General features: G+C 32.4%; 4 protein-coding genes across 4 annotated transcripts in view; 3 read left to right on the forward strand and 1 right to left on the reverse strand.

Annotated features, from left to right (window-relative positions):
* Positions 1–17406: 17406 nt before the first annotated feature.
* On the forward strand, positions 17407–42979 carry LOC134719105 (uncharacterized). The gene is made up of 11 exons (XM_063582061.1): positions 17407–17506; positions 17960–18474; positions 31644–31727; positions 32720–32877; positions 33417–33465; positions 34178–34280; positions 35149–35272; positions 35668–35728; positions 37104–37273; positions 37951–38102; positions 39661–42979. Exons 2-11 carry the CDS (start codon positions 18240–18242, stop codon positions 39806–39808), a joined length of 1284 nt encoding a protein of 427 aa, XP_063438131.1. The 5' UTR covers positions 17407–17506; positions 17960–18239; the 3' UTR covers positions 39809–42979.
* A 5411-nt stretch (positions 42980–48390) lies between these two features.
* On the forward strand, positions 48391–49089 carry LOC134718234 (uncharacterized). The gene has a single exon (XM_063580727.1). It carries the CDS (start codon positions 48391–48393, stop codon positions 49087–49089), a length of 699 nt encoding a protein of 232 aa, XP_063436797.1.
* A 4695-nt stretch (positions 49090–53784) lies between these two features.
* LOC134718235 (uncharacterized) lies at positions 53785–54561 on the forward strand. Its single transcript, XM_063580729.1, has one exon. It carries the CDS (start codon positions 53785–53787, stop codon positions 54559–54561), a length of 777 nt encoding a protein of 258 aa, XP_063436799.1.
* An 11148-nt stretch (positions 54562–65709) lies between these two features.
* The window catches only part of LOC134719106 (mucin-2-like), a 17548-nt gene continuing 11168 nt past the window's right edge, over positions 65710–72089 (reverse strand). Inside the window, exon 4 of the mRNA XM_063582062.1 lies at positions 65710–72089. This exon is cut by the window's right edge and continues 63 nt beyond it. Within this exon, the coding sequence (XP_063438132.1) occupies positions 67357–72089 (4733 nt within the window). The 3' untranslated portion in view covers positions 65710–67356.

The following is a 72089-nucleotide window of genomic DNA, read 5'->3' on the forward strand; positions in this document are numbered from 1 at the left end:
ATACTTGGCATGAGTACACCTTTGTCCTGCTCTGTGCTATAGAAAAAAAATCATATAAAATTTCATTGCATATAAGAAAATAACTATCACCGAAACCAATAAAGTGTCTTCCCTTATTTAACCTGTGACTACGCTTTATTAACCATGTAACCTCAAGTTTCCAAAATATTCTATAAAAACCCCAAATAAAAAAATAATGGTGCTTTGAAAACCCCATGATATATTTTTATGACCAAAAATTGTTTTACTGCAATAAAACGTAGGAATTTAATTACCTGCAACTGTCAAATTCAATGGACTATTTTTTTCGACCAATTTCCAGATGTGATTTGGTGGTATTGCACATTAACAATTAAACTACAAGGACTATTATACATAGCCATGTCCGGTCGAAACGAGGACGTTAAATCTGATGAGGTTAAAGACGAGAGCCTCGCTCTCTGCACATTTAAGCCTATAGCAAGTCAAAATTTCTGCCACAAATCAATTGCCCTATTTTTCTAAAAAGGTCTTCCGAATTTTAAACCTTTCATAGCGTTGAACACCTTTATAGAAGACATAATGCATTAAATGTTAATTTTGTTTTCTGTTATGCATAACGCAATGTATTTGCCACGGGTCATTAAACAAACAACAATCAATCATATTATAAAATGGGGGGAAATACCAACAACCATCAACAAAAAAGACAAAGAAATAAACAAAAATAAAAAAAATACGAAAAGACCAACATCAATCGCTTACTGCATGACATATTAGCCAATGGACACATCGAACACAAAGCATTCAATCAGATATTTATATTTAAAACACATAAGTGTAAGTGTAAGTGCTACAAAATATTAAGTAGGCATTCAAAAATATATTAGTCAAAGACAATGAATATATCAAAAGCTTGAAAAACAGGTTTTATTTTTCGTATTATCATTGTCATCGTCATCTCTTTACAATTTCTCTATGGAACAATAGTTGGCGAAGCGGTTGATTTGATATTGTTCCAGAAAGAAATTGTTAACAAATCTCAAGTGTGCCAAAGCACAAAGTAACACGGAAAGTCGTCATCTCTTTGTAATTGTGCAATCATTTTATATCACCCATATCAATATTGTCTTTTCTTACAGGAATGACTTTTTTATGACTTCAAACGTTTGCATTATTTACTATATTCTTATCTGTACATTTCAGATAATGTTTGATTATTTTAACATGTAAATATATATCACTAGACGTTAAACATTAAGTCTCTGACACGGGTGTTTTACAGAAAATATATATCAATAAAACACTCGAAAAGACCGCCTATCACGATAAATTGTACACACAAGAACAGTTTAGGAGGTGAACATATAGAATATTTTCATCACCTAAGTCAACAATTTTTTGCTCTTGTCTATTTTTTCCAAATAAACTCATCAGAGATACCAGTCTTGGAATTTTGTGCGCCAGACGCGCATTTCGCCTTCAGAAACGATTCAACTGATTCAAACTCTTCTGAAAATGTTTATGACAATACACAAAATGACAAAACAACATCCACACAAAAATAAAGATTATCATCATCAAAATATGTTTCCGGTTACGATATCGATTATACTGCACCAATGCATATTTCAACCCGTAACTATTTCTTTCTCTATCTTCTGACATGCTGTTGTCTTGTTCTCTACCGTAAATCGCAGCTGCATTCCACCAAAATACCTCTGGAATATCTTCTTGATTTGATCTTGAATTTGGTAGTGATCCATTGCCATCTTTATCCATTTGTGTGGAACTGATTCATATGCATTTGCAAGGTCTAATTATACTTCTTCTTTCAAGTGAGTCTTTGCTTCACTTATAAGTTGGTTAAGAACACTAGTATGTGCTACACATCCTGAAAAACCTTAATGCATAGACGTATTGATGTAGCTATTCTCTGTCATATATTGCGTCATCCTGTTCGCCAATACAAAGAAGTAGCCCCCCCTCTACGCTCAACAATGAAATTGTCCTAAACTGTGAAATATTTTTCCTTTTGGTACAAAACACCCTGCTGCATTCTGTCAGCTTTCGGGATAGTTCCTTTTCCCATGTTGTTCAGAATAGCTGCCATAGTTTGTCTTAGTGTGTTTCATGCATATACGTTTCTATTTCTTCCATACTACAATGCAGATGCCCTGTTCGTTCTCCAACCAACATTGTTTTGTGCAGTTGTATGGATTCTTGATATGAAGGTTACTCTATTTTTCGCTTTCTTCTTATAACAATTTTTGAGTTGTATATAAATATAAGAAGATGTGACATGAGTGCAAATGAGACAACGGAATCCAAGTTACAATTTGTAAAAGTAAACCATTATACTTAGAAGGTCAAGTGTATACTAGTGTTCTGTATTATATTTTGAAGTCAAATTTTATTATTTGTTATAACAGCCACTGTTCTACATCAATCTGTTATTGTCAATCAATGCTAAGAGTAATTTATGAACCTTACTTAACCGACCTTTTTATTCCGTATTACATAATCCGTAATATAAACCGGATACCAATTCACACACTACTGAAAATTAAATAAATTAATATTCGATTGTTGCGAAGTATCAACTTATTTAACCTTTAATTCCTACTTGTTAATGATATAAATCTTTATGTTCAACATGTGTTGACTGGTTTATGGATAAAAATCTTCACAATTTGAAATAAGAATCTTTTGACGAGTAAATATGCACGCTCCTATCCATTTAAATTAGAGTCTTTTGACAGGTAAATATGCACGCTCTTATCCATGTAAGACCATCATTCATAACGTAAATTAAAATCTGTAAGTATTTAATTTCAAAAGGGTGTAACAAGGTGCATCAAAGTATGTCTAGATATATAATATTAATTCTGAAACACTGGACTGTGCTGTCAAATTGATATATAATCGGTCTAATAAGAATGACTAGTCATTGTGCTTCTCACTTAACCTGCCAAGTTCTTAAACAGTAAAAATGGCATGGTACACTTGTTTCACGTATACAAAAAATAAAATTGTGTAAAACGTATGTTCCTTGTCATGGTTTTCGAATCTTAAAGTATTTGTCCAGAATAAAAATGTAATAAGTAAAACAGCTAAAATACCGAGCCCCAAGGAAAATTAAAAGCGGACATTTCTCTATCAAATGTCAAAATAAAACGTTGAAACAAAAAAAAACGATTAAAACAACTGTCAATTTCCTGACTAGGTAGGCATGCAAATGGTGGATTGAACCTTGTTTTATACGTAGTTAAATTTACCATTTGCATGACAGTCGCATATAATTCCATTATATTAAAAACAATGTGTGTAAAAAAAACCCAGAAATAATTGATAAAATTAACAAAAAAAATCATAATAAAAAAAAATATTAAATAAAAATTCTATTGTATATCCAAGAATTCTTTGTTACTTTTCTCAAACATCCGAAAGAACGAGCATGTGATTTACGTACATCTTCTAAGAAACATTGGGGAAAGTTCGCTTATATATTTCACTGTGTAGTGGTACGTATATGTGGTAATTATCTTAAGCCCAAAGCATAAAGCGATGAACAATTAAGGAATCCCTTACATGAACATATAGGTCAAAAGATATTTTTTAAAGTTTATGCTCTAGTTGATGTGAATTAAAATGTCCAAAAATGCCTGACCATTACCATTATTTTGTACTTTTGCTTTAACAAAACCTACTGTATATAAAGTTTAATTGGAAGAAAGGTCGATATTTCATGTGTTGAATTTTGTAAGTAATTAACTTAGTTTCAATGAGTAACCTCTGATCAAACTACTTATTTGACATGGCCAGTAATTTCAAAATTACGTTTCGTTTAAACATAAAATCAGAATAATAGGAGGACTATCTCTACAAAGAGAAAATCGATTTATAAACCTGTCATACATGTATGTACAAAAGATGGCTGATTGCAGGATAACACATATGAATGTATTTCAAATCGCTCAGTCCAAACAACAGCAACTATATGTGTTGGTTTCATTTGACTTCATAAATATGCTACATCATCTATATTTTATTCGACCGTCATAGAAGTGAGAAGTTATGCTAGTTATAAAACCATGTTTAATCTGTCATTCTATACATAAGAAAAAACCGATATCAAGTTAGGAAATGACACTTGTTATAGTATGGCTTTTGATTTTGCCATTTGATTAGAGACTTAACTTTAAGTGTTGCATTTTCCTCGGGGTTCTGTACTGTAATAGTATGCAAGCAATGTTTGATTTTTGATTGTGTTACGTTCTTAATTGGTATTCTTCATCATACTGATGAAAGATATCTGCAATCAGAAATAGTATTCATATTTGTTCTTGATAATTTTAGAGTTTCACACCTGGTAGGCGTATATTTGATTTAATTGTGCACGCTATCGTTTTCATAACGATCCGACGCACTCATAATTAAGATCGTTGACTAATATCTAGACGTTCAAACATGTATATATCAGTGTTTGTTATTCCTTATAGTGAAGTTAGAACTTTTGCTCCAGTTTAAAGACCTCAGTGTACTTTAAAATAAAGAACCGCAATACAAGCACCGTAAATTTGCTTCTATTTTTCCTGTTCATAATACGGGTATTTTGTCACATTTTGTGTTATAAAATTCCCTCTGTAATAAATCTTTAACTTAATATTCCAGTTCAAAGTCATGGAATAATGTATTTTCAATAAAAATAGTATTCTAAATATATGGATAAATAATGAAACTTTTCAAGTAAAATAGTAATTATCAATGTAGATTTTTTAATGTAGATTAATCTTCCTGGAAATGCATAAATATTTGCCAATGGAAGTTTAGCAAACATCAATAAATCTATATAAAACATGGACAAATATCAAGCCATTACGTACAAACATCAGTAGTAGATAGTTTATTATGAGAAACTCTTATCAACAGTCAATGACCTTGGCACATGATAAGATTACATGTCTTTTTATATTTCCTGATAATAAATGTGTCAACTCCCACAATTTTGATTGAACGGACAAGACGTAGTTTGTAAAGATGACTTGCAAGTTTTTTTTTACAAGGACGTATTGCTACGACATTTTTACTATTTGTTTTAGAGTATAAGAAGATTGTTATTATAATGAGAAACCGGAAATCCTGATACGTACGTACCACACCGAATAAGGTTTAGCTTAATTATTTAACACTTTTTTTTAACACTTTTGGGTGTAAAAAAAAAATAGCATGCTTAAAATATATACACATAGTTCTCTACTTGAATCGGATTCGGATTCTACTTGCGAATCTAACGAAACAAAATATAATGATTGCTCCTTGGAATTTGTTTATTTAGGTTTGACACATATGTTTCTGTCCAATCTTTTCGAAATACTATATTAAGATGCTTTCTTTTAATCATTAATGCATGTTAAAACAGACTTTTTTTGTTTATTAAACAGTAACTTGTTCAGGAGCAACAAAATGGCAACCAGGAGGGATACTCAAAAAAAAAGGAACGCTCGGTATTAAAAAAAGAATGTATGGAATACATAAATTTTATGCCAATAAAGTGTAAAATCACAAAAATACTGAACTCCAAGAAAGATTCACAACGGAAAGTCTCAAATCAAATGTCAAAATCAAAAGCTCAAACACATCAAACGAATTGATAACAACTGTCATATTTTCTAATGTAGAAAACGGTGGATTGAACCTGGTTTTATAGCTAGCTAATCCTCTCACTTGTATGATAGTTGCATCAACTTCTATTATATTGACAACGATGCGTGAACAAAACAAACTGACATAATAGGTAAAAATGTCAAAAATACAGCAGTCAACATTGCGTTAAAAAGGACCATACTATATATTTCGAACTCCCTCTTTGATACGCCCTTGATTAAAGTTTGGACATTAACGCATTATAACAGATATAACCTAAAATCTGTTAGATATGACAAAAATGAGAGCCAGGTTTCAATAAGGCTTAATAAATAAAATATCCATACAAAGAGGGTGTTGCGTTTTTCTTTTTTTCTAAAACAATCGAGAAGATGAGTCCTGAAGTTGAAATAACAAAGTTAAAAGTCAACATTAATTATTTTGTGTACAACAAATGCGCATGTGAATAAACAAAGATATGAACAATAAAAATATTACAAACAAATGTCTACGTAAGTATCCCCACAGGACAGCTTTTTAACAAAGTAAAATATTGCGTAGTATATACTGTTTTTATACTTGACTTGGGTGTAATTATAAGGTCAAACATCTATGCAAAATTAATGTATATCGCATTCAATTTATGTATACCTTGTTTTATAAGAGTTCTGTCCAATGTCATTAATGTGGTCTTCTTCGATTTAGAGACCCAATAAATAGACCAGCAGGTTTCTCGCCAAATTTTATATTATAATTTCACAAAGAAAATTTTAGTCTACATGAAATATTTGATATGAAATATAAATATATATAGAAATGATATAAAAACGAAATTTTAAAACCTCAATTTAAGCTTTGATAATATTAAATATAATTGTGAATTATTTGAATACATCTAATATATCAAATGTCTAATATTTTGTTTCCTGCAATTTAAATTAGAAGGAAAAATAAAGATTTTAGTGGCCATAAACATGAAACAGAAATCCCCATATATTTGAAAAAATAATAAACCCATATTGTAAAGTAATAAAATGGTATTCTGATCCAATAAAACGTTAAGTTATCGCGTGATTTCCTCATAATTTGTAATTTATAAAATATTTTATTATGTTGACATATTTTATTATATTATAATATGATACTTTGATACTTCAATCAAAATTTTGTTAAGTCATTTAAAATCTTTCCTTGTCGATCGAAGACCGAGTTTTTCTTCTATGTCATATTCCTAAGTTTAGCATTTGTTTGTCAATACGCATATGTATATCACCTGATACAGAAAATACAGAACCTTGAACAAACTTGGTATCCTTTCTGCAAACACAGGAACAAAAAAACGTCGTATTTCGTACCGTATGCACATATAAAAAAATGTATGATTTTATATAAACATTTATATCAATGATGTATTGAACCTGGTTTTATGGCTGGCAAAACTTTCTGTTTATAAGGCAATTTTAGAAATACAAAATAGATATTGATATATAACATAGGACGAACATTGATAAGATACTATTAACAGTGTAAGAGCACATGCATGTGTTCTTGTTTTGTCTATGTGATTTGTGTGGGGAAATATTTGTCAGTTGAATTGTTGTTTATATCTAACCGCGGACCAAGGCTATACCTATTAGCTTCAATTTCTAAAATGCAAATTTGATCAGTCAGATTTTTTTGCTGAAATGTAGGCCAAATAATTGACGGTGTACAGGTTTCATTGCTTATGATATTGTAAAATGATCCAGTCGTTTTAGCACGCTACCAGTTTGACCTCTAAGTCGTTAAGAATGACAACCAATGTTTCATGTGATGGTATATAGTTGTCGAGAGAAATCCATACTTATACTTTTGAAGCTCTCATAATGGCAGGTAGATGTTTCAGAGTCACGCAATGAACCTAATGATGGCTTGTCACGTCATCGTATCTATATAACTAAAACAATCGATTCTAATGACATTAAAACTCATTTAATGTAAATCAATATTGTCTTTAATTTATAATAACCTTCCTTTTTTGCATGTTTATTGCGATGGATCTATGACGCAGTATATACCGTTCTGAAACATCCCTATATCTATGTAAGACATTTAACTGGCAGTAATGGAATTAAAGGACATAAAAATTCATTCACTCTTAATCATTACTTGTTTTGATCTATAATCACATATTTCGATGGGTTAATGCCACAACCAAATAACTGAAAATATAGCATTTTTCAGACGGCATGTTTTTAAGTTTTATGGGTACTTTAAAAGTTATTACATGTAAATAAATGATTTTGTATTTCAGTTTCAATGTTTGCTAACAAATTATCTAATACATAAGAACAAAATAAGTAAGACAATTGATTTATTGCTTCAAATTGATTGAGACATAATAAAACATAGTATAACATTGAAAACACAATTGCCAAAACCAAGTTACGGGTGATACAGTATTGATGCAATCAAATATCCATGTTTAAAAATATGGTATGATAGTACCATAACACGGTAAGTACCATTATGACCTTTTGGCTGTTACCTTAAATATGAAAAAAATGCTGGTAGTAGTGCCTTAATCATTTAACAGAAGATAATTGTTTTTGACATATCAAAATTTATCTTATCAAACAATAATTTGTATGACAGAATACAATAACAGGCATTATGTTTTTTTGGCATTACAAACAAATTTGTTTATTTTTTACAAAATATGCCATAACCTGTTATAAAGAAATAACTTATGTTGGCAATTAAAATTTATCATTATTTTATCTTTAAAATAAAGACCACAACGCAATATCCAATATAAGATAATCAATTAATGAATTGAAAGAAACATCATTATTGATATATTGATAGAAATATCGTTAAACAATATGTAAATTTGTAAGATATTTTTGTAAGAATTACTGAATTGACGATATTGATCAGAATTTTTAAAATGTTAAAGCTTGAAGCATATATGCAATCTATCACTCTTGTTCTGAGTCCTGTTCTTCTTCCTCTACATCCGGGTCCGGTAGATTATCAGGAACCTCTCCATTGGCAGGAAGATCTTTGTAAAATTTGTGATACTCAGCGGGAATAACCTTGGTTTTGCAAAGGTTAAGAAGATCCTTCTTCTTTGCCAATGTAATTGGTTGCTTTCCTTTGTATTTTCTTGGCAATTCGTGTCCTTTAATACTTGTTACAGGAACTCCATTTTTGTCAAGCTCGATGATCCTCAATCTTCTGAAGTCTTCGTCAAATGTATGCTTAAATAATATATGTTGAGGTTCCTGTTTGGAATATCGTAGCCATTTGATTTTCAGCCAGTTGACCTTTTCACCGTTGGCATCCACCTTGCTGTAGGTAAGTGTTGTCTTTTGGAGCTTTTTGAAATCGTAGATATCCTCATGTTGTATAGGTACAACCGAGTACGGATTAGTCCTCCTCGCCATCCTGACAACTGATTACCATTTGTACTTCTGTCTGCATTGATTGTTTTTGCAGTTTTATTTTTTGAAATAAATTGTACAACTTTGGATTTTTTTTTCTGTCTTTCTATTAATCTTGTTTTCTTTAGTGTTTCTTTTTTTCGAAAGTTTTCTCCGTCTTTTATGAAGAGTCAAGGTTTCATATTCAGAGTCTGTGTTTGAAATTCCTTCTGCAGACGGTGCTGATAAGTTAGAATCAGATGAGTTGATATCTGCCTTAGTTACTTTGTATGAATCTTCACTATCTATTATAGACTCAATATCCTCATCTTCTACGAAGGTTGTCCTATGTTTCAGTCGAGATAGAGGAATATTATCGTCACTACTTTCTTCATCAATGGATACTATTACCCCTTGTTGTATATTTTCAGGTGTTGTGTCATTTAATTCTTGTTGTATATCTTCATGTGGTGTATCACCGCTCTCTTGTTCATTCTGTACGGGCCTTGTGTCATTTAATTCTTGTTGTATATCTTCATGTGGTGTATCACCGCTCTCTTGTTCATTCTGTACGGGCCTTGTGTCATTTAATTCTTGTTGTATATCTTCATGTGGTGTATCATCGCCCTCTTGTTCATTCTGTACGGGCCTTGTGTCATTTAATTCTTGTTGTATATCTTCATGTGGTGTATCACCGCTCTCTTGTTCATTCTGTACGGGCCTTGTGTCATTTAATTCTTGTTGTATATCTTCATGTGGTGTATCACCGCTCTCTTGGTCATTCTGTATGGGCCTTGTGTCATTTAATTCTTGTTGTATATCTTCATGTGGTGTATCACCGCTCTCTTGTTCATTCTGTACGGGCCTTGTGTCATTTAATTCTTGTTGTATATCTTCATGTGGTGTATCATCGCCCTCTTGTTCATTCTGTACGGGCCTTGTGTCATTTAATTCTTGTTGTATATCTTCATGTGGTGTATCACCGCTCTCTTGTTCATTCTGTACGGGCCTTGTGTCATTTGATTCTTGTTGTATATCTTCATGTGGTGTGTCAACAACCTCTTGTCCAATATTTTCAGGCGTTGTGTTGACTGGCTGTCGTTGACTATCTCCTGTCACTGACAGGTTGTTCTCGGTAGTTGTGTTTTCAATTGAATGACTAGTTTCTTCTACTGCAATTGCATTCATCCATTCATCATCGGATGACCATTCTGTGCATTCCATCCTGTAAAACATGTATTTGAATTATTGTCTATGTTTAGCCTTCGGAAATATTTTCTGTTAATGACATTTGGACGTTATAGTCTTTAAATTTTGATATTTCCTATGCGACAGTTGTTTTTCATTCGTGTAATGAGTTTAAGCTTTTTATTGTGCCGTTTGATAAGGGACATAACGATTTTAATTCTACTTTGAATTTGATAGTTTTGTTGTTTTACTATATGACTTCCCCATTTTTAAAGGGTCCTCTGTTTCTCTCATTGTTAAAGTTGTTCCCTGTTAGTTATCTCTTGTTTTTCTTGTCCATGATCGAGATGTCTTTTATAAGCTTGATATTGATACTTCTTGATTGACCATTTATCTTTATGAATCGATAGATAATTTGAAAATTAGAGCTATTGTAAATACTAATGTAACATAACAAATAAATATATAATACTTAAAAATCTTACCTTGGTGCTATTTTTTTATGATCTCTGTTTTTTTTCTTTATTATTTCTGTGACAAAAATCTGAAGAAAAAATAGATAAATAACAGTGTGAACTATGAGACACATAAAACATTTAATAATACATAAAAAAAATAGTTCAAGCAATATGCAGTTAGACCATGTTTTGTGTATTTATTTGATTCATTTTAACAGAATTAATTATTATCCATATTAAATCTGAATTATAATATCTTTCTCAGAGTGAAATTAATTATTATTCATCAACGCTAATACTTATTTTGTTATCATAGTATAAAATCAAAAATATTTAGATAAATGTTTTTCATAATATAATTCACAATGTCATACGTACCTAAAACTGCTTTTGGATTGTTTAAAGATGATCATTTTTAACAATAGCAATGTGCATTCCTTCCCTGAGAAAATTAGTATTTACAAGATGTGTAATAGTGTAAATGAAACAAAAACACGAAATAAGATACTTGGTTTTAACGAATCAACATTATATTTACACAAGTCTTAATGACCCAAAAGATTATCAGGATTTATTAGTTTGTTGACCTTTCATCTGCTGATTATATTTAACAGCTGCAACAGGTTATCTTTAGACACAGTGGATGATGCATGCTAAAAATAGATTTAAGTATTGTAAACAGGACAGCAACAAACAGTTAACCTTATTCACAATGTTGAGGCATAAAGATATTGTGAAAATAATTTGAAATTTGGTTTTGCCAAACAATTTATCTCCAGATATTTGATTTAGGTATATTGTTTTAATATATAAAATATTTTACTATAATGACCAAGTAACTTATCTATAAATAGATGATTGATGCATCCAACAATTCAATTATTAATAGATAATTGATTGATGTTTTATCAATTAAAAATACTTCTAGTATACCTTTTGCTCTATAATTTGGTGCGATTAAAGCATTGACTTTAAAACACATTTTTGACCCAAAATCCAAATTTAACAAATTTTATGTTACTTGGTTGTGGCAATAACCCATCGATTTGTTCTGTTTGTTTCTCATGATAGTTTAGAAACAATTGAACATCGAGTCTATACAAGACTTATTTTATTGACACCTTCTTCTTTTTTTTTGCATGTTTATTGCGATGGATCTATGACGCAGTATATACCGTTCTGAAGCATCCTTATATCTATAAAGACATATGACGGGCAGTAATCGAATGTAATGATATTATCATTCATATTCTCTAAATCACTACTTTCTTTGCTATATCGTCAGTTTTTTTATTTCAGTTTGTCTCCCATGATAGCCTTGAAAAATTGAACATCGAATCTACGTAAGACTTATTTTATTGACATCCTCTTCCATCATCATGTTTCTAGCGATGGATCTGTGTGCCGTTGTGTGTGTGTGTGTGTGTGGAAAAGGTTGATCATCTGTGACGTAGTACACCGTTAAGACCAACATTGTATTCATCTATAAGACATATCTAATTGACAACGATCGACAGGCGACAATTCCTTTTTCTGTTTGTTTCTGGCGACGGGGCTATGACGTAACACATGCATTACTGCGTATTTATATATCGCACATAACGATCAATTTTATGACATTAAACATCGTTTGCTGTCACTAGATGTTGTCTTTAACCTATTATTATTTTTTTTATCTTTTTGTGTCTAACGATGGAGCTCTGACGTAACATAAGTAGTTTGGAACAGTAATGATTAACAAATCAAAAGCACATAAAACATCGTACCGAGCTAAGTGGTTATTTCTGTATTTTCATAGACAGAAAAATAAGTCTAATAAATCGATCCAAAGTGTATCGATGTCTTGTTACACATTAAAAGAGGGACGAAAGATACCAAAGGGACAATCAAACTCATAAATCTAAAACAACCGACAATACCATGGCTAAAAATAAAAAAGACAAACAGACAAACAATAGTACATATGACACAACATAGAAAACCAAAGAATAAACAACACGAACCCCACCAAAAACTAGGGGTGATCTCAGGTGCTCCTACTTTCATACTTGTCTTTTGAGCAACCGTGTATCAAATAATGATCCGATTTCTTCTAAATGAAATAATTATTGATACTAATATCTTCGCTTCAGTTTTTGGCTGTTTTATAAATGCAAAAATGTTTGTTGATATCAACGTTGATCTCTAAATTTTTCACTTATATTTTTGAAAAATTAAGGCCAGAAATGTGCTATAATTGCCAATGTAAAAAACTTTCCCCGATGGAAAGACTGCATTATATATACAGGCAGTACACGGATCGGTCGATTTTGTCGTATCATTTATCTAATCAATTTATAATTTTAAATATCTATTTACCAATTCATTATTTTGTATATTATATATATTATGTTGCTCTTGTTGCACACAATGTGTGCCTGAGTGATTTTAGTAAACTTGCCTAGCGAAAAAAATAAAAATAAATAGAAACTATTTAACCAATCAATTAAATTTATATTGAATCGTAGATTGATTGATTAATTGATTAATTAATTGATTTATTCATTTGTCTAAATTATATAAAATATTATTTTAACTTTATTTATTCATTTAGTTTAAAGATATGTAGAATAGTTTATTTATTCATTTAATTGCATGTATTACCAAACAATGAGAATATCAAATTACTGTTCATTCAGTTTTCTGACTACATATGATTATAATACTCTACCCTGAGATTTAACTGATGGCATTCCATACATTTAAACTTTTGCATGTTAGTCGCTCATTTTTTAACGTTTAACGAGTATCAAAATGTAACCAAATATATTTTATGCAACTTAATATCTTTTTGTACTGATGATTATCCTATAGAATTAAATACAGTGACACAGCAAAACATCTGATCGTTAACTATTGACATAATTTACATTTAATGCAGTTATCTGGTTGATAAACTACTGTATAATGTTATAAATAAAGTCACGGTGTAGGAGCATTGAGTTCAAGGAGGTATTAGCTTCTGTATCTGTTACTGTTCGGTGTATGTAGGTTGGTAGGATTTAAACATCATTTCCTGTCTGAATGGTTTTAAACTAGTCATTTTCGCTTGATGTTCGGTGTGAGCCAAGGCTCTGTGTTGATGGCTGTACTTAGACCTATAATAATTTTTAACTTTTTATACAGTACTATTTGGCTTGAATGGAGAGTTGTTATAGGCGGTCATACCACATGTTCTTATTTATAATTAATAAAGACATATGATACGCATAGTTCTACGAAACTATATTACCGCCACACATTTTTTTTGTATTCTATCTATGTTTGCGTTATTTTTTCATTTCCGGTACCACGATTCTACTACGAGTTGCTAACTTCTTGTATTATGTCTTTAGTATTACACAGTGTATGATCTACAGCCGTGAGAGCATGAACTATTTTCTAGAATTCGGTTTGCTCTTCCAGATAATTCCACTGCATTATTTCTTTAAGGGTCCTTTCAGATCACTGTTATACTAAATGATCTGTGTTTTTGTTTCTTGCCTTTCCACACTATTTGTATGTTGACAGTCACCAAAGCTGCCTTGACTTCGCATTTATCTATTATGGGGATATGTAATAAATTGCTCTAAAAGACGACTCACTAAACTCCGAAACATAAAACATTGTACAATTGGACCAAAACTTTTAAAAGACTTACATAGGCTAGATGTTCCTTATGGCAGGAGCTAAAGGGCGGTGGTGTTAACATGTGAGATAACAACCCTCCCCAAATGAATATAAACATTATCTCATATCAAAATTAAGTTGTTTTGAAACTCAACAAAAATATTCTGTACATAGGGAGTTATTTCAGTACAATAAGCTTTGTTTAGGGGGTTGAAATGATTGCCGTAGAAGATATAATTGGAACAATTGTGTGATGTTATCTGTGTTTATAGTATTTGGCAGACAAGGTAAGTCTTTGAGTTGCACCCGACTCCAATATTTATGGACTTTGATTGCAATTTTCTAATCGAAGGTCTATCGGTGGTAATCCCCGGGAATTCCAGCTTCTTCCACCAATTAAAACTGACCCTCTCGAAATAGCCCAAAAGCGGTGCTTAAAAATGGCGTTCAAACGCCAAAAAATCAAATGAAATCCATCAATCTATGATATATAATTCATTTAAATTACTAGTATTTGAAAATTACCATTGGGACTTTATTCAACTGTGAGTATGTCAGTCGTGGTTACACATCGATTAACTCCTTCATAATAACCTTTAATTGTATAACACATGTAACCTCAATATATCCTAAACCTTAAAAACATGCCAAAATAATGTTAACACTCCGGTAAACAATATATCATATCAGATCCTTCCTTTTGTCCCTAATTAATTGGACTCTAGGTCAATTCGTGATTACAAGATTACGACCGTGGATACTGTCATCAGAATCTTAAAGTTTAAATGCTAATAGTTTATATCTATTTAAGTTTTGGAAGAATCTAACTGAAACGTGATATAATGAAATAATGACAGAGAACACGTATTATGTACTATAAATTACCAATAACAACCCGGCCAAGATCTATTTCAAACATCTGGTTCTAATTCTCGGTTGATCTACCTCAGGATTAGATTACCTTAGAATTATTTTTTTGGAATTTTGGGTCCTCAATGCTTTTCAAATCTTTCAAAGTCTTTGTTTACTCCTTGGTTTTGATTGTTATTGTCTTTCTTTATTTGACTTAAACTTTTTTGAACCGAGCAACATCGATGGGTTTTTTATAGACGAAACTCGCTTCTGGGGTTCATTTTATTATACTGGTATCTATGATAATTTTGTTATACTGGTATCTATGATCATGATCATGAGGTTATTGATACCGGTATTATTTATTTTTTTATTTTTGCAAATGCCAAAGTTGCTGTCGTCATTTTACGTATTTTACGCATGACAACGTGTAATATATTTAACGGTCTTCGACCGTCCCGGCCTTGTCTGTAGAACTTCTTTGACTGTCCCTGTCTTGTCTGTAGAACTCCTTTGACTGTCCCTGTCTTGTCTGTAGAACTTATTTGACTGTCCCTGCTGTCTTGTCTGTATAACTCCTTTGACTGTCCCTGTCTTGTCTGTAGAACTTATTTGACTGTCCCTGCTGTCTTGTCTGTAGAACTCCTTTGACTGTCCCTGTCTTGTCTGATGACTTCTTTGTCTGTTCCGGTCTTTCTTTATAACTGTCCCGATCTTGTCTGTAGAACTATCTTGACAGTCCCTGCTTTGTCTGTAGAACTGTTTGTGAAAGCTCTACTCTCACTAACATAAGACAGTGGTATAGTAGCACTACAAACTATCAAAGTCAATTGAAAAAGTTATAATTTATTAGATCGTTACAATGAAAAACATCAAACAAAATAAAGACAGGACGTGGCAGGGTATATATCTACCCTAACAACAACAAAGTCACTGAGTACACTAAGTACAGGCTACTGAGACCACTTTATCGCTGACCCTTCTACAGGCTACTGAGACCACTTTATCGCTGACCCTTCTATAGCATTTAATTTCATCCCTCTTCATTTTAATAACGGGTCAAATTATCGAAACAGGAACCGCTTCCCATAAATCATCATCGAAGTGCGCCACGCTTATATCTCTAAAACGATGCCATTAGCGAATTAAAAACTGCTTACCATTCTGCAAATTCTCAGTTTATCTCGTTTATTTCATTTATAGCTTTGTGTATAACCCATTTTTAAATTTACGGGTTTTATTTCATGCATTTTACTTCTTCTGTTTGCCATTATGTTGTCGTTCCTTTCCCCATGCCTTATGTTATATTGACCCCTGGTAGCCTCTTTCTTTTTGAAGCTGTGAGCTTTCCCTGTGACATATTATATGTAAAATATTTTAAAACTTATTACCTACCTTTTCGAAATGTGTCTGCCACAGGGCAGGAAACGGACAACTATATATTTTTGCCTTATCTAGAATTAAGAGTTGTGTTTTGAATAACGGTACATTTTCATAAACGTGACTTCTCCTTGTTCAAAAATGCAGAACAACCTAGTCAGAAAAAAATATCTGATAAACTGCATGTCATAATATGTTAATTAAGGCGTAAATTACCAAGACAAATTATCTCGCGGGAAAAACGACTAAATTGCATGTCATCCTCAAAATTACTAATTAGAAGTCGTGAATTAGACATGTATAATGTAAAATGCAGAAATCTATCACAAACTTCATGTCTAAAGACTTAAGAAGAAATTAGAAGAAATGTTTCAAAAACGAATTTGAAAGAACTGTATGTTATCCGTTAATTATAGTTTGCACTAATCAAGGTGTTGATTAGAGAATTACATGTAAAAATGCAGAAATCTGTCACAAACTTCATGTCTTTAAATAAGGAGTTACAAAAGTAGAAGTAATGTTTCAGAAAACGAATTTAAAAGAACTGCACGTCACCCGTTAATTATAGTATGCACTGTTGAGTTAAATTCTAATTAACTTCAATCAATAGTGTGTTATTGTCATGCATGTAATTATAAGTCGGTTAGAAATGTAATTATAAAACATTGATATCTCCTGTCAATTTAAATAATTATATTTTGACAGGTGAAACAATCTGTAAATAAAAATGAAATATACGACGATAGATCTAATTTTTCTTATCTATGTAGGTTTATTTACATTTCAATTTTACTCGGATAATATGATATGTGAACGTGCATAGGAAATAGTCACTGCGCATGTCAGAAATCCATTTAAGCACGTTATAGATAATAAATTGGGTTAGACTAATTCTTTAAAGAGATTATTACAAAGGTATTTACAGATCTGTTGACATGAATCAGCAAAAAGGTAAAGTCCAATGAAAAGAGGTTTTCATTCACAATATATATTCATTAAACCGTCCCCTCTTGTTAACGTATAATATAGGTATACAAGTGAGCTGATTTAATATAAAACCAATCTATACACTTAAACAAATACAAATAGTTTTTTTTATCTATTCGATTATTTAGTATAATGATATATACACAGAGAGTGGTTAAACATGCAACGGAAATAAAAAGCGGATTTCGTTTTACTTTACGAAAATAAGTTCGTGTTGAAAAAAATAATTTATAACTTTATCACCGGGAACGTTTAGTAATTATCATTTGGTTCATGTGAGATACATTTATTGATAAGTGGAATTCTAGAATTCTGGTTTGACATTTCATCGTTTCTTCGGATACAAATCATCTGGTGAAACATTGCATTTAAAATATTTTACCACATGTTTCATGCAATTTGTGCTGCGTTTTTTAGAAGAATAACGGACATTGTTCTGCTGAGGCAAATGCAACTGCGATAATTCTGGAACATAATCAGGAAGGCGATTACAAGACTTCTGGAATTAAACAACCTCAATATATAGGACGATATGCCATAGACAGCAAACAGTGGAATGAGTATGCATCGCTAAGAACTAGGAGATAAACGTGCATTTCTAATAAGAAATATGTAGTGTGATAGATAAAAACGAACCTTTATTATCAGAGATCGATATTTTGACAAATTTAATATACTGGTAGATAAATTTTCAACAATGGCATTCGACAAATCACCAATTAAAAAGACAAAATCTTCCGTCACAGTAATTCATGTGGCGGGAATGGAAAAAGAGCAGACGGATATATCCAATGGATCGTCTGCAGACAGTGAGACCAAATTCCCACTGGATTCCAAAACGTCCAAGGACTCCGCACTGACAGTTTTCGTCAAGTTACTGATATCTAGTATTTGTGGACTTATATTTGGATTTGCAATGGAAAAATCAAGAGGTAGGTCAACATAAATATATTGCTGAGTATCTGGATGAAGCTTATTAATGTCTGTGTCATTTGGTCTCATGCTAATAGTTGTCTCCAGATTTTCTTTTCTATATACTTTCTGTATTCCTAACTTGTTTAGGCCATGTTTTGTTTCTGTTTCTTTTTGCATAGTATTCTCTATTCGTTATTTTTAGCCCCTTTATATTCTTTAATATTCTTTGTCCCTTTGTCTTTTCTTCTCTACTCTGGCAACACCTATAAAACCGTCTTTTATATAGACTGATTCTTGAATACCACAAAGAGGTCCCCGATTACATGCATGCAATAAAGGATAAAAGAAGAACACATACAATTGTATTGTTATCTTCATTATTCTATTTATATTTGATTATGTTAAAACAAGAGTACCCCATACAAACCTTTGAAGACAAGTTATTTTCAACTGTTGGAACCGTTGCAATTTTATTTTCTTCCAGCTTAAGTACTTTTCCACTAACAGACGAATAATTCAAATCAATTTTTCCTTTTCTATTCATACTCGTTTCAAATTGCAATTCTCTTTTGGAATTGACTATTGATTTATGTGCATAACGATTGAAAACAGTTGAGTATAAAACTTCAATTAAGTAAGCAGTCATCAATTATTTGAAAGACACCTAAATATTATAATACGGATTGTAAAATTTGTAAACTGTATTTGAAACTTTGTAAGATAAGGCAGGGAAAATAGTTTTTATTCAACAGTAGAAAATAAATGTATGCTACTTCTTAAACAAATAATAACACTCCCAATATATTACATTATATGAGTAAGTACAATATACAAAAAGGATTGAAAAATTAAGTTTGTGTATTGAAACAGGCGAATATAGACTAATCTTAAATATTTAATCTTATGATTTTCTACACATACTCATAACATATTGAATAATCTTTTAAAACTTCGGGCTATTTAAATCGGCTAATGTTATTTAATTACAAAAAATACATCTATGCGAAAAAATTCTCATGAAAAGCCATCTGGACAATAAGTCTTATATCTGGATTTTGTAACGGGATTTGTAAAGAAATAAAACGAACAAAAGTACACATGCATAGCACATGTATTGTAGTTTTCAAAAGAATTTGATGAGAGATTGAATTGTATGGTAACTGGTTTGGCTTTACAGCGACGAAATGTACGGAATTTGGTTGCCATAATTTAATTTTGATTAAGTTCCAGAATTGTCACCAAACGGCTATCATATATAATTAATTAAGTTAAGATAAAAGAAAAGTTAACTTAAGCATCTTCCATAGAATGCATTTTGACCATAGATAGAAAACTGAAAATTTTGATAATAAAATTAAAAGAACCGCCATGCAGACTTGCTTTATGTCTACTGTAAAACTTGAATTTCAGAAACATAACAAACTGTTTAAAAAAAGTAAATAACAAAAATACCGAACTCCAAACAAAATTGAAAACGGAGCTTGAAGTTATCGAATTGCAAAATCAAAAGCTCAAACAAATCAAACGAATGGAAAACAACGGTTTTATTCCTGACGGGTGATAAAGGCAAATCAGGAGAGGATTACCTTTTCGACGTACTCGGTCTTTCTCTTCTTGCTTGGAGTTCATGCGATTCCTGAAGTTTTATTTTTTATTTTGATTTGTACCTTCTAAAAGGCATTAAAGAGATGTGAACGTCTTCGGGTTACTGCTGCCTTCATTAAAAATATAACATGGTAGAATGTCACAACCTTAACAAATGAGTAACGTTAAACAGACAAAACTGAAAAAAATATGTGTTTTCTCCAAGTTATTTGTTTAGAAATCTGTGCATTCATTGAAAAAAAGTAACAACATTTTTAAAACTTCAAGTGGCTAGTGTCTCGTGCATTTTCCAAACGGTAACATGAATATTCCCGTATACTGATTATTCTGTCTTATCAGTCTCTGTTGTTTCTCACAAATGCCGTGTATTTGACGGAGGGTTCCAAAAATATTAATTTGAAGGTAAACTTTGACCTAGTCGGAGGTCAAACTAAACAGTCTGTCTCACTCAAGGCTACACTGCATCGCAGTTCAAAACAAGAAGACCAACATGAGTTTTACATATACAAATATCATAAATCAATTTGAAGTAAACATGTATTAAATTATCTTTGGATTGTTGTTGCATGTTGTTTATTTTTGGTTGTAGGTTTAACTTTTAGTATTTGCTCTGTAAATAGTTTATCAGTTTTGTTAGATACCACTGAAGTCAATTCAGAGAACGATCGATAAGCTACGAACGGATTTTTCAACAGTTAAAATGAATCTCAAATAAATTGATAAAACTAACAAGTGTATAACAATCATGTAACGATTTTAGAAAATTCTAAATGCAATAAAATGAAATTAAGATTATCATTGACAATGTTCAAGTTAATCAAAGTACTCAAATACTGATGGCCTACACTTTTACAATTGATTTAGTAACGTTTCACATTTGGAAAGCAAGCCCTTAGAAAAGACAGTTGTTGCTATCTTCTATGGGACTGTATAATAGCCTGTCAATATGAAGCTTCTTTTAACGAATGTTGTAAAACTGCATGTAGCCTGTTGAATTTCTTCTCCCGATTCCTTATGTTTATATAATGCTGCTGTTGAAATTGCCTATACCCCAAAGTATGTCCATAACTCATTGTAATTTACGTCAATATTAGCCAAGCTTATTAATATTTTAGAAAAAAGTAAAATCACAAAAATTCTGAACTTAGAAGAAAATCAATTCGGAAAGTCCATTATCACATGGCAAAATCAAATAACAAAATGCATCAAAAACGAATGGACAAGAACTGTCATATTCCTGACTTGGTACAGGCATTTTCAAATGTAGAAAATGGTGGATTAAACCTGATTTTATAGTTTTATAGAAAAGTAAACCCCCATAAAAACCCGCTTTAATGCAATATATTTTTGAGATTTGATACCATTGTAAGAAACATGTGCATTGTTGACCGAATGGTACAGTTGCTTAGTTTTTGTGGTAATATTTCCCTTAAAATATTGGATAACATTGGTTGATACTTCTATCTGCGTAGACTTAGATGCGCACTCGATCTTAGTCTACCAGTTGTTAGACATTTACCCATGGTCGTCAGGTTACCACCAGGTGTTCCTGGTTTCTCCGAAAAATAAAATGAAATTGATAAAATACGCAAGAATGTAAAATCAAGAACGTAACACACTGTGAATTCAAAATTTAGAAAATAAAACTGATAAAAGATCTAGAGTGCAGAGATCAAATTATTATTAGCTATAGTAAGTAAGTTGTATTTTGTATTTCTAGTAACTAACAACTGGAATACTTTACAAGTTATCAGTACTTTTTTTTACTCCATGTTGTCTTGTTTCTTGTACTTTATTTCTCCTGAACATACTTCCACAAATTTATGTGATAATTCTTCTTAACTATGTTTCAGAAGAGTTTTGTTGTAAGTTATAGATTTGGAATTAAATGATTGGGTCTATTTTTCTGTCATCATTGATAACTTAATGCTTTTGTATCGTAGTATGAAACACTAGACTACTAGTATATAGTCCTTTCTCGTTTAATTGTCAAAATCCACTTTTATGTACAAAGTTAACAAAAAATGAACTTTTTGATCGAATAGCATTTGTGATCACAAACTATTTGTACTCTCAGATTTTGCTGGGGTTAGTGCTGCACAGTTTTTAGTTTTATATGTTGTGTTTTGTGTATTGTTGTTTTTCTTTTTTTTTTAGCCGTGGTGTTTTCAGTTTATATTCGACTCATGAGTTTTAATGCCCCTCTGGTATCTTACAACTGCTTTTATTTCCTGCAATTCAGACTCATGAATTAGCCCTATCCCCCCTCCCCTCCCCCAAACATATGAAGATAAAATAAGGAAAGCAAACGATAAGAAGAATAAAACAATGTAAAGTATTTATAATCTTGAAAGTTATTACGTCTCCTGATTGTTTTCCAATTTAAATATGCTCAATACATCTAAAAAAAAATACCAATTCGTGTACATGTCAGGATAGCTTTAAATAATCATTGTACCATTGCATGTGTTGATGAGAATGTAATCTCGTATAAATCTCCAGGTCACACGAGATTAGATAGAAATCTTAATCATCCCTGTTATCAAATCTATTATTTATAAACAAGACCAAAGAACTCTTTTAAAACATGTAAATATGGGTACGAAGAAAAATGCTATATAAATAGGGTGATTAACTAACAATGTGTGTGTATTTCAACGCGAAAATTGGTAAATGCATTTCAAAATATTAAGAACGGTTCTAAATTTCGACAATATATCGTCTATGGTAGTTCTTTTAAAAGAAGCATTCGAAAATGATTGATAAGTTTTCCGTAACAGAATTGAAAATAATGCTGTAAGCACTAAAGACTTCATATTTTCCCGGTAGAATAATGAAAAACAGCAAAAAAGATTAAATATGCACATGTTTCGCTCATTATTTTGTACATAAATCAGGCCATTAGTTTTCTCATTTGAATTGTTTTACATTTGTCATTGTCAAGCCTTTTATAGCGAACTATGTAGTATGAATTTTGCACATTGTTGAAGGCATTACAGTGGCGTATAGTTCTCAACTTCTATGACATTTTGGTCTCCGGTGCCCTTGGAGAGTTGTCTATTTTGCAAACATACCTTTTCGCAGTATTTTTATACCTTTAGGTCGATCATCCTGATTAGTGAATTCGTGAGATTTCGTGCCTCTTACTCTTTCTTTGAGATAAAGAACAGCAATTTAAAGCGTTAATACCCGGTGTTGATTGCATTTGTTCTCAATGATGCATGGAACTAATTCTAGTCAAACTAAAATTTATACCAAGGGGGTCGTTTTGAATATTGGAGCGTTAACATCGTTGAAGCTCTTACTGTGACTTATAGTGACGAAGAACACCAATGATATCCGGCGAGGTTCTTCGCTTTTTGGTTTTGTTCGTGCTGTATTGGGATTTTGTTTCATGGTTTTAAGCGACTGATGGATACAAGATTGTCCCATCTACTTTTTGAATAAACAGTTGAGACTCAAAGTTTTAACCTTAATTATAGACTTAAAAGTTTTTACCCTAATTTTGTCCCTGAAGATATAAAACATGTCTAACGAAGAATGCTTCAAAAGCAAATCGAAGACAACATTCCGAATATTTTAATTTTCCTTTCATTTATGCTAAATAACATCACGAAGTAGAAATATTTCGATCTAAAGAATTATAGAAAGGCATTAAATTCTACTCCTAATAATAAAAAAACCCTGTCTATTTCAAATTCATTCTTTATAAACATCTTCATTCATTTTACGAAAAATGACAAGCTATCATTTTCTGTACATATTATTCTCTTTCATATACATATAATTTAAACACATTTAGTTTTCTATACGAATATAGGTATTGTACACAGAGAACCTATTTAATATTTGTTTATTTTTTAAAACTTTTATTTAATTTGTTTGAAGAAAACAATTATGTTTTTTTAATGTTCATATGGAGTTTCAAACATTAATTTTATTCCTGTCAAGAAAGAATTCATATAGGTAATGACCACACCTTAAACATCCATGCACACATGCGAATAAACTTTTCACAGCACACAAGCATGTAACAATTAATAAAATGTATTCATTTTATTCGGCTAAATTCTAAGGGACATTTTGGCCATGTTTATCTCCTCACAATTTTCTTAAGGAATATGAGTTAAAGGAGCTGTGGTGTATACGTCAATGAGACGGCAACCCACGAATTAATACCCATCAGACACCCAGACTTTAACAAAAGACATGATTGTGTCATCTCAATACGTCAATCCCTTCAAGTTGTGATTTAACTAGAACTGAATTCGAGATTTCCCTTCAACACCATATGCAAATAACAATTGTTACAATAAATAGCAAGATAAGACATAATAGATTCAAGGACAAAGTTTTTGACTTTGGACAGTGATATGAATACGTAAACTATGGGCTAATATATTGTATTCTCACCCCCCTCCCCAACCCCACCCCACCACCACCCCTTTTTTGAAGAATTACACACGATGAAACCGCGAATTCGTGGAATAAGCATTTAGTTGATGTTTCTGTCAATACAATTAATTATTCTGTTATTTTAAAAGAACACACACATCAAGTGGGTGGAGAAAAATGGTTGAACGACATTCGATTTTAAAGATAATATAAAAACAATAACGGATCGATTTTGACATTTCAGTAGTTCCGTATTTTTTTCATAAATAATTCAGAATTTATAACCAGTCGATTTTGACATTTAAAAATCTTTGATAATACTTAATGACTTTTTTCAGTGATATAGGAATTTTGAACTTCGCCATGCAAATAAATGTGTACGCCTTCGCCGAAACGGAGGAGTCATTAAGTGTGACCCTTGTCCGTCTGTTCGTCTGTACATCCATACATCCGTATGTCCGTACGTCCTTTATTGTAAGTAAACAACAATTAACGAATAATAACCATTAACTACTTTACCTTCTTGTGAAGATCCCCTTCCTCCGTTTCAGCAGGTTTGTGATTGCTTAATACTATTCATTTATTCTGTTTGTGGACCAACGTATATACCATTTTATTTTTATCATCTAAATTGTTGACTATCTTTTTTAGATATGCGTTTTCTAAGGTACACGGACCTTTTGATATGTTCTAACATTTTAAAATGAAATGTTAATATCTACGACAATTGAATATTATGATAGATAAAATATTTCAATAAGAAATATTTAAATTGTACTTCAGCCCATTATTTTTTTGTTCTGATCAAATGCACTTTCCCTTTATAAAATGACATGTAATTTTGGGCCTCTTAAAAATTTAGAGACTTAATTAGCGTGTTAACTTTTACAAAGAAAATTTATGAAATTGTATTGATCTGGTAAGAATACTCATTTTTAAAAAAATTCTGAAATTCTAAATAATTTCTTCAAAAATAAAACCGATCTGCTTAAAATGACAGATCGCTTTGAAATAAAAATAATACGTCGGAATTTAAGAGAACTAACTACAAATGCATTGCTGATGTGAATTGTACAATCTAGTTCGATAATCTATAATTTATGTTTTTAATTTAAAATCGAGTATAATACATAACGTTCAGAATCGTGTGAGTACTGTATTTTATTCATTTGATAGTGAGCAATGAAACTTTTCACGAGTTTTTGTGTTTTTCTATGTTTAGTTTTACAATTCTTTGTAATTCTCTGCATTTTAAGCAAGACATGAAACTCGTTTAAAATACAATTGTTTAGGTGTGATAAAAGGTCATATAGTACCGTACTTTTCATCCCATATTGAGTCGACTATTCTTAAAAGAATTTCGCTTTTCGGGAATACATTGCAATTTGTTCAAACCCATGGAGGCTTTGGTCTAATATCAGATAAAAAAAAAGAACTTTCAAAGGAATTTGTAACGCAATCTGTTATAATATTATACGACAGAGCCAAATTTGGTCAAGGAATCTGAGCTTTGCGTGAGGGAAATATATGCCTCAATTTAAAAAAAAATCCAAAACTTTTGAACACCAAAAGTTACATTATTTTCCATTTTATCTTTAAAACCGTGTGTAATAATTAGTCATATAAGTATATTTACGTTTGATTTTCAAATGTCCAATCGTTGTTACGGGATAAGTATTTTATGTGTTTCAAATCCGAGGTCTATTTGATAAAACAACTTTATTGCAATATCTTTTCCTTATAACTTGATAAATTGTACAAGTATTATGTAATTTTTATACATTGTGCCTAGAACAGTATTATGTCATTTCGCATGTCTCATTTCGAAATTTGTTAAAATTTAAAACAAAAATGTGTTGCATACCCCAATTGCGAAGTTTTGTTCATTAACCAGTTATTTGATTAATACATATTCTTATTGATTAATATAACTGTAATTTGAAACAAATAAGAGAGTCTCGAGAAAGTAATATATTGGAACAGTATCTAGTGCCAAAAAAAAATACAATGATAGAATGACGCTTTAAATACATACAACTGAAGGACACCTACGGGTGCGGGAATTCTCGCTACATTGAAGACCAATTGATGGCCTTCGGCTGTTGTCTTCTCCATGGTGGGGTGGTTGTCGCTTTGACACATTCACCATTTCCTTTCTCAATTTTATACATAATAGAACCTCTACAATACATATAAATTATGTTTTGTTTCTAAGTATAGAGGGTGCGGTAAAAAGTGTAGGTGGCAAATACATATTAATTATTGAGGACTTTAAAATGGATCAACTAAAATAATATCAATAGATATATCAATGTTGGGAGAGGTGTTAAACCCTTATCAAACCAAACCACAGAAAAAAGTTAGACCAATACTAAAGTGTATCTTTTACAACAGGAATGTTTTGCAAAAGTTTTTCAATCTTTAAATTTATTCCCCTGCATTACTTCTTCATCTGTATAATATTCTTCTAACACTATTTTGGCTTACTTTTTAAAGACCACCGAATTATAAATGTTACAAGATAGATAAAAACCGCTATTTTTGACAGAAATTGGCATATTTTGAGTATTTTGAGAAAACTAAATGAACTGGTATACCAAATCAAAAAACCAAAATAAAATATACTTTCTTTCAAGACCAAGATAATTAATTTTGATAGGACTTCTTTGCAATTTGAGCTGGATATAGTTTCTATTTAATATGAAAATATATAATTGTTGAAAAATATCATAAAAGTATGTAAATATTTTGATATAGTTCCCATAAGAATTTTACAACATTTAGATTTGAGTATACGAAGTAAATTTCGATTCGAAAGATCAGTCTAGATAATTCCGTTGAACATTTGCTGTCTATGTTACATATTTTGTTTTATAATGTACCATTTGAAATTTCAAAAAGAAAAAACTTTTCAATTTACTTATGCTGGATCGAAAGGATAAAATTAATTCCGTTCTATGTGAACGTGAGATGGTGGTTGATAATCCAAATCTCTTTTCACAAATAGTCAAATTCCTTGTTCAAGTTGAAAGTCCTCAGAAGGTGATTCGGATCTATATAACGAGTTTAGTTACATTTTAATCTCTTTTTATAAGTGTTCGCTAGAATGACTTTATAATAATCTTAGGGTTTGTAATCTATCTTTAAAATAAATATTGTAATTAGTTTAAACACTTGTAATCCGGTTATTTTGCCGCATTGAACAACATGAAACATTCAGTGAATACCACCGAAGACTAATGAAAATAAATTGTTATTGAAAACATGACTGATTCCTATGTTTTTAGAAGAACTTGGCACCTTTGCCAAACTAAAGATATCTAACATTTATGACTTTCTAGGTTAATTAAATAACGATTTATTCCTATCTGTGTTTTTTTTTAGTTTAACTGAATTACAGATACACTTACATCCGCTAACAAGATTAGATTATACATATATTTATATCTTCATAAAAAGTTCCCTGGTATATATACATAAACAGATAATTTAACACGAAGTGTAACAATAGTTAAAAAATCTTATTCCATAGACAAATGTATGATGTGATCTACCAAAATAAGAAAAAAATATTAGATAGTGAAAAAGAGTTAAAAGAAGATAAAAAAAAAAACGCTTTTGAAAATTAGTTTAAACATTCCATAGAAGCAAATACATGTATTCTCCCCCAAATTATAACATAATCGTAAATCATATGTTAGGAAGAATTTGTATTATTGCCAGATCTTTATTATATACATATATATGTCTTTTGGAAAATGTTGTTTGTGCTGTTTTTAGACCCTTTTACAACGAAATTTGTTTGACATGCACACGTATAAAAATTGCGGTTTTTATCCAACGCAGTCATAGGCTTGAACGTAGTTTTCAATTTAGACTCGCATATATATATATATATATATCTGGGTTAATTTGATAGGATAATTAGTAATTATTTGTCGAAGATTCAACAACAGAAACCAAAAAACGTACACAAAAAAATATTGTTAAAAAATGAATATTAATAATAATGTCGTATAACAATTTTTTAAAAACTTAAAAAGGACATTTTTTTTAGTGACGGACGTAAATATTTTCGAAAAATGGTGTCGGGATCGGGATTTGGGGGCCTTTCCCTGATTTAAGCGGGTGTCTTCAACCTGAATACACGTCGAGTACTTGCCACTGGACGTTGAGTAAGCAACAGACATCTTGTTAACATTTGAATTTAATCCTCAGTATTTTTTCTTGCGAGAAACAGGTCGAGCAAGAACGGTTAAACCCGATAGCCTGCAGGGTAGCTGTCGTCCATTGGAACTCAAATGGCCACATTATTATGACATTTAGTCTTGAGTTTTAATCATTACCACAGAAACAACATATACAAGTTTTGAAGTATGCAGTTAAAGATCCTTCAAATTCGGAATCGTACCTCCTACGCTAGTCAAGCTACATTGACTGTTTTTTAACGGACATACAATGTTAGAGCTAGCAAACTATATGGATTGATTGAAAATAACAAATTACTAGTAACAGAAACTATGCTTTGTAAAAGGCCATCTTTGGGCACCTCAATTTTTTTTATATATAAAAAACTTAAGGCATAGAGGATGATCTTGAGAGCCTTTGCTGATTTGCTGATTCTTTTTTTTTTTTTTTTTTTATATATTATAACAACTTTTTTTGCCCTGCCGTATTTGATTTCCTTTTGTTATAAGCAGCCTATTGAAATATGTACACCTCCATTTTTTTTTATATAACTTGCATAGAGGATGATCTTGTGAGCCTGTCATCTTTAGTTTTTTTTATATACCAAAACTTTTTTTGACCGGAATCTATTTTCTATTGTTATAAGCGGCCTATTTAAATATGCCAATTCATGTTCTGATTTCTTATAAACATTTTATTTACATGTTACAAATTGACCCTCTTTTATCCAGATATAATCTTTCAAGGATAAATAGTTTCATTAAAATCGTATAAAATTATACAATTAAAAGATTTCAATCAGTTTTTAAAACAGGTGCTGCTTTGTTAAAATCAAATCAGAATTTTTACTTTTAATTTAACCCATTTTATTGCTCCAAGGTTCCTGTCAGCTAATGTAGTTGTTTAAATACCAACAATCTTTTATTTTATTACTAATAAATGTCATTTTTATTAAATTACTGGCTGTTGAAATTTGATGAAGTAAAATTTTGAAAAAATGCCATGAATGAAAATGTTAATGATGAGTCTGAAAAATAGTACACCACCAACTAGATATATATCTATTAATTCCTGCGTCATTTTGGTCTCTTGTGGAGAGTTCTCTCAATGGTAATCATATCACATCTTCTTTTTTTTTGGCAATCATACCACATCTTCTTTTTTTGGCAATCATACCACATCTTCTTTTCTTGGCAATCATACCACATCTTCTTTTTAATGTTGTTAAGTTTCACATTTTTTGTCACAAAAAAATCGGTTGACCTTTTTAGAGTTTGTGTCATGGCCCAGTGGTCTAACGGTCTTAATATTCCATTTATTGCACCACTACCCTTTCAACACGGATGTTGTGGGTTCGTGTCCCACACATTCGACTTTAATATAATTAACTAGGATTGCCAGTTTCCCTTTTGAAGGTCGATAATTCTCTCTGAGCACTCTTCCAATAAAAACTGGTACCCAACAGTGCTGAAAGTAGCGTTAAATGATAGGCAATGTATAAAATGTCACCAGCTTTTGTAACAACGAAAACGAATACACATAAAACGCAAATGAAAAGCTCCATTTGGCTCGTAGATATATATACCAATTATAGTTTTAAGTTAAGTTGTAAAAATTGAATGCTTCATTCTATACAAACCTATGCTGCGGTCAACGCTTTTACACCTAAAAAAAGTAACAAAAATAATTCAATTCAAAAGTAAAATTTGTGTCAGAGTCCGGTCAAGCATTGACGCTTGTGAATATTGTTTTCTATTTTGTACAATGTAGTTGTATACGGTGAACCAACACCCGGAGTGATGATTGTGCGGTAGGGTTAATAAACCATTATTTTGCGATACTTTACGATAGTGTCTTTGATATCAAGTACTTCTATTTGTCCATATATGAAAAGTGTGAAAGTGGAATACAGAAGGGAGGCAAATAAAATAATAAAAAGACACATATTAAACAAAAACTGCAGATGCGAAAACGCTCTTTAATACTCTCAAATATAAGTCTTCCTCGTGACAGACACACGACTGACACACACTGTATAATCCTAAATGACGGTTTAGTCTTGTTGGGGATGAGAAGATCAAAATTGGACAAAACAGAGAAAAATGGAATATAGAGAATTTTCCAACAAAATATAAAACAATGACGTAACATGGTTGAAACATTATAGAATATATAACTTGCAACTATCAGGCATCCAGACCCTCGCTTTAACGAAACATGTCGAAAAAAATCCAACTGTGACACTGACAATACGAAATTGAATCATACATTCATTTATTTTAACTAACTATTTGTAGTAATACTTTCAGTATATATTTCATTTGACTGGTGTACATAAAAACCCCGGTATATCTATGAAATATTTATTTCAAAATGATACTGTAGTGGTAACCTTTATTTGAATATGATGCTGTATTGGTATTTAATATCATTTTTCCAAATGTCAGCCATAAATATTTATACATGAAGTATTTACGCATATCAGATTTGACTATATTTTAAACCAAGTTAGAAATAGGGCAATTGTTTTTTACTTGTTTTGTTGAATAATAGCGTTTATTTTTTTCAGTTTTTGTGGTTTTGAATATAGAAGTTCGATATTTTTGTTATATGTTTTTTTCACATAATTTCGCAAGTTAAGCTAGATTTTAAACAGATGACTAAAACAGATGAAATAAAAAAAATAATTCAAAGATAATCGAAAACGGAGAAAACAGTTTTCCATAAATCCAATGAGGATTCAAAAAACGCGAATTTAAAATCAACATACATAGCAAAATATGCTTATTTTTCCGGATAACATTAAATCTATCCAGTTTTATGTGGGGTCGAGGTATACATTAAATTTCTCAATTTTCTGCATGGTGTCTTGTGGATTGTTGTTTGTCTTTTTCGTTGTTCGTTGTTTTTTTTTTTACCAAAACAGTGCTTGTTTCTCTTTTAATAATGAATTTAAAAGTATAGACAAGTTTCTAATTTGTTAAATTTTTTTTTTCAGTTTTCGAACCAGTATCAATAAGACAACAGATGGTGTTTGAGTTGTTCATCATGCTGAAGGTATTCTTATCTGCAGTAGCAGCAGGTACGTTAACTATACCAGATGCACATTTGATAGCATATGTCAGTGATGTTTGAGGCCAAAATATTTGAAAATCCAAAATAAAATTGAGAAAGGAAATGGTGAATTTGTCAAAGCGACAACCACCCGAGCATAGAGAAGACAACAGCCGAAGGCTACCAATGGGTCATTAATGTAGCGAGAATTCCCGCACCCGTAGGTGTCCTTCAGCTGGCCCCTTAACATATGCATGCCATACTAGTACAGTGATAATGGGCGTCATACTAAACTCCGAATTATACACAAGAAACTAAAATTAAAAATCATACAAGACTAACAAAGGCCAGAGGCTCCTGACTTGGGACAGGCGCAAAATTGCGCAAAAAAAGCACATTTTGATAACAAATGTTTTTCAGTGAAGCTCGAGACCACACTATTTTACCATCCAAAAGATGTTAAAAAAATAAAAGCTTATGTTACAAAAAGGACAAAAAGTTTCGCCTTATATTGAAAAACACTTAAACAAAATAGAGAAATGAGGTACTAACTGAGATCTAATAGTATTCAAATATCAGCAAAACAAGACAAACCAGATAAAAACATGACTTTCAACATGAAAAGAACATACTGTGTGTATATTCCTGATTTAAGACGTATTATAAACAATTAAAGAACATCCTATTTATAAGCTTCTTTTTGTTGTTCTTTATTTCACTATTTTTGTTAACACATACATTTCATTATTTTTGTTAACACATACATTTCACTATTTTTGTTAACACATACATTTCACTATTTTTGTTATCACATACATTTCACTGTTTTTGTTAACACATACATTTCATTATTTTTGTTAACACATACATTTCACTATTTTTGTTAACACATACATTTCACTGTTTTTGTTAACATATTTCATTATTTTTGTTAACACATACATTTCACTATTTTTGTTAACACATACATTTCACTATTTTTGTTAACACATACATTTCACTATTTTTGTTCTATTTCAGGCCAGTTGTGTTTTGTGATTTTATCTATTATTCCTCCAGTGAAGGAGAAGTTTGTGCATGCTTTAGAGGAATATACGAGTTGTTTTTCACAGAAGACTCTCTTTACATCAGCACTTGGATCTTTCATTTTAGGAATCGGAATGGCATTGAGCGGAGCTGTAAGTTTAATACGGATTTCATATATGTACACTTATTACTTAATCACTTATCACAATAAGTGCAGAGGTAATAAATTGATAAAGAATTAGAGAAATGGCCTTCATAAGTTGAAAGTATTTTAAAATATGCGTTTTAACCGACTTTATTTCAAAATTAATTATGCATCCCAAACGCTTTTTAGCTTACAAAAGATTTTAATTACACGTGTTATTAAAATATTGAAAACAATGGAGTAATACATGCATTACGCATAGATATGTTTGCTCTTTCCGTCTGCTCATCATTGACATTTTTAAGGGAAAATAACTCTCTAATTACACTCTCAAATAAACACCTATGTTCCCTGAATCGCCTACACAACTAAAACTTTTTAAGTTGAAATTCATCAACATGCGAAAATCGATGCGAAAATCGCTTTACAATTATGTTTATTACACCTGTTTGGTAATCAGAAAGAATAACTTTATTTTATTTAAATGCCTAAGATATTTTTACTTGAAAACGTAACATTACAAATTCGATATGGTTTTTGTTGCAGTGCCCTGCTATGGTTTTAATACAGATAGGTACATGGGTACCGAATGCAAGTAAGTATATTATCAAGAAAATGTTTGCAATTAAGGACAAGTACAATATTCTCACTGAAGTGTTGCTTGAAATGTACCATGCTTCATTGCAAAAACAAAGACTTCAATAAAATATATCTATTAAATAGAACTTAAGAATAAAATCATCCCATTAAAAACAAATCAACGAAAATACCTTTTTTCCGGTTCAAGAAAACCGTTGATTTACAATATGATAATAAGTCTTAGCAATTATTACTTTAACTTCATGCAGAATTTTTAAAAGTATAAAACATGTCTTCTTGAACTCAAAATCAATCCAGGCAGGTAAAATTATTGAAAGAGCCAACTTTTATTTTGATGTAAATTGTTTAAACTATTTGTCTTCATTTAGTTAGGACTCCATTCAGGAAAAAACTCTTTCTGAAACATTTCAGGTTTTTGCATTTTCAAATAATTTAGTTTGGTTTATGAAATTGAACAAAAGTAAAATTGAGAATGGAAATGGGGAATGTATCAAAGAGACAACAACCCGACCATAGAAAAAAACCCAACAGAAGGTCACCAACAGGTCTTCAATGTAACGAGAAATTCCCGCGTCCTTCAGCTCCATTAATCTTATTTTTGTGGATTTTTAAAAATATATAATCATTCAATAATTATCTAAAATATCTTTACCATGTTTACTGTATTTAACATTTTAATATATTTGTATTATTTTTTATATTTACAGTATTTTCACTCATTGGTTGTTTACTTGGAGCCTTGGTCTACGGAATGATCGCCCCTTTTATAGAAAGATTAACGAGACCAAAGAACCCAATGGAAAAACACAGGTATTTAGATTTCACTTTCTATGTTTAAAAAAAAAATATATACAGTGAAACATGACTAGACCGAATCCTGTATAAACCGGAAACCTGTATAAACCAAACATATTCGTAAGCACGCCAACTAATGTGCGTTGTGAACCTGATAAAACAGAACATTGACCAAAACCAAACAAAATCTAAAGTCTCTAAGAGGTTCCGTTTAAACAGTTTTCACTGTACCTATAATGTCTTACCTTTATAAATTGTTATTTGGATGGCGAGTTGTCTCATTGGCACTCACACCACGTCTTCCTATATCTATTCACTGTATCTTATTAAAACATTTCAGGGTTTTGAAAACATTGATTTTATTTTGTCATATATATTTAGAAATGAAAAAAACAAAATAAACGAAAAAGTCGACAAAAAACTGTTTTAAGAATCGGTGAACAAAATCAGAATTCAGAAAAAAACCAAAGAGGTTCTTTAAACAACTAAGTAGAAACCCAAGACTGAGGAACACGAACCCCTATATTTTTCGAGTTTCAACTGATCGTAATTCTGTGTAAAGAGTTGATTTTAATAAAGTTTAATTAGTAACTTTGGATTTGACGTTTGAGTCGGTAAATATCTTATTATTTAACATTATTATACTTCATACGTTGAAATGCCAGATTTGGATCGATTTATACGAAGGAGACAATTTACTCTATTCCGTGGCTCAGTGGAAGATAATTTATGTTGAATGTCACCCTCTTCGCCGCGGTCCACAATGTTTTCTCGGGGTGATAATCTGCTCTATCACCCTCTCAGCTGTGTAATTTATATAATGTGTATTCAGTTAATCAATAATATGTAAATTCGGTCTGCATTTTGTTTTTGTATCTTTCAGTGTTCCAGCGACGTTTAAAATACCATTCTTCGCACTGGCATTGCCAATGAGTATTTTATTAGGAATAGTAGTTTTTATAATGGAATGGTTCTGGCCATGGACCAAAGACACAGACTTAATTCATGTGAGTATTTTTGCTTGTTGATAATCGAATAAAACCAGGACTTCTGGATTTTTAACAGACAAAAGGACTGTTGATTCCATAAACCATTCGTTTGTTTGTTTGTTTACTCCGCCTCTTTATCAAAGTTAATGAATTAAATATCTAAATTGAATTTAAAAAAGTTGCAACAATTTTTCGTCTCAAGAAGTCTTCTAACAAATGAAAAAACGAAACTAATTCTTGTGTTTTGTCTAATTGTATCGATACAAAGTATTTACATTTAACTGAAAAAAATACGCCCCCTTATGGTTGCATTTTGTTTTGCTTATCAATTTACGACATTTAAACATCAGTAAATTAATGTTGCTTTTCCATATTTTACGGTTTTAACATGGCATTCTTATTTTGTATTTTAGAGAAGTAATCCAGCATCAGCTAATGTTTTAACAGCAGTATCATGGCCGCCATATGCTGCCGGTAAGTATTTATTAATATTTTGATATACATAATTAATAGCAATTTAATTCATCTTATATAAGGCAAATATTTAGATTGACAGGCAAAGTCCAAGCATAGCCAAATCATACCTGCCAACCTCTGGAACCGTGTATGAGGCATAATATGCTAATTACTGTGTCTACCTGATGATAGAGGATTAACAAACTGAAGCCGTGTCTTAGAATGGTCTTAGGACACGTCTTAATCCTAAGTCAGGTTAAAGAAAGTCTCCTAAAATAAGATATGTCCTAAATTTGGTCCAAAAGTAAAGATATATAAATAGGTGTCTTAGGATAGTCCTAAAGGTTACAATGTTCTAAAACGTAATAAAAACAACTAATATGGCATAAACTCAATACTCAAAGTATTTATACATTATCAAACTAGCATACTGTTATAAGAATTGAATTAATAAAACATTTGTTTTTCAATAATTGTTAAAGATTCAATTGTATTACATTAAATCATTTCGTGCTGCCTTTTTTTGAAGCCTAAACATATTATCATTATAAGCAACATTTTTGCGACCAACAAAACGGTGCAATATTAATTTATTTAAATTTAGGAAAAAAATACTTCTTTTTAACTTATCCTCATTCGATACATGTAATGAAATCGAGAGTTTATGTTCTAAAATTGCAGCACGAATATCGCATTTAACAATAAGTTTTGTGTCTATTTAATTTTCGTATAAAGTTCATTTATATTTTTTATCATATCTTAAACGTATTTAGTAGTATTACGTTAAAACTTTTATTTTGCGTTAATTGTTTTCCAAATCAAAGTCATCCTCCCTCTCTTCACATATAGATACTAAAATATGTCATAGGAATCTTTTCAATTATTAAATAAATATGTTAGGGGATGTCCTAGGACCATCGTAGTTAGTCCTAAGACAGCTTTGTTTTACATCATAAGACATGTCTCAGACACGTCTTAAGACCATCATAAATAATTTCCTAATACATATCTTAGGACATATCCTAGGATACTTTCATTGACACGGCTCCTAATTTGTGGAAGGCAACGCCATAGCCATGGCAAAATGCAAAACACAAGATAGACACTAATTTAATAGACTGAGAAACAAGACCATATCAAAAGACGGTGATATAGAAGGATAAGCAGATCCTGCTCCACATAAATTGTGCTATCCACAATTATATAAGCAGTCAAATGAACAGATGTCCAAAATGAACAATATCTCCAAATTAACAAGCGGCTTTTGATAAGCCAATTAACAAGAAAATATATCAAATTCTTTAAATGAATACACATTATATTTCTGTTATATACATTTGTTAATATAAAAAACGCAAATTTTATTGGAAGAATTTGTTTTACTATATTTCAGGTATAATCCTAGGAATTATACAGTTACCGTTAGTTTTATTTGTACAAGACACAGTAGGTGGCAGCAGTGCCTACGTCACAGTGATGTCACAATGGGTTGTTACAGACAAATTACAGAAAATCTTTCCATATCTTGCCAGTAAAAGATTAGGCGTTGGTAATTGGTGGCAGGTAAGTCTCGTGGAATTGTAATTATATAAAACCAAGATGTGGAAGGATTCTAGTAGTCAGCACTTCGGTGTTGACATGAATATCAATTAAATGGTCATACTTAGAAATTTTAAAATTAAAATTCAGAGATATTAATTATTCGAATTACTAAAGATTCTCTGATTTCAGACATAGATTAACTAAGCCGTATTTGGCACAACTTTTTGGAAATTTGTGTCCTCAATGCTCTTTAACTTTGTACTTGTTTTGGTTTCTAATTTTTGTTTTCTGAACAGCACTAATGAGTCTTATGTAGACGAAACGCGCGTCTAGCGTATCGAGTTATAAGTCTGGTACCTTCGCTAACTATAAGAGACAGCTATCCACTAGCGTATAGATAACATGCATGATCCGACCGAATGTGGTCTCGTATATATGCATCCCGATTGCCTTTTTATCCTGGCGCCGTGGGATATACAAACACACACGACAAAGACAACAATTTTAAAAGAAAAATATATATTGATCTGACTTCAGAAATAGCTTATGTATTTAAATTTCAGACGGAAACGTGAAGTTATAGTCGGTCCTTTAAAATACACTTTGTTTCATTAACAAAAGTTGGAAATATATTTTCAGCTTACTTATAAAACTTTATATATATATATATATATCGTATGATTAACTTTTATTTGCAGGTATTTTTAGTGTGTGGCGCAGTAATTGGAGGGTTAATATCAGCGTCGGCGTCATCATCATTAACAATCGCTTATGGTGCACCAGCACATGTAGCCTTTTTTGGGGGATTTTTACTAATATTTGGAGCAAGATTTGCTTCAGGATGTACAAGGTATATATGATTTCCATTTTAAACGCCCGGGCAGAAGGTGAACGTAATAAATCTGATGCCTCGTGAAGCGAGAGCGTCAAATTCTCCGCACGATAAAACCCATAAACCATTAACCATTTTGTGAATACCTATTATGTCTGTTTTGGTCATGCTTTGTTGTAAATTTAATGGAATTTGATGCGGCTGTCAAACAAGTGAGAGGTTCAGCGCTATAAAACTAGGTTCAATCCACCATTTTCAATATTTGAAAGTGCCTGTAGCAAGTCCGGAATATGACAGATGTTGTCCATTCGTTTGATGTGTTTTATCATTTGATTTTACCATGAAATTTGTGACTTTCCGTTTTGCATTTTCCTCGGAGTTCAGTATTTTATTTTAATTTTACTTATTATACCAACACTTTGAGTGGTCTATCAGTGACAGGTTGCAAGAAAAAAAAACTTCCCCTTGTTTTAAAGTGGAGGTTTAGAATTTTCGCTTTCATTCAAGTTTCATTCATTCATTAAAATATTAAGAATTAAAGTGTTTGGTGATAATGTCAGTCACCACTCATCTACTACATCATATAATAATATTTCAATTTCAAATGTCATAAATAAAAGCAGCAGCAGAATATCGATGTTCGAAATCCATAAATCGATTTAGTAAAACAAATCCGGGTTACAGACTAAAAGGAGTAGGTCCGGTAAGGGTCCATTTCGGCCTCAACTTTTAAATTCGTCTAACGAACGATTTTTGACACTTTTTAAACACTTAATTGTCTGTTTTATATGATTCAATTAGTTTATTTGAAAGATTTTAACTGATTAAGTCATCAAAAACACTCCGATTCAAGCTGAAATATGAAAAATCTATCAAATATGCCAAAAATCGTCACTTTTCAGATGGTTTTTGTCAAAAATGAAAGTGGCTGCATCCGTGTTCATCCTCAACCTTTATATATATTATGTATTATCATCAAATACAACTTACATTTCAATATTATGAATGAACACGAATGCGGCCACTTTCATTTTAGACGGAAACCGTCTAAAATTTAACTAAAATTCTAAAATTGTGAAGATTTCAGCAATTTAGGATGACTTAATGATGCTAGTACCCGATATATGTGCACTGTATTGTCAAAAACAGCCCATATTTATGCAGCAGAAGCATTCTACTTTTCAATAAATATCTTAACGATAACATTTTCATAATTTTCTAAAACTGCTCTATTTTTTGGCCAAAAAGGGGTCTTAATGAACCTACTCCTTTAAGGGAACGCATCAAATATAAGAGGAAAACAACGACACAACAGAAACACTTAAATGCAACACACAAAGAAACGAACTTTAATATATCAATGGTAATTTTCCTGACTTGGTACAGGACATTATAAGAAAAAATGGTCGGTTGAACCTTGTTTTGTGGCTAGCATAAAACGCTGCATATGAATAGTGCTATCAAAATGTAAAATTAGATATTGAGAAAACCTATCGTTTTGTAATATTCGCAATTTCAAAAAAATCAACATCATGTTTGAATGTAAAATATTTACGAAGGACTCTTTACTTTTCAGTGGTCACGGGATATCAGGCATGGGTTTATTAGTGTGGATGTCGTTTGTAGCAGTTCCCTTTATGTTTGGAGGAGGAATAGCAACTTCTTTCGCTATGAAAGCTACCGGTGCATTGGAAAATTATGTGACGTCGACCGGTGCTATTTGATAAATTATATCTAGAACGAAGACAATTTCCGGTAGTGTCTATTTCTGGTGCTTACAACTATGCAAAATGACAGGACATGGGTAGTTTAAGTGATTTTGAAAAAAAACCCAACATTTACAGATAAAAGAATCGTTGACCAAGTTTTTACAGACCGTGCATGACCTTCATGGGTTGTCAAGGTCGTAAAATCACCATCATCATCACGTGATTGAATGTGCAATGAAATTAGTGTAACAATGACGTTAATAATTTGCTAGAATTCATATTACTGCTAAAGGGGAGATTTTTTTTTCCGAGCAATAACATCAGAATAAATGACAAATTTTCTTTTTAGAAGAATCCTTGACTAAAATATAGGTGTGAACAAAAACCTAGTTGTCAAGTTAAGTTAATGCAGGTAATTGCCATACAAAGTAGTCAACCACTTATTTAGTAAGATAATTGTATTAGATTACAGAATTGAACAAATCAAATGTGCCAAATGATACTTATATTGTGATTATATCCATATTTACACATAATTATTATATCATTTTAATTTATATATACGTGTATATATATTTTAACAAAATCAAAAGTTGTATGATTATAACACCTCATAGGAGTTTTAGTTAACCAGATTTATTTGTTATCGGCTTTTTAAACTACATATTGAAGTATTATAGAATTCCTAAACCTGAGGGAGCAAACATTCAACTTCAAGGGAGGGTCATGTTTTGTCCCCCTGAAAAATGATATTTTTCCTGCGCAAATCGCGAACAATTTTATTTAGTTTTTCAAAGCTATCGATCAGATTTTTTTCCAATATCTATCACTATCAGATATGGGAAATATGGGGATTTAGAATATTTATTTTTGTCATCTGCTTAATCAGAATATTTTTCTCTCATAAAAATGGAGTTCATGATATTTTTTTAGAAAAAAACCTTAACCCCCATTGAAGTTAAACGGTTGTTCCCTAAGACGTTTATTTTCCTATGTAATTCTAATTCCTGCTCTGTTACTTCATTTTTTTTTATCGAACTGAATAATTTAAGGAAATTCAAATGCATTTAAGTATTCCCCGGTGCAGTAAGACACGCACCTGTTTCAATGTTTAAAAACATAGCTTATAACTTTTTTGCACTGCAACAAACAAATTGTGTCACAAGAGAAAGTATATTATAAAATAAGTTATATGACTAGCTGTTCTATTCTGTTTTGTTTCCGTCTATATATGGGGCATTATTCCAAGACGTTGTATTAATCATCATATTTCATTATTTTTTCATTTCATTTTGTCCTTCATTTTATTTAAACTTGCCAATTTGTGTAATTTTTATTCATTGAGTTGCTCTACATTTCTATACAACGTCGATTTGAAAAAAATCCTTTAACAATCTAGTAGACAAATATTTCTATAACAATCAAATAGACTAACAGAAAGTTTTGAATTTAAAGTCACTAAGATTTTTGAAAACAAAAGTAAAGCATATGCCAACTTGCAAATTGTATCCCAAATTATGTAATATTCTTTTAGACAGAATAATCAAAAGAAAGGGTATCCATTTATATTGATATTCATCTGTTTGGGTAAAGGGAAGTAATCAGAGTTCCAGTTTTAATATAATTACAAATGTTTTCTTTTATTTGATGTGATATCCGTTTGTATACAACATATGTTTACATTTGTAGTGTTAAGAACTATTCAATATTTCAATTAAGGAACAAACAGTTTGACGGGTTGTGTTCATTTACCTTGTGTGATTCTGTTCCTGGATCATTTGTTTATTTTGTTTTTCTACATTTGTCATTTATGCTTTTTTCCTCATCGTACTTTCAATTACAATCAAATGGTTGCTCCCTTATTCAATGTGCCATACACGCTTTATAGCCCTTTTACCTCAGTTGCCAATCATTAATTTATTATTTGTAGTAACCATTTCTCAATAATATCGTGCATATTCTTGTATTTTTCTTGTAATTTTTAAACCCACCAGTTTTAACAATTAACAAATGATGTACAGACAGATGGGAAATAGGAACCATTCGATCAAACTTTCTAATGGATAACAAACTTCCCGGATGTTATACGATTGTGTAGGTTAAGGTCACACGGGTCAGACGGCAAGCTATTTTACAGCTTAACAGTTTCGGTACTGGTTTTCGCACTTGTTAATATAAAATAAATTGTTACAGTCAAAAGGCAGTTTTTTTTTCGTCTTTTTTTTAAATTTTTTTTTATATCCCAGTTAAGAAACATATTAAGCATATTTGATGATTTAGTTTTGGGCTCTTACTGTATTTTGTCTATAAAAATGAAAAAAAAAGTTTTAATAATCAATTTAGTTTTTGGCAGAAGAAAACGTTAAACATAATGATAAAAGTCTTACGACCAAACGCAGAACAAAAGAAAATTACTGAGCAATACACAGTTCTAAATACTAGTATAAGAAAGTATTGTTTGTCTGATAAGTGAAACAGGTTGTGTAATATAAAAAAAGATATGCAGATATTCCATATTTTGGAAAGTCTGACGACTCAGAGGCTGACGATGATAACGTTTAAAAACTGTTCTATTGGCTATTTATATGAAGTTTATTTTAGTACTTTACCACTTTCACTCGTTTTGATTTGAATTGTATTTTGAATTATTGTCATTATTATGGCTAAATTTCAATTTCACAATAACTGCGCACATAACTGACAGATTTGTCTTGTACAATTTGGAATCACCTCAACTAACAAAAGATTTACCGCACTTATCAACGCCTAGAAAAAATACATTTACATATCAATTTGACGATCATTTCAAACTAAGTGTAGCAGTATCATATGTTACATTTATGTGTGAACTTTACTTGCCAATGGTATAAGGTTTTGCAATGCATTCATGATTTAGTCATATCAAGTCCAGTGTGTTTTATCATCAACAATTACAAACAAATTGAGCCATGTACAATGAAAGTCTCTGCATACAAGCAGTATAGATTGACCTTATAGAAATACAAAATTTTGAAGGTGTTTTTATACTATTTGTAGATTGATACACAGGACCGTAGAATAATTTATATAATGTTTGAATGGACAATGTAGAGATTGTTTTTGTTATCATTGTTACAATACGACATTGTATTATATGTTGACTTTGCTATTATTGTTGATTTTCATATTAAATTTCTATATAAAGATTGCTATATTTATCTTTTTTGTTTGGAAATTGGAGTGAAAAGAAAGACACAAATGTCGTGAAAGCCATTTAACCATAGGGTAATATAACAAGAAATTATTTATTCATGTGATGCTGCTGATGCGCTTTTTCATATTTACCTTCATCCTAAACATTAAAAACTGAACATTTGAATCCAGGCATGCGTAAATACACTGCAATGGCTGTCATAGATGACCACATAGAGCATAAACTGAATAGCCAAATTTATATAAGGTCAATTGATCTGTGGGAGATGCAAAATAAGTTTCATACAAAACGCGATAGAGGCAATCAAATACCATACTCCGGGCAACAACATATATAAGTCATTATTAAGAAAATTAGTAAAACAGGATATAAAAAAAAACCGACAAAGAAATTTAACTATCTACTAAATACTACATAGCAATCTCCCCATTCCAAATCAAACCAAATATGAAGAATGCGAAACAGTCCCTAGTATCCTGGTTCATTCTTAAGCAGATGCTAGTTGTATAATCAATTACCACGTAACAATCCATTTGCGGGTTCTCCTAACATTACATTTTTTTTTATCTATATAAAATGTGTACACGATATAGAAACAAAGGAACATATATTTTTTATCTTCAATGTTTCCGAGATTTCTTATATTCAACTTTTCCAAGATTAAAAAATTATAAGAAATATTCACATGTATAAAATTTGCAACAATTTATTTAATGATGGAACAATAAGAAACGTATTTTTGTTAATTTGCTTTATATTGCTTTATATTTTGAAACTAATGTTTCCTAAAACGATGTTTTTTTCGAACTGTTGTCCTTGGTTCCCATATAGATAAAAAAAAAATCAGACATAACTGACAAATTGTTTGTCGTGTACAAACTGAAAGCACCACAACTAACAAAACATTCAACGCCATTACCAACGAGTAGAAAAAAGTATTAACATATAGATTTGACTGTCATTTCAAACTAAGTGTAGCGTTATCATACTCACAAGATCATTATTAATTAATTTAACATTTATGTGTGAAGTTTACTTGCCAATGGTATAAAATTTTGTTAGGATTCATAATTTAGTCATATCAAGTTCAGTTTTTTTTGTCATCAAAATTTCAAATAAATTGAACCATGTACAATGAAAGATAAGTCTCTGCATACAAGCAGTATACATCTACCTTACAAAAATACACAATTTTGATGAGATATATTGTTTTCTGTTAAAGAATTTTATTTTTTGACATATATTGTTTACCACTGTAGAAGCAAGATTATGATGATTCGCTTAATGAAACAAAAAAAAAATGAACATGTAATTAAAACAAGACATTTGTCAACATCTTTATAATATTGGGAGATCTTAAACCTGATTTCGAACTATCAAAGGTGTTTTTATATTGTTTGTAGATTGATACACAGGACCGTAGAATAATTTATATAATGTTTGAATGTAGAGATGTTTTTTGTTACCATTGTTACAATACGACATTATACTTTATTATGCTTCACGTTAAAATGCCATATTTTGATTGGCTAATACGATGGTATTACTCTATCACATGGCTGAGCGGGTGACAAACTTTTTAAGTATTACCCTTACGTCCAAACCAATCAAAAATCGATAATAACTTTTGATGATGTTTCTAATAACGGTAGTTCACATGTCATAGCATATATTACTAAAGAATAAACGACAGGAACCCCACAATGTTTATATTGTTTGTAGATTGATACACAGGACCGGTGCTCCGGAAGGGTAAGCAGATCCTGCTCCACATGTGGCACCCGTCGTGTGGCTTATGTGATAACAAATCTGGTAAATAGTCTTATTCGGTAGGTCACAGTCATGGAAGGGAAGGGTTTTATTGTTACGAAGTAAAAAACATATCAAATATCATTTGTGAAACGGTTATTCCATAACGGTCAACCAACTCGTGATGACGTCTGAAAATTTACGAAGATGATGAGTTCAACTTCAATTTTTGGAACTATTGGTTCCTTGTGAGCAGCAACCTTCTATCAATAAAATCATGATAGAAAATGCAAGCACAGGGAAAAAACGAGATACTATTCATCATCGCAACAATATCTATCGTATTATTGTAAAGCTGTTTTTTTAATAGAACAGGAATAAGAGAAATTGGACTTTTAATAATGTTAAAATTGAAATATTTAATTACTTAAACTTAAAATAGTACCATATGTAATTAAATGTATTTTCCAATGTAGGATTAAATTACATGAGTGAACTTTGAACAAAAATATGACGAAGATGCAAACAGTATATGTCAGAATCAAATTACTTGTTACATTTAAATCCATTGACGTTTTTGTAAATTTTTAGAATAAGTGTGTAAACAATTTCTTGCACTGTTACCTGACAAGATATTTCAGTTATTAAGGAAATAAAAGAGGGGTATAGTATTAGGAAGCCATTTTGAATTTTTTTGTTTGTTATTATGGCGAAATCTATGAATAACGCTCAAACACCACTTTTGTGACAACTATGTTGTCTTCAGCCTGAAATAAAATGGAAATGTACCGAATGTAAATTATTGATGTGTGATAATTGTAAAACCACCGTTCATTCTCGGATTAAAACTGCAAAAAAGCATAAAATCGTCACTATCCAAGAGGCAAGCAAAGCTCTTTACAATTCAGAGGTATTTTCTCCCGTCTTTAACACATGTACAACTAATCTGCCTGGAATCCACAAACTGATTTGTGGCGCTGATGACATAATTTTCTACATGAGTATCATGAACAGGCCGGTATATTATTTTGTAAAAGCAAAGTTATTTAAAGGTTCCTTACAAGTATTACAAAATATGGACATTGCATGTACAGATTTTGCTATCAGTCTCATAGAAGAAATTTTATTCACTCCGCTACCTGGAACAAGACTAATTGCAATGTCAACCACTACTATGAATACGGAGACTGTACTAAATATGTCCCCGATGTTAATATTGGCAGTTCACATGAGTCAACATGGCGAACTATTAATAGGTCTTCGAGACAATGGCCAAAAGTTCCCTCTAACTGATTTTAGTAAAAGACAAATAGCTGTTTTCGGGACGGATTATAAACATAAGAAAATAGTTGAGCGAAACGATACAGGTGAAAGGTTATTTAATTATGCGAAGAGAATAACAACGGATTCAGTAAATAACATTTACGTTATAGACTTTGATGATAAGGAGCGTGGAAGAATAGTGAGCATAGACAGGAATGGCCGTAAGCGATTTGTTTACAATGGATGCGAGTTTTTCAATACAAAAAAAGCAGTCTTTAATCCCAGGGATATAGAAGTGACATCACAGGGTACGGTAATAATAGCAGACACAAAATATCATGCTTTACATGTTCTTAATGTAAATGGAGAACTAATAGGACTACAGATCACAAAGAACCTGAATATTTTTTTATATCCATATAGCTTGAGTATAAATAATGAAGGATTTCTGTTGATTGGATCCAACGTTAACAAAAACGCAAAGATATATGCTGTGAAGTTATTACTGTAAAATTATAGCAAATATGAATTATGCTAATATTTCTTCTTATTTTAAAATATTTGCGTAGTATTTAATTAAGAAAACTTGAGTAAGAATTTTTGTAATGAACAGTTCTAACCTATACATTTTTAAGCAAGGATTGCTTAAATATGCTGCAACATTATGTGCCATATGACCACACAGGACAATTACTAGTATACCATTTCCTAATTGACTTTGCTGTTTGACAAGACAACAAGAGTATTATTTGTCGAAGAGTCATAAATGATTGAAAAAGAAAATTCCGACATTTCCAAATGTCAATGATGTCACTACAGCTGATTAAAAGTATTTGTTCCCATGGAAAATATATTTTTTTACTTGGGTTCTTCTTATATTCCAATGGGATTTCAAGAGAAGCTCAAAACCTTTTTAATGTAAAACAAACAAAAAAATTATCTTTTTTATTTCTGTCCTTGAGTTGACATCAAATCTATGTCGGTAGTCAGTCCAGTAGTTAGCTGACATGAATTACCATTGATATGGTCATTATACTGAATTAACATGTTCTTGTCCAGAATATGCATTTAACTTTATGATTAGTAGCCATCCATCATCATTGAAGTTAAAATAACATCTTGCATTACTGATTTTCAAAATCTTTGCATTCTTAAAGTGAAGTTCAAGTCCCAATTTCTTGAAACGTGATGACGATTGATGCAAATAAAAATGATATAAAATTTTGTCCTTTGCAATTAGTAATTTTGCTTTAACATGAAATAAGGATATATTGTATAATAACCAGCGTGCATGAAAGAACGGATATGTGAAATGAAAAAGAAAAAGATATGGTCTAATTGTTTATTGAAAATAAAACAATGAACGCATCAACACATTCGCAAATTTACTCTCAACATGAACGCTTTAAGCTTGTTTAAAAGAGACTAATTATAACATAGCTTGCTAGTATAAAGACTTATTTGTTAACCTTGTTGAAATGTGTTTTTTAACCTGGTATTCATGATGAATTTATATTCATACGTAGTTTTACACTAGTAGTTTTGGCGTCCTTTATAGCATGTTGTTCGGTTTGAGCCAAAGGATCCGTGTTGAAGGCCGTACATAGACCTATAATGGTTTACTTTTATAAATTGTTATTTGGATGGAGAGTTATCTCATTGGCACTCACACCACATCTTCCTTTATCTATTAGGGTATAGGACATAGGGTTTATTGTTTACTCTAAGGTGTTCAAATTCTAATATAATTTCTTAACCTTGATAATTGTTTCGGTATTGTTTTGGCAGAATTCAATTACTCTCATGCATGAGAAAATACATATTTGAAGTCATATAATAATATATATTTAGAAATGACTAATTAGATAATATGTATTCTTGTTCATAAGGAAGTACAACATGCAATCGGCGTCTATTTAGAAAAATATCTAAAAACTTTTTGTTTGTACAAGACCCGTTACTGTTTTCGGAACGGATATTAAGTGGAAATCATCATTTTAATATGGCGACATTTAATAGTGAAGCACAAACACCACTCGTGTGTCAACTCTGTAGTATTCACCGAGTAATAAAATGGAAATGTACTGAATGTGAATTGTTGATGTGTGATAATTGTAAAACCGCCGTTCATTCTCGGATTAAGACTGCAGACACACATAACATTATCAAAATCCAAGAGGTATGTAACGACCTTTCAGAGCGTCTAAAGACTCTTCACATATCCGAGGTATTTTCGTCCGTCTTCAATACATATACATCTGGTGTAGGAGCAGTCCACAAACTGATATGCTGCTCAGATGATATAATTTATTTCATGAATAACGTTGACTGGCAGGTGTGTCATTTTATAAAGGCAAAATTATTAAAAGCTTCCTTTCAAATATTACAAAAAATGGACATTAAGTGTGCCGATTTTGCTATCAGCATTAAGGATGAAATACTATTTGCTCCGCTACCCGGAAACAAACTGTTTTCGATTACAACAACAACAATGAAAACGACGCCTGTATTGGATGTTTCCCCAAACAAAATATTGGCAATTCACTTGAGTAAACATAATGAACTTCTAATTAGTCTTCGAGACAGTGGACAAAGGTTTCCAGTAACAGATTCCAGCACAAGACAAGTTGTTGTTTTCGGGACTAATTATAAACATAGATCAACATTAGAGCGTGACAGTGCTGGGAATAAGTTATTTAATTATGTTAAAAGAATCACAACTGATTCGGAAAAAAACATTTACGTAGTTGACTGGTTTGATGACGATGATAGAGGAAGAATAGTGAGCATAGACAGAAATTATCGAAAAAGATTTGTCTATACCGGATCAACATTTTTCAACACACAGGAATCACCCTTTAATCCTGAGGATATTGTAGTAACATCGAGGGATACGACAATAATTTCAGACTGTAGAAATAATGCTTTACATGCTCTAAATACTAAGGGAGAATTATTAGGACTACAGATTACAAGGAACTTGAATGTGTTGTATCCACACAGCTTGAGTATAGACGATGAGGGGTTTCTTTTGATTGGATCCAGCATAAACAAAGACGCTCAGATACATATTGTAAAATTATCAGTTTAACAACGTGTTGGAAATTTTGATATATTATTTTATCGAAATATTGGCTTTGAACAACAAAATGGTTTTACTTCGTGTTTTAATGACAAGACATCATTGAGGTGTACAAACAACAATACTAAAGTATACCATTTTCATATTACCAACTTTTGCCTCCGGGTTCTAAAATTATTCGACAGGTTACTTACTGTAGTAGGACGTCCTGGTCCTCGGTCAATTACGGGTAACCTAAAAAAGTAAATTCAAATACTGTGGATTCATTTGTTTCGTTAGTATCAACTTTCGTGGATTATTGAACTAGTACACATTTTGATTAAGGCGCCTGCTGAGGTGAACCTGCGGGATTTTCTCGTTACATGGAAGTCCCATTTGCCCTACTGCTTTTTACAGCTCTTTTGTCGGGTTCCCAATTTCCATTCTCAGTTTTATATGTAGTCTTAAATAGTCCTAAATACGGCAGATTAGTATTGAGCGGGGTTTTATTTACAAAAAAAGTTACAGTTTCTTTATTTTGGGAACCATGTGGCGCAGACTTATTTGACATTGATACAATAGTAATAATGACAAACACAGAATTTACCAAAAAAAATATAATTTGTCATCAGTCCATGGTCCTGGATAGAGATGTAATATTTCTCATAGTATTATGTGTCTTATCTCCCTTTGTCCAGATGATTGGTATAAAATGTATAGAGTAAGGGTATATGTATCATACAATTGTTCGAAATTACAATTTTAAATGGCCAGTCAATAAAATAATCAACTGGATGGAAATAACTTTATTATTAATGGTAGATGATTCTAACAAAACAAATAAAAATATTCGTCTGTACAACACATACACATACATACATGTACAGAATAGCTATATTTTTTGTGCAATTCTGTGATCAAATATAACAAAACTTATATACAGAAATAAAATAATGTTTTATTCGTTTTCGGTGTTCCATACAAATCAGTTTTATAATACAAAACAGCAAGCAAAATATAAACTAGCTGATATAATTTTATAGCCGACGGACAAATAAAGCATCGGTTCAAGGTAAGAAGTCTGTCACATGTATACAGTGGTTACCGTTATCTGTTGACTGTTCAAGGTAAGAAGTCTGTCACATGTATACAGTGGTTGTCGTTAGCTGTTGACTGTCCAAGGTAAAAAGTCTGTCACATGTATACAGTGGTTACCGTTATCTGTTGACTGTTCAAGGTAAGAAGTCTGTCACATGTATACAGTGGTTGTCGTTAGCTGTTGACTGTTCAAGGTAAGAAGTCTGTCACATGTATACAGTGGTTACCGTTATCTGTTGACTGTTCAAGGTAAAAAGTCTGTCACATGTATACAGTGGTTGTCGTTAGCTGTTGACTGTTCAAGGTAAGAAGTCTGTCACATGTATACAGTGGTTGTCGTTAGCTGTTGACTGTCCAAGGTAAAAAGTCTGTCACATGTATACAGTGGTTGTCGTTATCTGTTGACTGTTCAAGGTAAGAAGTCTGTCACATGTATACAGTGGTTGTCGTTAGCTGTTGACTGTCCAAGGTAAAAAGTCTGTCACATGTATACAGTGGTTACCGTTATCTGTTGACTGTTCAAGGTAAGAAGTCTGTCACATGTATACAGTGGTTGTCGTTAGCTGTTGACTGTTCAAGGTAAGAAGTCTGTCACATGTATACAGTGGTTGTCGTTAGCTGTTGACTGTCCAAGGTAAAAAGTCTGTCACATGTATACAGTGGTTGTCGTTAGCTGTTGACTGTTCAAGGTAAGAAGTCTGTCACATGTATACAGTGGTTGTCGTTAGCTGTTGACTGACATTATTGTTTTTTGTTTTTTGGTTTGTAAAGAATCAGACCTGGATATTTTCAATCCGCGTTTATCATAGGCTAGATATAACGTACAGATATTTATGATGCCATCCGTAAATAAAACACGAAGCTGTAATCGTTATAGCAAAACTTAATATACAATTAAATAACTCATTAAAGCAATTCTTCTTATATGAATACACAGACTATGAGATCATTTATACTTAGATACACAAAATTTAAGTTTTATCTATACTATTTAAAAGTCTTTGCAGTACAAGTTTCGATAGAATCAAAATTTACATACCATCAACTTTTCCAGTTGTGGATGACATTCAAAAAGAAAGCTTCAAACTTAGATACCCATTGGTGACCTACGGCTGTTAGCTGCTCTTTTGTAGTGTTGTTGTGTCTTTGACATATTCCCCATTTCCATTTTCAATTTTATGATATGTATAGATATCGTTTGTCATGTGAGATTTTATATATTAACTTATTTAGTATCATTTTGGAAAATATTTGACAAATTTTACGGTTTAGTGTTCTTATTAATTTTGATTTTATCAATTTTCGTACACAATCTTGTTTATTTATAAACATAACATTTGACAATGTTTCAGGTCAAGTTAGGATTATTTTTGAACAATTAATGATGAAATCTTAGTTTGTTTCCTGACCAATTTCTGGTAATGAGATTTTGTCAGTTTCCGTATACAGTCATGTTTTTGGGGTTGCAAGTATAATAACATATGACTAATTGCTCGGCTTCCTTATTTTCGGAGATTTTATGATACAACCTTAGTTTTTACTCAACATCCTAATTTCTGGTTTCGAAACTTTGTCAGTTTCCTTTACAATTATTATGTTTTTTTATGTTTCACATATAGTTATATTGCAATAACAGATTTTGAACATGGATTGAAAATTGACATCTAGAAAGGTGATAATTTTACAATTCGGTATATGCCTCGTTTCTATGACTTTATACTTTTCGAAAGGTATAAAGAAGGCTGTGAAAATTGCAAAATTTGGTTGAATAGATTTAGATTTTTAATTGGTGGTCTGATACACAAAAAGACGCTTAAAATTAAATCCGTAAGAAGATGACAGAAACTATTAGTAAAACCCTTTCCTCCATAATGACGCCTTTTGACGCCACCCCCTTTACTCCATAATGACGCCTTTTGACGCCTGTGTAGTACCTCAGTTGAAACACTTCGACTACAAAGTGTCTGCAGTTGACTTAATAAAGTTTGTATCCAATATGAAAAGGAATATCATAGGAATATCTGACTTAAATTTATTTGATGAAATAGTTGTTTTTCACAATGCTTTAATACTTCAAATCATAAGTTCAGCATTTTATCAAAAAAATCCTATGCGAATCAAGTATGCAAAAAAAAAAATTTCAATGGAGGAAAGGGTTAACATATGCTTGAAAAAACAACCTTTTCTTTTTTCTGTTGTAGAGAAAACTTCAACTAGTTCAATTATTGCCATATTATCACAATTGATAAGTTTGTCAAATGTTTAAAAATAAACGAAACACTACATAATGAAAAGCAAAGAGTTTATCATTCATTCGATTTGTGACACTTTGTGCCAAAAAATAAATATGTGATTCGACACGAAATATTAATGTATCTATCTATGGCACTCCGTGTATGACATTCTGCACACTAATGTTCAGAAGTGCTAGTATAACATCGAAACTATAAAACGACTCCTTGTAGGTGTTAATTGCCATATGTTACTGTGTTTGACAAATTTCAATGTTCGTGTCTCATTTTGAAATCAATTATAAATAAGTAAAAGTTGGAAATAACAGAAATGACCACTAGTTCATGATCTGAAAAACAATTTTACATTGTTCGTGATTATTTTTTACACAACAAGCAGTACAAAAAGAGACGTGGGACATAAACATATAATAGTCTTGTTAGTCGAAAAAAACGAAAAGGAAAAAAGCCGAAAAGAAGACAAGATCCAAAAAACATTACGTAGGAAAACTAAACATTGAGCAACACGAACCAGCTAAAAAAGAGAGGATACACTCAGGTGTCCCGGAATGATTAGCAGTATGTTTTTGTTTCCATTACGATAAATAAATGAAAAATATGACAATAATGAGAAAGGCTAATCGTTAATTGCCAGTGCATTATGGTTACCAAAGCACATATGTACCTCCGTTTTCAATGTGAAAAAGCGTCCACATGATCACACTAGACAACACGACTTTGTGTCCACTTGTTAATTAATAGGAGAATTTTCCAAACCTGTAAACTGTGTTTATGGAAAGCGACTGCGGTTAACAGGCATACAGCATTGCTATTTTGTGTATTTTGTTGATTTGTTTGGTAAAGTAAGATTCGGTAAGGATAGTTTAAAGCTGACGCTTAAAAGAACAGTTTAATTTATGAGAGTACGATACAAAAATTTGTTGGACAAATTACTAGCTTCCTTTTTGTGGTATATAAGTGTGTGGATCCTGTTTTCAATTATTTATCGAACAATATTAACAATGATCATAATTATGCAAGGAAGGAAAACCATAGCAAGTGGCCACTTTTAAAAAAAATCTTCAATATGGCGACATCCATAAGTAAAACACGAACACAACTTTCGTGTCAACTGTGTAGTATTCAGCAAATAATAAAATGGAAATGTATTGACTGTGGTTTATTGATGTGTGATAAATGCAAAACCATTCATTCTCGGATTAAGACTGCCGAAAAACATAGCATTATCACTGTCCACGAGGTAGATATTGACCTATTAGAGCGTCTTACGGCTCTTCACATTTCAGAGGTATTTACTACCGTTATGAGTGCATATTCAACTGATGTGTCGGGAATTCATAAATTGATTTTCTGCTCTGATGATATCATTTACTTTATGGAAAGTACTTTTGGACAGATGTATCGTTTTATCAAAGCTAAATTATTGAAAGATTCATTAAACAAATTACAAGAACTTGACATTAAATGTGTGGATTTTGCTATCAGTATTAAAGATCAAATACTATATTGTCCTCCACCATATACCAAACTTAAAGCGACGTCAACTGCTACTATGAAAACCAAGACGACTTTGAACATGTCCCCCATGTTAATTTTAGCAATTCATTTAAGTCAACATGGTGAACTTTTACTTGGTCTTCAGGAACAAGGCCCACGGTTCCCAGTACGTAATTATAGTACAAGACAAGTAGCTGTTTTCGGATCCGATTATAAACATAGATCAACATTTGAGAAGGATGCTACAGGGGAAAAGTTATTTTATTACGCGAGAAGAATCGCAACAGATTCAACCAATAGTATTTACGTAATTGATTGGATTAATGATAATGAAAGGGGAAGAATAGTGAGCGTAGACAGAAATGGTCGTAAGCGATTTGTTTACAACGGAAGCTCAACTTTAAATATACATGAAGCAGTCTTCAATCCCATGGATATTGTAGTGACATCGCAAGATACAGCAATAATATCCGACCGTCACATTCACGCTTTACATGCTCTTAGTGCGCATGGAGATTTAATAGGACTACAAAACACAAGAACCTTTGATATTGAATTTCCTTACAGTTTAAGTTTAAACAATGAAGGATATCTTTTGATAGGACCCGGAATAAACAAAAAAGCGAAGATACATGTTGTAAAATTATTACAATAGCAATATTACAACGTTTACTGTCATATTTGTTGCTTATTCTTTAGTTTTCTATGTTGTGTCATGTGTACTATTGCTTGTCTGTTTGTTTTTTTCATTTTTAGCCATAGATATAGAAAGATGTGGTGTGAGTACCAATGAGACAACTCTTCATACACAATTTTTAAAAGTAAACCATTATAGGTCAATGTACGGTCTTCAACACGGAGCCTTGACATTTATATGTGTTTCTCGATTCTCGTTTTTTATATAGATTAAACCGTTGGTTTTCCCGTTTGAATTGTTTTACACTAGTAATTTTGGGCTCTTTATAGCTTGTTGTTCGGTGTGAGCCAAGGCTCTGTGTTGAAGACCGTACATTTACTTATAATGGTATACTAAATTTAAAAACGCCAAATGCCATTTAAACTGTTTATCCTTACTAAACAAATTGTTATTTCCCTTGAGTTTCAAAGAGACATTTAATCCAAATAAAAGAACTTGCTGTTAAGTTTTTATGAATAGTTTAAGTGCATCATTGTCAAGTTGAACTAAATCCAATATGCAGATACTTTTTTTCGCCGTTGCGTAGCTGTCTCATTAACGGATACACTATATTATCTGTCTTTGGCTTATTCTTTATTTATTTGTTTAATGTGCTTGAGCTTTTGAAATTGCCATTTGGTAAGTGACCTTCCGATTTGCATTATTCTTGGAGCTACGTATTTTTGTTATTTTACTTTCTTAGATGTGCATATAACAAACTTAAGCGGACATCCAGAATAGGAGGTTAAGTCTATGTCTATTAAGTAGAAACACATTGGGTTCCCCAACTCCTAAAAAGTAAAAACACTGAACTCCGAGGAAAATTCAAAAAGGAAAGTCCAAAATCTAAAGGTAAAATCAAGTTCGTCATCGAGTCCCTAAAATCAACTAATGACAGATTATCATGTTGGTTTCAATACTCATTTAAATTTCTGAATGCATATTAACAAAACATATAAATAATCGAATTAACAGTTAATATTTTGAAAGAAAAAACATTAACGATTCAACAGGTGAGGTTTAAGACCTCTATCGAAATCGTATGTATAATAAGAAGAATTACCAAACATAGCAATTACACGAACCCAAAAATATCTGTTTAATAACTTTCGTAGAGATTCCCGACTCCCCCTTGGGAAATGTATCTGGATGCTGTATGTATCTCAAATTCATCAAAACACAAGGTGAGGAACAGCAAAGAATAATGTTCAAATAAAAAACCAAGAGCATCAATGAGTACTGATCGTTATTTCTCTTTAAAATCCAACTTAAATATGTGAAATTTTGACGGCTAATATGATTAAAAAAGAGGTATTGACAAATAAAAATTGAAATAAAAAAAACAACGTTATTTCGCTCTTATTTCTCAATTTACAAGCTGAAGTACAGTGACCGGTTCCGTTAAAACCAAAAATTAATGAGTATGTTAACACTTGGCAGTATACCATATGCATTTGTAATTGATTCAAAGTTAGCAATGTTTGTGAAATTCGTTAAGAATATAATTGCATTAGAATGAGACTTTAATTCGTAAATTAATTTTCAAAAATGTGGAAACAGTTTAAACAAATAATGTACAGAAAACTTGTCATTTCCATCTGTTTATTACGGTTTGTTTGTATGGTGAGATATTACACCACTGTTACAGGTTAAGGGAGGATTGGGCGCTCACACGAATATATCACCCCGGCAGTTCTTTATGTGTCTGCATCTAGTGAGAGGTTTTCAATACAGCTGTTGTCATTGGCTGCTGACTGTCATATCGGGTTTTCGTTTATTGATTTGTATTGAATCAGACCGTTTATTTTTTTAATTAATTCGGGCTAATATAAGGCTAGACTATACTATAGTGTTATTAACTGGCTGTTTCTGTATTGGCACTGGTATAGATTCAAGGTTTGCTGTATTGGCCTCGAGACCCGTAGGGTCGAGGGCCAATACAGCTGACCGAGAATCTATACCAGTGTCAATACAGAAACAGCCAGTTCATAACACTTTTATTAAATGATTATAAGAGAATTAAAAACCGGAAGTGAACGTCCCGTATTAGCCCATGGGCCAATACAGCTTTATTCCCGCTTTTTTCTGTATTGGCCCTGTTTTTTCCGTTTCAAAACTTTAAGACGTTACAAAACATTGCATATCATTTAACCTGTTTATTTTATGACTTTAGTCTAAAAAATATTATACAAATGTTTTTATGCATAACGATACTTCAAAAGTTAAGTAATGGCGTAAGAAAATTGAAAACCTGAAGTGAACGTCCTGTATTAGCCTTAGGGCTAATACGGCTTTTTTCCCGCTTTTTTCTGTATTGGCCCTGTTTTTTTCCGTATTGGCCCTGTTCAAAGAGCAATATTAAATCTTGATTTATATCGACAGTGGAACGTTTTTAATATTGCACATGCTGATTTATCAGTATTAGGGCTTATTTGCTCGTATCATTTAATAATCAGCTGTACGACATATAAGTACTACCTGTACCTTTTAAAAGTCTTTGTAGTACAAGTTTCGACAAAACAATAATATACATATCATTAATTTTTCCAGTGTTTGATGATTTTTACAAAGAAATTAGGATCAATTATCTAAGTATTCTAATCAAATAATGATAATGTTATCAATATCCGTAGACAACCTTTTGTTATATTCAAAATAACATTTGCCAATATTTCAGTTTTCCTTTTTTCACAAAATTAATTATTAAATATCGTAATATTTTTCCTAGAAAAAATTTATGGTTATAAAATTTTGTCAGTTTCCGTATACAGTTATGGTTGTGGTGTTTCAAGTAGACTTTTAGATGACAAATTGTTGGGTTTCCTATTTCCGGAGATTTTATGACAAAATTTTAGTTTTTGCCTCAACATACTAATTCTTGGTTATGAAACTTTGTCAGTTTCATATACAATTATCATTTTTATGATGTTTGAAATTGCGTTACATAGCTATGTTAAATTTTAACTTGGCTGACTGTAATTATATCAAATATGATAACACACTTAAACTCCCAAACTTTCTGTTGCAATTTTATTGATGCTAAACCTTATTTGCACAGTCTAACTATACTATACAGTCCGCTAAAAGTTAAGCACATCCTAAATATAAATCGCAATATTTTTTTAACTATTGCAAAAAAAATATACATGTTTCGTGTTAAGAATTGCCTATTACATACACTAAGAAAAATCATTACGACCAAAATATAAACACGCAAAGCAACTTTTTATTACAGTTCATTTGCACTTTTTCGAATACACTGTTTCAATTAAATCACCTCCTACTGTCGCGCGTACAGGTGACATTTGACTTTCACCAAGTCACTGTGAATCATGATAATGCGTATGTTATCTGTGACTGAACGTTGACAAGCAATTGACATTTCAAATGCCGGTAGGAACCATAGGAATGATTGACCAACGTCCGGCAGACCTCGTTTAATTACCGATCGCGATGACAGACTGCTTATTAGTCGTGCTAAGGCCAAACCATTTACACCATTGACCTCAAAGTGGTCGTGTTAGTGTTCGAACATTGTTCTGACGACTTCATAGAGGCTAACTAAGAGCACGTCGTGTGGTCAAGGGACCTGCCCTAACAGCCAGGCACAATATAATCAGGTTTTAGATGGCTAATGACCATCGACGCTGGAATATGAACTCTATCAAACATGTCTGAAATGCCATTGGCAGATGTTAATCACAGTGATCCACCTTTGTAAAATCATAGCGATTTAAGAGGAGCAAGTCTTGCTGAATGGAATTTATTTGCTCAACTAAAGATCAGAAGGCTTGTAGAGAATGTGAGACGCCGTGTTATGGAACTGTACCAGAAGAAAGATGATTACACATCCTAATGACTCAAGTATTGACATTAAATTTGCCGAACATTCCAAAGATTAATTGTAGAGACTTTTAAATGATATTGGATGATTAATTGTTGAAAAAAATTAAAATCACAGTGAAACTTAAATTCCGTTTCTGATTTGTGTAATTTTCACTATTTTTATGAACCCAAAATTCAAATCCATAGAACCTGCATAAGTGACTAAACTTAAGTTTATGGTTTGTTTATTGTATATGTTAGCAATATTGCTACATGAATATTTTCTATTTTTCGAAGATAAGCTAATTTTTTTAAATGAAAAAAAACCGATGCAATTTATAAAGGTGGGGCTTAACTTTTAGCGGACTGTATATAAGACACATCTACCGATAATTGTAAAAATCGGTGCCTGTTTAACCATGTGGATGACGATTTATTGGGCACAAATGACTCCTTTCTCCGATGAATAATTACAAAGCTGCATAAAATTAAAAATCGGGGACGATCACACATATAAGAAGTACATCCCATAACGAATATTGGTTACAACAAGCCTTTTTTTCTGCTGTCGAAAAAAAACCTTCGACTGATTCTCTTCATGATTACCAAGATTGTCACATATTTGGAAATAAATGAAACACTGCAACCTTAAACGATGGAAAGCAAAGTGATTTATCATTTCAAACGATATGAACACACAGTGCCTAAAACATGTACATTTATAACTACATAAAGTATTTTATATGTATGGGAATCCATGTGTGACGTTTTGCACATAACAAGATCTGCAGAAGTGCTGATATGATCGAAATCATCAACCGACTCCTTAAATACCATAAATGACGATTTTTGGATATTTTAAATGTTTATGTTTCTAATTTTTAAAACTATAATTATAATAAAAATGAGATAGGAAATGGGGAATGTGTCAAAGCGACAACAACCCGACCATAGAGCAGACAACAGTCGAAGGCCACCAATGGATCTTTTATGTAGCGAGAAGCTCCCGCACCCGTAGGCGTCCTTCAGCTCGCCCCTTAAAAATATGTATACTAGTACGGTGATAATTGTCGTCATACTAAACTCCGAATGATACACAAGAAACTAAAATTAAAAAATATACAAGACTAACAAAGGCCAGAGGCTCCTGACATGGGACAGGCGCAAAATTGCAGCGGTGTTAAACATGTTTATGAGATCTCAACACTCCCCCTATAAACATATAAACTCCTAAAATAGTTCATGCTTATTGGTTTCAGATGATCACACTAATTAGCAGTACACAAAGACGCGAATGATACAAAGGGAACATTGAAAATGCGATGAATTTAGGTGGTTCGACAAAAGTTAAGCAGATTGTAATTGAATGTGTTTATGAAACACAAACGAAAATTTTGACAATAATTATCAAAACACATAAAAGACTACCTATAGTTTAGCTTTATTATCGATAGCCTTATCCTGTATTGAAAGAGCTTTTTGATTTTTACAACAGATGTTTACTTATTCTGTCAATATAAAACAGTGTCGACATTCGCCAACCACACAAACGAGTCTGTGTCCACACCTGTTTAAACTACAAAAAACTTAGAAACTGTGGTTTTGGAAAGTGACAGAGGTGAACAAGGGCGATAAATTGCATAAAAATCTAAAAGTTCATTTTGTTAATTTTGTTTGTGTAAAATAAGTATTGGTAAGGATGTTTTTAAACAAACGTTAAAAATGAAAGTTTCATTTATGATGGTTAGATACAGAGAATTGTCGGACAACTTATTTGCTTCCTTTTTTAGTATCGTATATGTATACAGATCCTGTTTTCAATGAACTGGACAAAATGTTGTATGATCATAACTATACAAGGAAGGAAAACCATAGAAAGAAGTCACTTATAAAGCAAATCTTCAATATGGCGACATTCATTAGTAAAGCACAAACACCACTTTCGTGTCAACTCTGTAGTATACAACGAGTAATAAAATGGAAATGTACTGAATGTGAATTGTTGATGTGTGATAATTGTAAAACCACAGTTCATTCTCAGATTAAGACTGCTGAAAAACATAACATTATCACTATCCAAGAAGTAGGCAATGACTTATCAGAGCGTCTAAAGGATCTTCACATTTCAAAAGTATTTTCTTCCGTGTTTAACACGTATAAAACTAATATGTGGGGAATACACAAATTAATTAGCAGCACTGATGACACAATTTACTGTATGAGTAATTTAAAAGGAGAATTGTCTCAATTTCTGAAATCTAAATTATTAAGAGGTTCCGTGAAAATATTAAAGAAGATGGATATTAAATGTGTCGATTTTGCTGTCAGTTTAAAGGATAAAATAGTTTTTTTTCCCGAACCACGAAATAAACTTATGACTGCGTCAACCAAAAAAAACAAAAACTAAAACTGTCATGAACGTCTCTCCACTTGTAATATCTGCGATTCACATTAGTAAACATTATGAACTTCTACTTAGCCTTCGAGAACAAGGCTCATTCTTCCCAATAACGGATTCTAGTACGAGACTCGTTTCTGTTTTTGGGACAGATTATAAACGCAAATCAACATTTGATCGTGATGGTACTGGGAAAAGGTTGTTTACTTTTACGAAAAGAATCACAACAGATTCAACAAATAACATGTACGTACTCGACAGGATTGATGATGGTTTAAGACGGGGAAGAATAATGAGCATAGAAAGAAGTGGTCGTAAAATATTTGTCTATACCGGATGCACTTCTGTCAACACGCATGGAGCCTTCTTTAATCCTGAGGATATTGTAGTGACATCGAAGGATACAACTATAATATCGGACTGTAACAATCATGCTTTACATGCACTTAATGTGAATGGAGAATTGATAGGACTTCAAACTACAAATATTGTGTATCCATTCAGCTTAAGTATAGACAATGAAGGATTTTTGTTGATAGGATGCCACGAAAATGACGCGAAGATAAATGTTGTAAAATTGTTGTCATGTTTCCTTTGAAATTATACAATTTATATTTAAACCATTCGAATATTTGTGGTTTCTCTTTCGTGTAAAAATGACAATGCATGGGATAGATGTACATGTCATGCGGAACATCTCATTCATATTGAGAATAAAAATGGAAAAAATAACATGAACCTTATAAGGTTGATTTTCAGAGAATCCGTGTTTTGTCTCTTTTAAAATAACCTGCACTTTACCCATGTCAGATTTGCTCTAAATTCTTTGGTTTTTGAATTATAAGCCTAGAACCGCATTTTACCCTTATGTTATATTTTTAGCTATGGCGGCCATCTTGATTTGATGGCTAGGTCACCAGAAACACTTTTTAAACTTTATACCCCTGAGATGATTGTGGCCAAGTTTGAATTAATTTGGCCCAGTAGTTTTAGAGAAGAAGATTTTTGTAAAAGATAACGAAGATTTACGAAAAATGGTTTAAAATTGACTATAAAGGGCAATAACTCCTAAAAGGGTCAACTGACCATTTTAGTCACTTGACTTATTTGTAAATCTTACTTTGCTGAACATTATTGCTGTTTACAGTTTATCTCTATCTATAATAATATTCAAGATAATAACTAAAAACTGCAACTTTCCTTAAAATTACCAATTCAGGGGCAGCAACCCAACTACGGGTTGTCCCATTCAACTGGAAATTTCAGGGCAGATAGATCTTCACCTGATAAACAATTTTACTCCTGTCAGATTTGCTCTAAATGCTTTAGTTTTTGAGTTATAAGCCAAAAAATGCATTTTACCCCTATGTTCTATTTCAAGTCATGGCGGTCATCTTGATTGGTTTGCCGGGTCACCGGACACATTTTTTAAACAAGATACCCCAATGATGATTGTGGCCGGCCAAGTTTGGTTTAATTTGTCCCAGTAGTTTCAGAGGCGAAGATTTTTGTAAAAATTAACAACGACGACGGAGAAACGACGGACGACGGACGACGGACGACGGAGGCAAAGTGATGGGAAAAGCTCACTTGTCTCTTTGGACCAGGTGAGCTAAAAATGGGTCGGGAAACTCTTGAAATGATAATAGGAAAAAGTTGTCGCAGAATGACATAATAACTAAATAAAGAGATGACGATCACATTTAAAGAATACACATACACGAAATAATGCTCGTATATTGCAAAATGATCATCTGGGGTCATATATAAACACGTATGGTTAAATTGATTTAAAATATGGGAGTTTCTCCACAAAAGAGGGACGAAAGATACCAAAGGGACAGTCAAACTCATAAATCTAAAACAAACTGACAACGCCATGGCTAAAAATGAAAAAGACAAACACATAAACAGTAGTACACATGACACAACATAGAAAACCAAAGAATAAACAACACAAACCCAACCAAAAACAAGGTGTTCTCAGGAGCTCCGTAAGGGTAAGCAGATCCTGCTCCACATGTGGCACCCGTCGTGTTGCTTATGTGATATCAAATCCGGTATATAGTCTCATTCGGTAGGTCACATTCATGAAAGGAAAGGGGATTGTAGTTACGACGTAAGGAACATATCCGCTATCATTTGTGAAACATTTATTCCATAACGGTCAACCAACTCGTGATGGCGTACGTAAAATTTACGAAGGGATGATTTCAACTTCACCATTTGAAACTCTTGGTTAAATAGCTTTCTTGTGAGCAGTAACCCTCTATCAAGAAAATCATGAAAGGAAATGCAAGCACAAGAATATCGTATCAATTTGGAGATATATACCCCGTATGCAGGTGCTGCTGGAATGTTGCTACTTAGAAATAGAAAGCTCATAATTGGAAAGCTAAAATCATCTCTTTTGTCGTAAAGTTTTGTTTTCAACCGACCCTCATTGTAAATTACTTGTTTTAAGTTGTAAGTTATGAAGCATGCAATAAATAATGGGCTGGTTAATATCTCCTTTAGAATTTCATTTATATTTAATTTGATTCTTATTCAAAAAGTCATTCATCGAACTCGTCTGTGAAATGTTCACAAAAGTATTTCAACGCTTGACTGTATACCATATGCATTGGTAATTGAGTCAAAGTTAGCAATGTTTGTAAAATTCTATAAGAATATATTTGCTTTAGGATTGAAAATTTAATTGGTAAATTCATTTTCAAAAAGGGGGGACAGTTTAAACGACGACAAATAATGTACAGAAAACTTGAGATTAAGCAGCAAATCCCCTTCCCTCCCCGAAAAGCCAAAAGCAAATAAATAATATAGTAAGAAATCTACTATTAAAATTTTAGGTATATTTGATTCAACCTTATTATAAATTTAAAGTATGTCACGTATATACATTATACAAACAAATGAAAAGTTAGAAGGAAAACGAAAGTACACATCAAGCTAAATATTGAAAAAACCTGACCGTTAGCATTTTTTTCCTTGTGTTACGTAAGAAGTTACATATATCTTTATTTCAGTGACAAGTAATTTAACTCAGGGCATATAACAACAAGAACAAGTTTAAAATATCAATGGTTATATAACGGTACTTAAATTGGAAAGTAAACTTTTGGAATTTCGAAGTTAAATAGTACAAAATTTAGTTGAAAACAACATATTTAATGAAAATAAAAATACAGTATATGCTTATATTAAAACAATGCTTTTAGAAACATAACTTTAATGAGTTGGACAATGCGCAATTTTCAGGTGAAAGATAATTTAAACAGTATAGAACAGTAAAATCATTAAAACATGTATGTTCTCTAAATATGCATGACATACTTGCAACTGGAAATACGCTATCAACAGTCTAAAGATAATTTATACAGTAAATTTAAAACTATTTCGCTCTAAATATGCATAGAGTACTTGCAACTGGACAATACGCTATCAACCGTCTAGAAAGTTAATTTATACAGTACAAATTAAATTTGCAATTACGGTAACCACTAATAACGGCGTTGATCACATAACATTCATATCAATAAAAAGAATCTTTAAAACCAATGCATGAAATATTTGGCACTGGACGTTATGTCTCTTGATCGTGTGTCTTTAGTGATGCTGGAAAACTTAAATTTATTAAAAATGACCCCGGATAACCAGTTTATAATTTGATGAGTTTTTGAAATACACACAAATTCAGATGGAGAACTATTTGATAACAAAAGTAAAAAACAAAATGCTCCTTAACGCCCGCCAGGCAATATTCGGATAAATGTAAAAAGCATCATCGGAGTTTATAAGTACAAAATAATTTACAAAGTCACCGATTAGTTCAACTTGATAACTATGTGCAGGTTCTCTCTAAATGAGTTTGCAACTGAACAATAAGCAATTTCAGTCAAAAATAATTAACAAAAATAAAAATGTGATTCTTATTGCTCAAAAGAAATTTTTGAAAACAAACAGAACGTATAAAAGTAAACGTTAGTCTGCAATTGATACGTCATTGGAATGCGACTCCCAATACACATTCTGAGGTCACGTAGGTTCATACAATACTCAGTCCGGCAGTGGGCGGAGCTTTTAAGCGATATCTGTATAGTATACAGATACAGCATAGCGATATCTGTAGGGCTGTATCTGTATAGTAGGACACCCAATTGCAGGATAAATGTAAATAAGATATGACCCTTTTTAAAACAGTCTATTGTCTAAAGACACTAAACAGTTATTGTCTATAAATGTGTATATTAATGATCTTGCTTTTTTTATTTTTATTTTGTTGTTGTGTCACATTCTACAGGTATGGCAATACAGATTTGAATTGAATTGTTATAAAACTTCCAATGAACTAAATAAACTTGTTTTTAAGTTTATTTAATCCACATTTTAATTCATCCATGTCACACAACATATTCCATTTCTCGGAATCGATGGGTAAAAAGTGTTCTTTGGTGGTTTTTTTTCTATTGTAACAAAAGTTTTTTTTAGCACACACAGACCTTTCCCGGATTTATGACATTGATATATTAATAATAATGAAAAAGACTGAATTTAAATAAAGAATTTTGGCGAGTCAGCAGTGAGTAATCCCGGATAGAGGTGTAATATTTTAATTTTAATATCATTTGCATTACCTCCCTTTGCTCTGTATTGGTATGAAATATATAGAGTAATGGTAAATGGTTCGTGTTGTTTATTCTTTAGTTTTCTATATATGTGTACTATTGTTTGTCTGTTTTTCCGTCATTTTTGGCCATGGCTATGTCAGTTGATTGTCGATTCATAAGTTTGACTGTACCTCTGGTATCTTTCGTCCCTCTTTTACATGTGATTTTTAAATATTGTGATTCATTTTGTTTGAAATGTCAATTTTTAAATGCTCAGCGGCAATTAAAACAATCAACTGAATGGAAATAATTTTATTATGAACGATAGATGATTCTCATAACAATAATAATGAAAATATACACATGTACAACTTATGTACATACACACATGTACAGAACAGTTGATTGAAAATAACAATAGTTACATATATATACAAAAATAAAATCATGTTTTATACGTTTTCAATACGAATCAGAAAGGTAAGGAATGGTATAAACCAACGATTCAAATATCCGTAAAAATATTTATATGAAAAATAAGACAAAAAAAATGGCATGTTCCACTGATAAAAAAAATAAAATTGCAAGACTTTAACGTAATGTTTGTTAATTTACTATCAGTATGTAAGTTGCCAGCTTAATTTCAAAATATGATTTTTTTTTCTAAGAAGATAAATTGCTGATAGACGACGATTTTTGCGTTTATGATATTTGACGGATTCATTGAGGAAAAGAGGAAAATGAAAAAAACTCCAAAAAACTCTCCCTCTTACACACACAGACACCAAAAAGCATCAAAAAAATAAAGAGAAAAGAAGAAAAAGCGTGAATAAACTCCGAAAAATAAAAGAAAATGGATATTAGCTTCTAACGACATTTATCATACTTTTTTTTAATTTATATACAGAAAAAAGTTTAGTTTTCCTTCACTTAAGAATGTCAAAAATGTAAACGTAATCAACACTTTTACCCTATTATTTCCTATCTTTTTGATACCTGTACATTTAAATCTTTTGCTAATTAAGAACACAATAAATAGTTCACTTCATGTTTTAATTCCTAAAACTAAAAAAGAAAAATCAAGTAAAGACCATTCCAACAACAATGCACTTTTTACTTTTAAGGCCATACAAAACATCCGTAAATTACTTTTGAATTTATTTTAATCTTATTCATCCATAAGTTTTTATATCAATCACGTGATAAATTATAAAAAATAACTGGAAATCAATTTCCAGTTTTCCGCTCTATGCTCTATACGTAAAAACATTTCAAAGTAGTAAAGGTAAGAAAGAAGTCAAGAGATGCATGTCGATGTGTCGAAACTTTTATGGTTAGCCGTTATGTAATGACATACATTCACTGTTTGCTAATATTTATGAAATAAAAACTTTTAAATTTGATGAGAAATAAAATGAAGCAATGCTATTTTACTAACAAACCAATTAACTCAAACTAATGGGAACATAGTGAAACGACATAGTAGCTTCATTTATCGATTTCAGATACAAAAGTAGAAGCCCTTTCCTTAATTTTAGTTACTGAGCATATATATTTTCGAATGTGTATGCCCTGTCGAAATCTAAAAGTTACAACGTATCTTCATTGCAAATGGTAAACGAAAATAAAAGATTTTTATGATATCGACACATTTTCGGTCGCCCAAATGTCGACTATGAAATTTTTGAAATGATGTTTATTGTAATTTGGTCACATTTTACAGTAACCGAAAAAAACATTATACATTAAAAGATTTGAAAATCAAATGTACTTATATTAAATTTTAGAAAAAAAAGTTTCTGCTATTTGATACTAGAGTCTTACAATTGATGCATATATCAGTAAGGATTTAACAATCTTTTGTTCCAGACACACGGATTCCCGGAACAATTCCAACCCCCTCACCGTACTTGTACTTTTACTGTTAACTTAACATTTTCAACCTTATAAGCCCATCATTTCAATCATTTGGTCCATCATCTGAGCGCGTCGTCCTCCAGGTGCCATCGGTCCTCCTGCTCCTGCTCCCCCTGCTCCGGCTCCGCCTGCTGCTCCTCCTGGTGGGACATCTCCCGGTTCAGGGCCTACACCAAGAACTCCAGCCCATTCCGGAGTCATAGTTTGTGGACCCCTTGGACGCCATGGATCAGCAGGACCTGCTCCGTAAGGAAGGGCATATGGATCAGCGGGGTATGGTTGGGCATATGGATCCTGATAAGCACCAGCTCCACCTGCTGCTGGGTCCATTCCAGCTCCAAGGCCGCGACCACTTCCTCCTCTACGGCCACCTGGAGGTACATCTGGAGGTTCAGGAACTAAACCAAGCATCTGAAGAACTTGTTTTGTCATTGCTGCTTCCATTGCTCTCTGAATTGGATCAATAGTAGGACGTGGAGGTCTATTATATGCAGATGCTGCTCCTTGTAAGGAGACTTGTGGTTGTGTCATCGAATAACCGGTTTGTCCTTGACCTGCATAACCAGCTTGTGGGTATTGTTCTTGTCCTGTGGTACCGGCTTGCGGGTATTGTCCTTGACCTAAAGTAGCAGCTTGTTGGTATTGTTCTTGACCTGTGGAAGCGGCTTGTGGGTATTGGCCTTGACCTGTAGTAGCAGGTTGTGGGTATTGTTCTTGACCTGTGGAAGCGGCTTGTGGGTATTGGCCTTGACCTGTAGTAGCAGTATGTGAATACTGTGCTTGACCTGTAGAAGCAGCTTGTGGGTATTGGCCTTGACCTGTGGAAGCGGCTTGTGGGTACTGTCCTTGACCTGTAGAAAGGGCTCGAGGATACTGTCCTTGACCTGTAGAAGCAGCTTGTGAATATTGTCCTTGACCTGTAGAAGCAGCTTGTGGGTATTGTCCTTGGCCTGTAGAAGCAGCTTGTGGGTATTGTCCTTGGCCTGTCGTAGCAGTATGTGAGTACTGTGCTTGACTTGAGGTAGCAGTGTGTCCGTATTGAACTTGTCCGGCACCTTGTGCAGTATTTTGTGTGTATTGTCCTTGATTGGCGCCATAAGGCTGTTGATACCTTGGTCTTCGTCTAGGTGGAGGTAAACCTAAAGGTCTGCGAAGCTCAGGGAAAATGTTCATCAAAGCCACATGGACAGAGCCACGTATATCTTTAGGATTAATTCCCATTGAATTTATCAAATCAGGACCAGTTGTATATAAAACTGTAAACAGATCTTGCTTAGTTGGAGCCATAGATTTAATCATTTTCAACATAATAGCCCTTGTTATAGGATCCACATCCCGTGGAGATAAATCTTCAGCATAGTAAATTATTGGCGGTGGTGTAGGAGCCGGTGGAGTAGTTGTTGTAGGCATAGGAGTGGTCGTGGTTGGTACTGGAGTTGTCGTCGTTGTAGGTGGCGCTGGCGTTGCAGCAGGTGGTGGTTGTATATAACCTTGCTGTTTCATTAACTGAATCAGCGCCTCCATTCCAGTCATAGGCTGATTTGCTGTTTTGGCCGTTGGTCCCTTTCCTTGTAAAGCATCCCAGTCAACGTTTACCATTCCCCCAGCAGCCATTTCCTGGATGGTTCGAGGTTTAGTTGTCATCATCATTTGATTTTGAAATGTTTGTTTTGTCTGTGGAGGTGCATTGAATGAATTAAGAGTATTGTCTGTAAACATTTGGTTATTAGCAGAGCTTACAACATCTTGGTATGTTTGTTGTATTTCTACTGTATTTGCAATTGGTGTATCTTGGTATGTTTGTTGTATTTCTACTGTATTTGCAATTGGTGTATCGTGGTATGTTTGTTGTATTTCTACTGTATTTGCAATTGGTGTAGCGATATCTACAGTTCCACTAGCTGAACCTAAACTTCCGCCTTGTATGTTATTTGCAGAAGAGGATTGTTGATTTATTATGTCAGCAATTTGTTGATTGGTAAAACCACCAGTTTGCATAGCTGTGTTTTGTGAAGTTAAAGTCGCCATTAAATCAACAAAGTTCTGGTTCATTGATGGAGAGTTCTGGGTTGCTGGTACATCAGTCATTAAACCAGTTCCACTTCCGGCATTTATCAAGGATGACGAACCGACTGCATCATTCCATGTAATAGGTGAAACAGTCGTAGGAGGTACGTTGTTCCATACATTGGGTGTTCCTGTCGTTTGAGAATTATACATGTGATTGAAGAAACTCATTGAGGCCCCGCCCACTGCATCAACAACTGGTGGGTCGGTTGTTGTTGGTTCAGTGGTCGTTGTAGCTGGTATCGGTGTTGTTGTCGGTATTGTCGTGGTCGTTGGTATTGTTGTCGTCGTTGGTGGTGGTGGTGGAACTGTCTTCCTAGGTGGTGGTGGAACTGTCTTCCTGGGTGGTGGTGGTGTTCGAACAGTTGTGGGTGCAGGTTTCGGCGTGGTTGTCGTCGTTGTTCGTTTGGTAGTTGACGTGATTGTAGTTGGTGGTGGTGCTAATTTTGCTGTTTTTACAACATCCACCATTTTTAACTCCTTGACGTGACTAACTGCTGAAGGAGTTGCTGGTATGTTTCTATCCACGTTCTGTTGAATCCTTCTTATTGTTGTTTTGACAGATGACACACCAGGTTGTAACTGTGGACTATTTTTAATCTTTTGCATTAAATCAGCCATAGTCAACATCATATTTTCAATTAAGACTTGTGATTTCGCTTGCATTCCGAGAGAAGCGCGTGGAAGTTTGACAGACTGTTCTTTTATCGTTGCTTGTATTTCATTTTTAATTCCTTGGGCACTATCTTTACCCTGTTTGACAACGGTGTCAACGGTTATTTTCTGGTCAAAGTTCTCCTTGAACCCATTATATGATCCTGAAGGTGCAACGTTTTCAACCATTTTAGGAACTTGTTGTGGCGCGTTTATAACAACAGATTGTTTTGTTGTACCTGTAGTTACACCAGATGTTAGCATAGCTTGTTGTTGCGTCGGTTTTGATGTAGTTGTTTGTGGTTCTGTGACAATCTGTGCAGCATTAATTGTTGTACCTTCCGTAACTACAGCTTTTACAGTTGTCGATGAAAGATCTTCAACTACTGCACCGTATGCATTTTGTTGAATACTGTCAACTGCGGATCCAAGGACTGGTCGATGAGTTGACAATCGTTCGGAGGTTGTAGGTACAGCTGTAGTTGTAACTTTGACAGACTTTGTTACTGCTCCTCCAAGCTTTGTAGATTCAACAGGTGCTTGGGAAGTTGTTGATGTCTGGGTTGTTGTCTTGACATCTGTTGTACTTGGTGTTGTTCTTGTTGTTGTGCCGTCTGTGAAAGGTATTTCAGCCCAGTCATAATAACCTGGCGTTGCCATTCCTGACAATTGTGTCCACAAACCGCTATTATCCATGATGCCTTGATTGTTAAATTGTTGTGTTCCATGTAGCATGACTGGTTGTGTCAGCAGCTGATCACTTGGTGCTACTGTGACCCAAGTAGGATTTGCTTCCACCCATGGACCTTGCGTTGTCGTAGGTGGTAAAGGCTCAAACATAGATTGGAGAGACCATGTATTCGTCCCTGACCGACCTGATAGACGAGGTTCGACTATTTTGACTTGATTTGTCCCCGCCCCTGATAGACGAGGTTCGACTATTTTCTCTTGCTTTGGCTGCGGTGTAACACTAGTTGTAGTGATAGGTGCTTTGGTAGTACTCACAGCAGCTGTTGTTGTTGTGTCAGCTGTTTGTTCAACCCAGGAAGCAACATTGCTGGTCGTGTCAACAAATCCACTAACGATACCATGATCAAACATAGACATTCCCTGTAAGCCCTGATATTGCTGGTTGTATGTAGAATAATCCATAGTGGGGTAGGCAGTTGGCTGCATCATTCCTGTAAACTGTGACATGGAAGGATTGTAGTGACCAGGATTCGCCAAATTACCGATACTATCTGTTATATGATGTGACAACAATGTACCAGATGTAAAATCATTTACAGCATTGGCAAATGCTATATTGCTTAAATCAAACTGAGAAGTCGGTTGTGTGTTAGTTTCCTGAATTGATGCAATTTGATTCTGGTCTGGAGACTGGTTTACGTTCATAACTTTCCATTCTTGAGCTTGAACTGGCGATTTGGCTTCAGGCACAGAGGATAATGATAAAGACGATGACGGCGCTGACTGGTGACCGTTTACAGTTGTTTTAGTGACATCCTGGCCTTCTGTAGCAGAAGTTTTACCTCCTGGAATTGATGTGCTTAGACTTCCGGTAGCACTCGGATGTTCAGCGGCTGGTACCACTTGACTGCTAGATAATGTTGAGTTAACATTTCTTTTAGCACGTGACAGTTCAATTACTTGAGCATTGCCTTGTAAAGTACCGGGATCCTGTGTTGGCAACACGGCATTTGATTGGTCATTATTTTGAACAGAAGTTGTCATCCCAATATAAGGAAGATTAATGACGTCTTTTGTAACAACTTCCTTGTTACCTAACGAACTTGTATCGATTCGTTTCGTGTTTGTGGGTAATACATTGACAGAATCAACAACAATATTATTGGTCTCCATTTGTACATTCGACTTCGTCTCAGTGACTAAATTTGCAGTTGATACCGGAACTCCATATAAGGATTGAGACTCGGCTTGTATTGTTGGAATACTGAATTCGTTTGTCACTTCATTAAGAGTATTTCTGAATGAGTTATATCCCCTTGGCAAAATAGAAATGTCAGCACAGTTATATA

Source organism: Mytilus trossulus, chromosome 5 (assembly GCF_036588685.1).
Source record: "Mytilus trossulus isolate FHL-02 chromosome 5, PNRI_Mtr1.1.1.hap1, whole genome shotgun sequence".
Taxonomy (NCBI): domain Eukaryota; kingdom Metazoa; phylum Mollusca; class Bivalvia; order Mytilida; family Mytilidae; genus Mytilus; species Mytilus trossulus.

Bases quoted from the DNA above. Each gene is read 5' to 3' on its own strand.
- LOC134718234 (XM_063580727.1), top strand. From the start codon at position 48,391: ATGGACATTAAGTGTGCCGATTTTGCTATCAGCATTAAGGATGAAATA.
- LOC134718235 (XM_063580729.1), top strand. From the start codon at position 53,785: ATGGAAAGTACTTTTGGACAGATGTATCGTTTTATCAAAGCTAAATTA.
- LOC134719105 (XM_063582061.1), top strand. From the start codon at position 18,240: ATGGCATTCGACAAATCACCAATTAAAAAGACAAAATCTTCCGTCACA. The intron at 32,878-33,416 runs GTAAGTTTAATA...TTTTTGTTGCAG, and splicing joins GAATGGCATTGAGCGGAGCT to TGCCCTGCTATGGTTTTAAT. The intron at 34,281-35,148 runs GTATTTAGATTT...TGTATCTTTCAG, and splicing joins AACCCAATGGAAAAACACAG to TGTTCCAGCGACGTTTAAAA.